This window comes from Macaca thibetana, chromosome 19 (assembly GCF_024542745.1).
Source record: "Macaca thibetana thibetana isolate TM-01 chromosome 19, ASM2454274v1, whole genome shotgun sequence".
NCBI classification, from domain to species: domain Eukaryota; kingdom Metazoa; phylum Chordata; class Mammalia; order Primates; family Cercopithecidae; genus Macaca; species Macaca thibetana.
The window spans coordinates 34,352,111-34,404,638 of record NC_065596.1 but is presented as its reverse complement, the minus strand read 5'-3'; the positions used below and the strand labels follow the sequence as shown (position 1 = coordinate 34,404,638).

At 53.3% G+C, this 52,528-nt stretch overlaps 2 protein-coding genes across 3 annotated transcripts; both read right to left on the bottom strand.

The window, feature by feature from the left end:
• Positions 1-676: 676 nt before the first annotated feature.
• On the bottom strand, positions 677-27,173 carry PRKCG (protein kinase C gamma). Its single transcript, XM_050771899.1, has 18 exons — positions 26,617-27,173; positions 26,087-26,118; positions 25,042-25,124; positions 18,595-18,706; positions 18,339-18,470; positions 16,849-17,005; positions 16,041-16,175; positions 15,617-15,704; positions 15,301-15,330; positions 10,970-11,122; positions 10,451-10,639; positions 8,814-8,905; positions 8,657-8,719; positions 8,388-8,526; positions 5,622-5,702; positions 3,689-3,796; positions 1,880-2,020; positions 677-1,630 (listed from the first exon to the last, which is right to left on the bottom strand). Exons 1-18 carry the CDS (start codon positions 26,784-26,786, stop codon positions 1,442-1,444), a joined length of 2,094 nt encoding a protein of 697 aa, XP_050627856.1. The 5' UTR covers positions 26,787-27,173; the 3' UTR covers positions 677-1,441.
• A 6,439-nt stretch (positions 27,174-33,612) lies between these two features.
• MYADM (myeloid associated differentiation marker) lies at positions 33,613-44,572 on the bottom strand. Of its 2 annotated transcripts, none has more exons than XM_050771928.1 (3): positions 44,370-44,572; positions 40,616-40,700; positions 33,613-36,515 (listed from the first exon to the last, which is right to left on the bottom strand). In XM_050771928.1, the coding sequence occupies exon 3, from the start codon at positions 36,511-36,513 to the stop codon at positions 35,545-35,547; it is 969 nt and encodes a 322-aa protein (XP_050627885.1). In that variant the 5' UTR covers positions 36,514-36,515; positions 40,616-40,700; positions 44,370-44,572; the 3' UTR covers positions 33,613-35,544. The 2 variants fall into 2 exon arrangements, with proteins under 2 accessions (XP_050627885.1, XP_050627884.1); XM_050771927.1 differs by lacking the exon at positions 44,370-44,572 and adding an exon at positions 42,838-42,927.
• Between the last annotated feature and the right edge of the window lie 7,956 nt (positions 44,573-52,528).

The window sequence follows — 52,528 nt, the reverse complement described above, 5'->3', positions numbered from 1 at the left end:
TGGCCCTGTCCGGAGACTACATTTCCCATCAGCCCTGGCAGCGAGGAGCCGCACTTGGGGGAAGGGTCTGCCGCGGGGCCTGCTGGGAAATGTAGTGCATCTGCACCGTCCCCGGCACTCCCCAGACTTGCAAGTGGGTCAAGGGAAAGAGGCCCAGAAGGCGCGTCTGGCTGCCGTGTGCCTCCGTCACCGATCCCTAGGCTCACGGGTTCTGGCCGGTTTTGGTTGCTCTGACGAGGGGATCTCTTCCTCTGATCGGGTCTCTAGGTCTCTCAAGAGGAGGCGAGACTGTGATCTCCCCTCTTGGGAAGGACTTCTCCCCAGTGTCTGAGCCTGGATGTGCATGTGAGCTTGCGTGGCTGCTGTGGTGAACACGGACGAGCTGGGTCTCTGCGCCGGGGTCGCCACCTGGCACTCCCAGTGGTCTCCGTGCCCCTCTCTCACTGTGCACTGTCGACGTTGGTGCCCTCTGTGATATTTTCTCTTCCTGTCTGTCCGGGTCTCCTGCCTGTGTGTGTGCGCTTTTCTCTGCTTGCTCCCTTGCTGTGGGTGTCTCCCCTCTCACTTTGTAGGTCTCCATGCTTTCCGTCTCTGTTTGTTTCTATGGACAGTCACTGTCCCGCCTCCACACCCCCTTCATTCTCCAAGCTTACAAGAAAATATCCAAACACTTCAGCATCAGCATCCCAAATTTATTCTCCAGCAGCTGTGGCGGGGTGGGAGAGGCTAAGGGAAGAGGAGGGGAGGAGGAGAGTCCCAGAGAGTGGCAGGCACTGGGGAGGGTTGGGGTGGGTCCGAGCCAGACAGGAGCCATGCACGGCAGGCAGGCTGCGGGGAGCAGTGATGGCTTCGGGATGGGGAAGTCTAGAACAAAAGCTGATTGGGAGCCGCTGGGGGAAGAATCCTCCATATATCCCAGAAATCCCCAGAGCACAGCAGCGGGACGTACTGGAGGAGGGGGGCATGCCTCCCACTCATCTAGAACTGGAGTGGAGGCGGTGGGGGGCGGGCCTCGGAGGCTGAGGGTTGTTCTGGAACCTGAGTCTGGAACAGCCAAGCCCGTGAGGCTATTTCCCCAGGGGCGGGGTCTGGGGGGAGGCATAGAACTACCAAGATGGAGTCTCGAACCCCATGGAGTTGGGGATGGTTAGTGGTGTGGTGGTGTCTCTGGACCCGATTGGGGCAGAGTCCAGAATGCTAAGGTCGGGGAGAATATCGGGCTCCGCTCAAGTCTTGAACGCGGGACGGCTGTAGAGGCTGTATGGAGTTTAGAAGGCCAGGAACGCTCGGGAGGGGCGTCTCGAACCCGCGCGGGCACAGCCGGAATGCTGGGGTGCAGGATCTAGAATGGGGCAGGAGGTGTTGAAGTGGGGGGTGAAGTGGGGGCTGCCGCCAGCACGGCGGAGGGGGCGTTGGAGACACCTAGTGGCGGCGGGTGAGATTACATGACGGGCACAGGCACTGGGCTGGTGGGGCTGCGGGCATCCGGATGCACGAAGTCGGGGTTCACGTAGGTAAAGCCCTGGAAATCGGCCTGGTCGATGCTGGCCAGGACTAGGCGGTCTGGAGGGGTCAGCGCTGGCGCCGCCCGCGTGAAGAACTTGTCAAAGTTCTCGCCGCTGCGGCCACACTGTGGGAGACGTGGGGGAGGGAAAGTTAAGCAGCTCCAAGGGTTCCTCGGGTGCCCCTGTATACCCCGGTCTCATCTCCTGTCTCGTGCAGAATCTCTATGCATGCTTCACGGTCTCTGCACCTCCTTTTGTAGGGGGCGGCAGGGCTCTGCAGAGGGAGCCCCACCCCCCACATACAGGTATATTGAGACCCACGGGAACCCCACCCCATTAGGGACCAAGTTTTTGTTGCCTGGAGGGTGACTGACCGGGCGGGGTCTGAAAGGAGGCGGGATCTCCAATCGTTCCAGCCGTTCCCAGTCAATCCAGCGGAAAAAGCCATGTGCACGGATGGTAGGTTCCCCATCAGGCCCTGAGCCCAGGCGCTTCCCTGGGTGCTTGGTCAGGAACTGTGGGAAACAGAGAGAGAGACAGATAGACAGACAGGCAGACAGACAGACAGAGTCCCGGACAGGGAGACCCAGAGAACGAGGAAGAAATAGACAGAGACAAGCAGATGGAGGAACCAAGAGACACAGGCATGAGACCCAGAGAGATAAGAACAGCCAGGGGAAACAGGCAGAGGGAGGGAAGAAGGGAAAAGAAAGGGGAGAGAAAGAGAGGCAGAGAGAGAGAAGAAGACGACGAACAAGACAAAGAGAGACAGAGAGATAGATGCAGAGAGAGACGAGAGAAGAGAGGAAGAGGGACAGAGAGAGGAAAAGAGAGACAGAGAAGGCGAGAGCGAGAGAGAGCGAGACAGAGAGAGAGAGAGAGAGAAAGAGGAAGAGGGAGGATACATGACAATGGGAGTAGACGAAATTCATACCCAGAGACCCAGGGACACAGAAACAGAACAAATCAGGGTGTGAGGTTGTGAGGGGCAGAGAACCCAAGAAAGAGGAAAGATATGGGAAGGATCCCAGAGGGAGAGGGAAAGGAAGAGAATGAAGGAGATGGCAAAGGGGAGAGGGAAAGGGGGTAGGGGGAGAGAGGGAAGAGGAGAAGGAAGAGGAGAGAGAGGGGTAGGGGGAGGGAGGGAAGGGGAAGAGTGAAGGAGAGAGGGAAGTGGGTAGGGGGAGGGAGGGAAGGGGAAGAGTGAAGGAGAGAGGGAAGTGGGTAGGGGGAGGGAGGGAAGGGGAGAGGAGACAAGGGGAAGAGGAAAGGAATGGGGAAAAGAGGTTGCAGACTCAGAGAAAGGGGGAAATAGAAATTCAGAGGGTGGTACAGACACCCCAGGTGAGAAGACAGAAACCCAGAGAAGGGAGGAGACAGAGGAGACCCAGGGGACAGAGATTCAGAGAGAGAGAAGGATAGAGACCCAGGAAACACACACCCAGAGGGAGGAATAAAGACCAAATATGGGGACAGAGACCCAGAGAAAGGGGAGGACAGAAAGCCAGCAGGAGAGGACGGTGAGATGCAGTGTGTGTATGAGAGCAGACACAGGAGGGAACAGAGACGGGGGTGGGGTGGGGGGGGTTGGACAAAGGCCCAAAAGTGTAGATGGAGATACAGAAGGAGACAAAGAGAAAAGGAAGAAACACAGAGAGCCCCGTCGTATGCAGATGGAGGGGAGGTATGAGGCAGAAACCAGAGAGACCGTCAGGGAGATGCAGAGAGAGCAGCTAGACGCAGAAGGTGCTGACATGGGCTGAAAATCTGCTATGGGCCAGATGCTTTCTTCTGTGTCAACTCCATAACCCCTGAAGAGAGTTAAGCTCACAAAGTTTTGGTGAGTCACCCAAGATCCCACAGGAAGAAAAGCTGCAGAAGTTGGGTTTACCTGACCCACCCAGTTCCGGAAAGACAGACCCTGGACTTTCAGCACTTCCTGCAAGCAGGGAGCTGGGGAGTGGGTGTCACAGACAAGGATGGGACAGAGGCCATCTCCAGGCCTGGTGGCAAGAGGGCCAGAAACCACTGTTCTAACAAAAACCTGTGTATTATATCAACTTTTCCAACAGATGGAAATAAAGTGACTTCAGGAATGAGAGCCTTTTTCTAATAGGCACAGAGACAGCAATGGGGTGTGTGGATTGTGAGTCTGGAGAAGCTGGGAGTCAGGGGGCTCTCACCCCCTTGCAGATGGCCACGGCTTCCCGGGAAAGCGACTTGGGGTAGGTGACAGTTTGTTCCATGATGGCCTGAAACAGCTCCTCTTCGTCCTCCCCATCGAAGGGAGGCTATGAAAGTGGAGGGGATAGAGAGTCAGAGACTTGCCCAACTGCCTTTCCCCAAACCTTCCACACCCTCCTCACCCCACCGTGAACATACCTGACCCATCACACCCCCACATACACACCCGACCACACCCTCAGGAAAGACCGAACCAAACCACCAAAGCTTGATCTCTCTCCTTCTCAGGTTCTCTCATTTCCTATCTCAGATGCCTCAGCTCTGTGCATCTCTGTACTATTCTGCCTCTTTTTATCTGCTATGTAAGTCGGCAGGGTGTTAATTACACAACATGTCCGTTAAATAGAAGAGAGGAAAAACTGCAGGAAACACTCTAAAAGCGTTCTCCTGGTTGGATGAGTGGTTCACAGTCTTCTGAGGTTACAAAAAAATGATACCAGGCATTATTTTTTTTCTTTCCTTTTCCTTTTTTTTTTTTTTTGTTTGTTTTTTTAAGTAGAGACTAGGTTTCACCATATTGGCCAGGCTGGTCTCAAACTCCTGACCTCAAGTGATCTGCCCACTTCAGCCTCCCAAAGAGCTGGGATTACAGGTGTGAGCCACCATGCCCAGCCAAATTTTTTTTTTTTTTTTTTGAGACAGAGTCTTGCTCTGTCGCCCAGGCTGGAGTGCAGTGGCCGGATCTCCGCTCACTGCAAGCTCCGCCTCCCGGGTTTACGCCATTCTCCCGCCTCAGCCTCCCGAGTAGCTGGGACTACAGGCGCCCGCCACCTCGCCCGGCTAGTTTTTTGTACTTCTTTTTAGTAGAGACGGGGTTTCACCGTGTTAGCCAGGATGGTCTCGATCTCCTGACCTCGTGATCCGCCCGTCTCGGCCTCCCAAAGTGCTGGGATTACAGGCGTGAGCCACCGCGCCCGGCCGCCAAATTTTTTTTAACTTCTAACTAAAATTTAGCATTCCCTTCAGTTATGAATGCAGGCAGCAGCAGTGCTTGTGGCTTCATTATCAATAGAAATCACAGGTATTTTCTCATTACATGAGAGTTGCAGATATTTCAAATTATTAGCCATTGCTACTTCAAAATTACTGTGAGAGCTCCTTTTCACTTTATTACCATTAGAACCTACTACTTAATGAATAAGAAATTGCACATATGTCCATATTCCAATTTAAAATATTTAGACAACTGTATACATTTAATTTAGTTGGTTGTTAGATTCAATTAAATTTTAAAAGTTTTGGTGACTATCTTTCAAAATAATTGATTTCTTTTTTTTGTTTGTTTGTTCTTTTGAGATGGGGTCTTGCTCTGTCACCTGGTCTGGAACACAGTGGCATAGTCATAGTTTAATGTAACCTCGAATTCTTGGGGTCAAGTGACCCTTCTGCCTCAGCCTCCGCAGTAACTGGGACTATAGGTGCCCACTACCATAGCCAGCTAAGAAGATGATCAAGAGGGTGGCACCCAATCTTTTTTAGCTTTAGTACACTCAGCAGTCCAGGAATCCAATCAAGCTGATTTAGAATGTATGTAATTGTCTAAGCTCACACAGCCAGTAAGTGGCAAAGTGAAGATTTGAACGTTGGTTTTCTGTGTATGTATTATTCTATTTTGTGCACTGAAAAAGATTCTTCTGAGAAGGGATCCATAGGCTTAACCAGACTGCTACTTTAGCATCTAGGGAGAAAGAATCCATGGTACAAACAAAACAAAACAAAAACCCTGGTCTACAGTAAGACAACACTTCAGAACCATGGACAGCGCTATTCGGGCACAACCTTCCAGGCTCCTTTCTAACCCGCTCCTCCTGAGATCCAGGTGCCCCACTCTGCCTCTTTTAGCCAAGCCAGCTTCTCCCCACCTTCCCTTACCTGTCCTGCCAACATCTCATACAGCAGAACTCCAAAGGACCACCAATCGACAGACTTCCCATAGGGCTGGTAGGCAATGATCTGGGGGAGGTGGAAGGCAGGTAATCACGATCCATTCTTTAAGAAGCCTAGGACCCCTCTGGCCTCAACCCCTGGGAGCGCTACCCACTTTAAGTGCTTTCAGCACAAGCTCTTCCCACTCTGAATATTTATTTCGTCGGATGATTTTTTTTTTTTTTTTTTTTTTTTTTTTTTTTTTTGAGATGAAGTCTCGCTCTGTCGCCCAGGCTGGAGTTCAGTGGCGCGATCTCAGCTCACTGCAAGCTCTGCCTCCCAGGTTCAAGCGATTCTCCTGCCTCAGCCTCCCCAGTAGCTGGGACTACAGGCGCCTGCCACCACTCCCAGCTAATTTTTTTGTACTTTTAGTAGAGACGGGGTTTCACCGTGTTAGCCAGGATGGTCTCAATCTCCTGACATCGTGATCTGCCCGCCTCAGCCTCCCAACGTGCTGGGATTACAGGTGTGAGCCACCGCGCCCGGCTGGTCAGGTGATTTTTTGTTTCATTTTGTTTTTTCAACAGGATCTCACTCTGTTGCCCAGGCTAGAGTGCAGTGGTGTGATCACAGCTCACTGCAGCCTCAACTTCCCAGACTCAGGTAATTCCTCTACCTCAGCCTCCCAAGTAGGTGGGCTACAGGTGTGCACCACCACACCTGGCTAATTTTTGCACTTTTAGTGGAGAGAGGACCTCACTATATTACCCAGGTGGTCTCAACTCCCGGACTCAAGCAATCTGTCTGCCTCAGCCTCCCAAAGTGCTGAGATTATAGGAGTGAGCCACCACGCCCAGCCTCCACTCTGAATATTCTGGCCAGGGATCTACCTTTTGGAATATTCTGGAAACAAAGCATACCTACTTCAAACATTCATTTGGCCTCAAATAGAAACACTACCTAAGGTCCAAGTCACTAGTTGCAACCACCTAGAATATTTGTGTCAGAGTCAGGAATATGTGTGTAGTTTTTGTTTTTGTTTTTTTCTTTTTCTTATTTTCTTTGAGACAGAGTCTTGCTCTGTCACCCAGGCTGGAGTGCAGTGGCAGGATCTCAGCTCGCTGCAACCTCCGCCTCCTGGTTTCAAGGAATTCTCCTGCCTCAGCTTCCTGAATAGCTGGGATTACAGGCATCCGCCACCACGCCCCGCTAATTTTTGTATTTAGTAGAGACAGGGTTTCACCATGTTGGCCAGTCTGGTCTTGAACTCCTGACCTCATGATCCACCCGCCTCAGCCTCCCAAAGTGCTGGGATTATAGGCGTTAGCCATCACGCCCGGCTATGTGTGTAGTTTTCAAATTTTCTTTTCTTTTTTCCTTTTTGAGATGGAGTCTCACTCTGTAGCCCAGGCTGCAGTGCAGTGGTGCAATCTTGGCTCACTGCAACCTCCACCTCCTGGGTTCAAGTGATTCTCCTGCTTCAGCCTCCTGAGTAGCTGGGATGACAGGCACACATCACCACATCCAGCTAATTTTTGTATTTTTAGTAGAGACAGAGTTTCACCATGTTGGCTACGCTGGTCTTGAACTCCTGACCTCAACTGATCCGCCTACCTCAGCTTCCCAAAGTGCTGGGATTACAGGCATGAGCCACCATGCCTGGCCTCAGTTTTCAAATTTTCTACAGATGATTCTGATTGCCAGCCAGGTTTTGTGATCACTGACGTTGATTATTTGGGCACAAGTCAGGCACGTCCTCCCAAGTAGCTGGGACTACAGGCATGTGCTTTATCCATCTATATGTACGTTCAGAACATCAGCCCCTCCCCTTTAACAAAGTCAGGTAATACCCCACCCACTTAAAATTAAAATACTCATAGGACAGCATTTGCTGTCCCAGAACCTTAGGGATCTCACCCTGCCCTTTTTCTTTTGTGTTTTTTTTTTTTTTTTTTTTTTTTTTTTTTTTTTTTTGAGACAGGGTCTCACTCTGTTGCCCAGACTGGAGTGCAGTGGTGTGATCTCAGCTCACTGCAACCTCCACCTCCCGAGTTCAATCAATTCTCCTGCCTCAGCCTCCCAAGCAGCTGGGTTTACAGGCACTCACCACCACGCCTGGCTAATTTTTGTATTTTTAGTAGAGACGGTGTTTCACCATGTTAGTCAGGCTTGTCTCAAACTCCTGACCTCAAGTGATCCACCCGCCTCAGCCTCCCAAAGTGCTGGGATTACAGGTGTGAGCCATCGCGCCTGACTAATCCTGCCCTCTTAAAAAATGCAGCACAGAAGTCCAACCCACTTAGATCAGAGAACCACGTACAACACTTAGGAAATAAGCTTCCATCCAACGGAATACTCCAGGGAGAGCCCTGCCCAGTTAAGAGTATTCAGGACATAGTCCAGACATGTTCAGTGTTGGCAGGGGACAGGCCACACCCACTCAGAGTACACTAGAAATCGCTTGCACCTTGTCAGAAGGGTCCAGGATCAGGCCCTACTCGGAATTCCTACAAGCTGGTCCCACTCTCCTGGAATGTTCACCCACAGGTGCCGCCCACCTTACCTATTTAGAGACCCAGCTGGGCCCACCTGGCAGGCTCAGTGCACAAGCTCACCTGTGCTGGAGGCTGGAGGAACGCCTGGCTGGGTAAGAAGGCCACAACGCACGACAAGGCCCGAGGGTCAGGCCTCCCCCCGCGATGAATACTGGACCATCAGCCACACCCTCTAAGGGATCTCAAAGCGTGGCCAGACCAGCAGGGTTGGGGTTACCTCCGGGGCTATGTAGTCCGGGGTCCCGCAGAAGGTGCGGGTTGTCGTCCCGGGGAAGACGTTCTCCTTACACATGCCGAAGTCAGTGATCTTGATGTGTCCCTCAGCATCCAGCATCACATTGTCCAGCTTCAGGTCCCTGGACGAAGCGGGGCGGGTAGGGTAGGAATTGCAAGAAGGGTTGAGTTCAGCAGTCTGGAGCCGCATATTCAAATCCCTTCCCTTCCAGGGGCGTGATTTCCTCCATGGAAAGTCCTGAGGCTGCTCACCTGTAGATGATGCCCTGATTGTGAAGGAAGAAGAGGCCGATGGCGATTTCTGCTGCGTAGAACCTGGAGGACGGGGTGGGTGAGGACGTCAGAGGGTCAGTGGCTGGACCCTGCCCCCTTCCGCCACCCCGTCCCTTCTCTGTTGACCGAGACTCACGCTGCATGGGGCTCCTTAAACTTGCCCAGCTGTTGAATGTGGTACATCAAGTCTCCCCCGGTGACGTACTCCATCACGAAATACAGGCGGTCCTGCGGAGGAGTGCATGGGCTTAGAGGCGGGACTCATCTACCCGGGGTAGGAGAAGTTCTTTCCTGATCACTCAGGACAGATGTGGAAGGTTCTGGATGCACCCAACCAGAAATCAGAGCACCTAGCCACATCCCTGGAAGGGCCCTAAGGTGCTAACCCTGCTACCTCAGAATCTCCACCCGCCAGACCACTCCCAGCTATCAGACCACCTGTTCTGGCCCTGCCTTCTCAGAATGAAGACTGAAGCCCACCTTTCGCTCGAAATCTGGGGACACCAAAATCTCTTTCCACAGCCACTCACACACATATGCAATTCTGGCTTCATACCAAGACTCAGAGTTGCGGCCGGGTGTGGTGGTTCACACCTGTAATCCTAGCACTTTGGGAGGCCGAAGCGTGTGGATCACCTGAGGTCAGGAGTTCGAGACCAGCTTGACCAACCTGGTGAAACCCGGTCTCTACTAAAAATACCAAAAATTAGCCGGGCGCAGTGGCGGATGCCTGTAATCGACAGAATTGCTTGAACCTGAGTGGCGGAGGTTGCAGTGAGCCAAGATCGCGCCATTGCACTCCAGCCTGGGGGACAAGAGCGAAAATACGTCTCGGAAAAAAAAAAAAAAAAAGGAATCAAAGTTGCTCACATATAAATTTTAATCCAGGTAGCTAGCCACGTTCACTCAGAGTCCCTGGAAGTAAAGTCACGCCCTCTCAAAATCCTGCAGGTTCTGACTCTCTGCCCCTACGTCGCAATCCTAGGGAAGTGCCCTGTTTCTGATGTGTCCTTCAGTCAGAATCCAAAAGTGATGACCCCGTCACTCGGAGCCCAATTCTGGGCAGGCCCACTAGGAACGCACTTTCCTCCACTGTGCTCCTTTGCTCAAAATTCCAGGGCACTGGCTACACCCAATTAAGACCAAGCTCCCCAGGGAAACAGGCATCTGGCCACTCCCCCCAGGAGCCCATCCAGCTGGCCACGCCCCCAAGGAGCTCCACCGCTTCACCTTCGCAGGATCCATCCACCTGGCCACGCCCCCGAGGAACTCACCGCCTGGCCACGCCCCCTAGGAGCTCATCCGCCCGGCCACGCCCCCCGAAAAATCTACCTGCCTGGATACGCTCATTCATAATGTCATCTGCCTGGCCACGCCCTCAAGGAGCCAATCTGCCTGGTCACGCCTATTAATGATGCATCGCCTGACAAAGTCCGCCCTCCAAACTCCCGAAAGATTTCATCCGCCTGACCACGCCCCGCAAGGAGCCCCTCCTCCTGGCCACGCCCCCGATGAGTCCCTCCGCCTGACCACGCCCAACGAGGACCCCTCCACCTGGCCACGCCCCTCGAGGGGCCCTTCCGCCTGGCCCCCGAGGAGCCCCTCTCCCTGGCCACGCCCCCTGAGGAGCCCATCCTCCTGGCCTCGCCCACTCAGAGAGTACAAGGTTCTGTTGCCTCGCCCTAAACTCAGAATCCCAACGCAGATGCCGGATCTGTCCAGAACTGGATGAGGCAGGGCCCCGAGGCCAGCCTCCGCCCCCTCCATCCTTACCGGGGTCTGGAAGGTGGAGTGGAGTTGGGTGAGGAAGTGGGGCCGACCGCCAGGACCCCGGCCCCCCAGCGCCAGCACGCGTTTCTCCACCAGCGTGCAGTCCACGTCGTCATCCTGGACGATCACGTCCTTTTTCAGGATTTTGATGGCGTAGAGCTCATCAGAGCCTCTGCGCTCGGCCAGCATCACCTATGCACACAGTTCCAAAAGGGCCAGTCCATGTTGGGAACCCAGTGGTACAGGACCTGCCCCCTTCCTTTCAGGGACGCAGGGAAATGGGATCCCAGGTCCTCCCTCCATCTCTTAAGGGACTGACAGCCCTGACTTGCCGCCTGCCCCCTCAGGGAGAGTGTCCGCATCTCTAAACCTCTCCTCTCCAGGAACCTGAACGGCCCAGCCTAACCATATTTGAAGATGCAGGAGCCCAGTGTCTTCCCACCCCTACTTCCTCCCTAAGAACCAGAAATCTGACCTCCCCGCAGACATCCTCCCTTTCCCCCGGAACCCCAGGAATCCAACCTTCCCAAAACTGCCTTTTCCTAGAACCATGAGGAAGCTGAAGTCGGAGATGTGCAGACGTCCTGGGCTTGCCCCGAAGAAGCAGCGCTTGGGGTCGGTGGGACTAGGGGAAGGGGAGGGAATGGGAGAGGAAGAGGGGCCCATCCGCACCCGCTGTGGAAAGGAGAAAGAAAGTGCCAGAGGCAGTTAGACCTTATACAGTGATAAAGAGATGCCCCCCAAGAGAGATAGCACCCAAGAAAGAAAAGGATGAGACTAGCTAGAGAGAGGAAAATGGCCACCCTCCTATTCCATCCTTGGCTTAATTTTCTCTGACTCCCATAGCCTGGAGGGTTTATTTAACAAACACTTAGATCTCTCTGTCTCTCTTTTTTTTTTTTTTTTTTTAGTAGATGCTTATATGCTATCTCCAGAAAACCCTGCTATCGTTTCCATTTTACAGAAGAGGAAATTAGCACAGAGACGTTAAGTAACTTGCCCCAAGTCACACAGCAGGTAAAGAGCAGAGTTAGAAACGAAACCCAAGCAGTTCAGCTCTAGAGTCTGGTTGCTCTTAGCCTCTAAGCCGGAATCGCCTAGAGGGTTTGGTAAAACAGATTGCTCAGTCCCAGTGCCAGATTTTCTAACTCTATAAATCTGGGATGGGACGTGAGAATTGGTATGCGTAAAAAGCTTCTGGGTGACATGGGTGCTGCCAGTCCAGGGAGCACTCCTGGCTTTCAGCTAAGGTCCCTTCTCTACCTTTTCCTGCCTTGGCCCCCCAGGGAGGGGGCCCACGACTAAGCTGCTGTCACAGCTTCCACACTTGTCCCTCCACATGGACGGCTGCCCTTTCGAATGCATTCTCTACTCAGCAGGCACAGGAGCCAATTTAAAAATAAATAAACCAGGTCATGTCTCCCCTATGCTTGTAAACCCTTTAACTGCTCTGTCTGTGTTAAGATTTTGTTCCATGTGACTTGCAGAGCCAGGCTGTGACTGACCCTGCAGGTTGTTCTTCTCTCTCCTGGGGGCTCCATGATCTAGCCACCCTGGCCTGACACACGCTGTCCTCCCTCCCTCCTCGGGGCCTCTGGATATGCTGTCAGGTCTTTCTGTAAAGCTTTCCCCTCCCCTTCCCTCCTAGTTGCCTCCCAAACACCCTTTAGACCTTGACTCAAGCATCACTTCATAGAGGCCATGCCTGACTTTTTAAACTGGGTCAGATGCCTCTCTTACCACCCCTTGGTCACCATGGACAGCACCTTCCTGGCACTTTTATTCTTAGTAATTTACATCTATCTGTGTGACTATCTGCTTTCTGCCTGTGAGCTCCCTAAGGCAGGGGTCTGCTTTGTTCGCTAAGACACAGTAACTCTGCCTACATCATTGAGGCTACATAAATATTTGTTGAGGGCCAGGTGCGGTGGCTCACGCCTGTAATCCCAGCACTTTGGGAGGCTGAGGTGGGCAGATCACCTGAGGTCAGGAGTTCAAGACCAGCCTGGCCAACATGGCGAAGCCCCATCTCTACTAGAAATATAAAAATTAGTAGGACATGGTGACACATGCCTGTAGTCCCAGCTACTTGGGAGGCCGAGGCAGGAGAATCGCTTGAACCCAGGAGGTGGAGGTTGCAGTGAGCCGAGATCGCACTACTGCATTCCAGACTGGGCGACACAGCGAGACTCTGTCTCAAATAAATAAATACAGAATAATAATAATAATAATAATAATGGCTGTTTCTGTTTGCTGTGTTGTTAGCCCCGTACCTAGCTCAAGGTTTGGCACATAGTTGGTGTTCACTGGTAATATTAAGTGGTGCCTGCTGAACTGTGGGAGAGCACTGTGAACCACAACAGGCACACACTCCCTGCCTCTAGGCCTTTGCCCACCGTCTGCCCTGCTGGGTTTCTTGGGTTTGCATGGGAGGATCATCCCCGCTGATCTCAAAAGACTCTACCTCTTTGGCTCAGAATTTCCTCCCGCTGGTACCCTTGTCTCCTGCAGAGCCTGTTCTCCAACTTAACTTTGCAAAAGGATCACCTGAGGAATTAATTTCGTATGCAGACATTTGAGGCTTCAGAGAGATCCTCACTCAGTGGGTCTGCAGAAAGGCCGGGGAATATGCTTTTAAAAGCAAGCACTCTAGGAATTCTGATGCAGATGAACCCCTACACGGAACATTTAAAACTCGGGGGAAAGTTTCTGTAAGAGTCCAGGGAAGACTATAGCATGTAGTTGCTGTTGTTGAATCTTGAAGATTCTTGTCTTTCTTTTTTTTTTTTTTGGGGGGGGGACAGTGTCTCCCTCTATCACCCAGGCTGGACTGCAGTGGAGCAATCTTGGCTCACTGCAACCTCCGCTTCCCGGAATCCAGCAATTCTCCTGCCTCAGCCTCCCGAGTAGCTGGAATTACAGGCACCTACCACCACACCCGGCTAATTTTGGTATTTTTAGTAGAGATGGGGTTTTGCCATGTTGGCCAGGCTGGTCTCAAACTCCTGACCTCAGTGATCTGCCTGCCTTGGCCTCCCAAAGTGCTGGGATCACAGACATGAGCCACGGCGCCCGGCCTATCATATGCTTATATATTTTGTTTGATGTCTTCCTCCCGGTGTAAATCCCATGAGGAAAGGAACTTTTTTTTTGTTAGTTCTTTCCCTGCTCTCTCTATATCCCCAGTGAGTAGAGCCACGCCTTGCACACAGAGACGCTCTGTAAAGTATTTTTTGAAAGGGTAAATGAGGGAGAGAGCATTACTTCCTTCTGCCTGAAAATCTGGTCTCTCCTTTGGGAAATCCCGCCCTTCCACCAGGTCTCACCTCTCTGGGAAGCTTTCTCTGACTCAGGCTGTGCCAGGGACGCCCCAGTGCTTGAGGCTATCTCCATTACAGCAGCATTGCTCCTCGTTGTGAATCTCTGGGTTTGTAACTTTGTCCTCCACTAGAAGAAGAGCTCCCCCAGGGAATGGCCTGATTCTATTCCCAGAACAGGGTCTGGCTTATGACACCCTAGAAAATGGGTATTCGTGACCGGGCGCGGTGGCTCAAGCCTGTAATCTCAGCACTTTGGGAGGCCGAGACAGGTGGATCACGAGGTCAGGAGATTGAGACCATCCTGGCTAACACGGTGAAACCCCGTCTCTACTGAAAAATACAAAAAACTAGCCGGGCGAGGTGGCAGGCGCCTGTAGTCCCAGCTACTCGGGAGGCTGAGGCAGGAGAATGGCGTGAATCCGGGAGGCGGAGCTTGCAGTGAGCTGAGATCGCGCCACTGCACTCCAGCCTGGGCAACAGAGCGAGACTCTGTCTCAAAAAAAAAAAAAAAAAAAAAAAAAAGAAAGAAAGAAAGAAAATGGGTATTCGTCTGGGTGTGGTTGCTCACGCCTCTAATCTCAGCACTTTGGGAGGCCAAGGTGGGCGGATCACTTGAGGTCAGGAGTTCGAGACCAGCCTGGTCAACCTGTTGAAACCCCATCTCTGCTAAAAATACAAAAATTAGCCAGGTGTGGTGGTGCGCTCCTGAAATCCCAGTTACTCAGGAGGCTGAGGCAGGAGAATCACTTGAATCTGGGGGGCGGATGTTGCAGTGAGCCGAGACTGCACTACTGCACTTCAGCCTGGGTGATGAAGCGAGACTCTGTCTCAAAAAAAAAAAAAAAAGGTCATCATGCTTGATAGATTTTTTAAAACTCAAGAATCGGCTGGGCATGGCTCACGCCTGTAATCCCAGCACTTTGGGAGGCCAAGGCAGGCGGATCACCTGAGGTCAGGAGTTTGAGGTCAGCCTGGCCAACATGGTGAAATCCCGTCTCTACTAAAAATACAAAAAACTTAGCCGGGTGTGGTGGCGGTCACCTGTAATCCCAGCTACTCAGGAGGCTGAGGCAAGGGAGTTGCTTGAACCTGGGAGGTGGAGGTTGCAGTGAGCCGAGATTGCACCATTGCACTCCAGCCTGGGCAATAGAGCGGGACTCTGACTCCACAAAAGAAAAACACCTCGAGAATATCAATTCAGGTGTCACCTCCTCAGGGAAGTTCTCCCTGACCACCCTCCCCGAGGCTGCGTTAATGCCTCCTCTAGGCCTCTTCAGTGCCCTGGGCTACCTCTAATTTAGCACATCTTCCTGTATTTTAAGTATCTGTGACTGTGTCCCTACCTTGGGGAGTTGCTTGAGGGTCAGATTCACCTCTGGATCCTGGATTATTCAGCAAGCACAAGACAGACCTAGCGCAAATGTGTGCTCAACTCGTGTGTGTAGAATTGAAGACAGAAGTCAGAGGAGGGATAAGAAATCAGACACGCAGGCTGAAACTGCCTCCATTCAATGCCTTGGTTGTTCTACTCACCTCATACAATTCCAGGGGGTAGTTACAAGCCTGGGAGAAAAGAAAGAGAGAGTCAGGGTCCCAAGAGAGGCAAGGGATCGCCCTAGAGCAGGGGCTGGTGGCCCCTAGTACCCTCAAGCCATGGCAATGGATAGGAACTATAATTCCCAACAGACCCTGGGGCTCGAGTCCCCTAGAAGAGCAGAGGAGGGAGTCCTAGGGTCTTCTGGGAACTGTAGTCCCAGGACCAGCAGGCACTCAGGGGTGGAAGGAAAGGCCAGCTCTGAACTATGGGAGGCTGGGCTGGGCTTCCCTGAGGAAGCCAGGGTCTGGGTACCTCAAACTTCTGGAGGAGGCTGCAGTTGTCAGCATCGGCCACCGGCACATTGTAATACTCGCCCTCCTCCTGGTTCAGTAACTTGTACCTGACATACAGACGGAGACCAGAGGCGGACAGCGGGGACGGGGCACCCATGGGAGAGGCAAAGACATTGGAAGGGAGGAAAGAGACACAGAGAGACGGACACAGAGATGGAAGAGAGAAAGAGTGAGATAAAAAGAGAGGGAGAGGGAGAAAGGGAGGTGAGAAGGAGAGAAGAAGAGATACAGAGAGAGAGAGAGAGGTGTGTGTGTGTGTGTGTGTGTGTGTGTGTGTGTGCTGGGAGGTGTAGGGAAGGACAGTGGCCTGGAGGAGAGAGACCACACACAGATGGAGATGGTAATATTGCGCTCCATCCCCAGGCCCCAGCCCTGCTCCTCACCAGCCATCCACTGGCGCCTTGAGCAGCTCTGAGACGCCAAAGGACATGGCACCCATGAAGTCGTTGCGGGAGGTCCGGTCCCAGTCCCACACCTCCACGCTGAGCCGGCGCTCCACATCCCCAGGCTTCAGGTTGCTGCAGGAAGGTGGGGTGAATGGGGTGCGGGGCCAAGCTCATGGCTCCCTTCGGTTCCCCATCCTTGGTGCTAAAGGTGGGGGCAAACCCAGCCAGCTGGGGTTCCTCTCCTGCTTTGTCTGTCTCCGACCTCTGACCTTCCCAGTGGGGCTCTCTCCCCAGCTAGGGCTTTGGGGCCTGAAGTAAACCCGGAGAGCTCTTCCCTCCCTTCTTCCTGCATTCTCCGCCCTTCCCATCCCTGTCTCTTGTCTCTCGAGATCTCTCTCTCTGAGTCTCTGCACCTTTCTCTCCTCTCTGGGTCTCTGTCACTGTCTTTCTGTCAGCTGACCTCTGCCTCCCTGCCATCCCTCGTCTTCTCCCCTCCCTCTCCCTCCGTGTCTCTCTTTGGGTTTCTGCCTCGTCTGAGGCTCTCTCTTCTCTCTCTCATCTCTGTCTAACTCTAAAGTTGGGGGGCTTCAATGGAGACTAATTATACAGTGGTTTGGCTGTCTCTGTTTCTGTATCTCCATTCCACTCCCTCAATCGCTCTATTCCTTTTTCCCACCATCATCTTCTGCCCTTTTCTGGGTTCCCTCTATCCTAACCCCTCCCATCAGCTGCTCTCTGGGGACCACTAGGACCCTCAGATCATTCTCTGTCAGCTATCATTGCCTTCCCTGCACCCCAGACTCACAACACAAAGGTCTCATTCCACACAGGATTTAGCGTGGCTTTCACCGTTCGGGTTTTCTGTTTCGTCAGGTTCCGAGGGTCTGGGATGAGCTTCAGTTTCACATAGGGATCAGAGAGACCATTGGGGTCCATAGGAATAAGGTTACGGGCCTCGCCAACTAAATGGGAAGTGAGGAAGAGCGTGATGGGTTAGAGATCCAGGAAGGGGCTCCCAGCCCTCCTCCAGTCAGCAGTCAAGAGTTCCAAGCTCTCAGTCTCATTTCTCATGACTTCTTACCTCTCCAGTACCCAGAAGACAGGGCATAGACCCCTTTCCCCAAACAGTGACCCCGAAATCAGACCAGAGCCCTTCTCTCCATTAGGAACCAGAGTTTGGACCCTGGCCATGTCACCAATACTGAACCTCAGCCTACCTCAGAACCAGGTACTCACCCTTCTCAAGATGCTTATACCCAGAAAGCCATTGCTGGGCGCAGTGTCTCACACCTGTAATCCCAGCACTTTGGGAGGCCGAGGCAGACAGACCACCTCAGGTCAGGAGTTCGAGACCAGCCTGGCCAGCATGGTGAAACCCCGTCTCTACTAAAAATACAAAAATTAGCTGGGCACAGTGACACACACCAGTAGTCCCAGCTACTCAGGAGGCTGAGGCAGGAGAATTGCTTGAATCTGAGAGGCGGAGGCTGCAGTGAGCTGAGATCGCCCTACTGCACTCCAGCCTGGGCAACAGAGTGAGATCCCATCTCAAAAAACAACAACAACAACAAAATAGCCAGATGTGGTGGCGGGCACCTGTAATCCCAGTTACTCTGTAGGTTGAGGCAGGAGAATCCCTTGAACCCGGGAGGCAGAGGTTGCAGTGAGCCAAGATTGCACCACTGCACTCCAGCCTGGACGACAGAGCAAGATTCCGTCTTAATAAACATAAAACAAAAACAAGAAAGAAAGCCATTGGCCAGATGCGGTGGCTCACGCCTGTAATCCCAGCACTTTGGGAGGCCGAGGCGAGCAGATCACCTGAAGTCAGGAGTTCGAGACCAGCCTGGCTAACATGGTGAAACCCCGTTTCTACTAAAAATACAAAAACTTAGCAGGGCATGGTGGCAGGCGCCTGCAATCCCAGCTACTTGGGAGGCTGAGGCAGGAGAATCGCTTGAACCCGGGAGGCGGAGGTTGCAGTGAGCTGAGATCGCTGCTCCAGCTTGGGCAACAAGAGCGAAACTCTGCCCTCCTCAAAAAAAACAAAGAAAGTCAAAGTCATTAACAGGCGCTGAAAATTGCAAGAGGCCAGGCTGGTGGCGGAGCTTTGAGCCAAAAGGGGCGTGGCGGGGTGTGCAGGGCCTTTGGGGTGGGGTCGGAAGTGTGGGCGTGACTATCGAGAGAGGCGTGGCCCCATCTTTGGGGTGGGGCTGGGCCAGCACAAGTGCCTTGGGTCAGCCTCGCCTCACACTTGGGGAAGGGGCGGGGCAAGGCGAGGGGGCGGGACCTCACCCGTTACGTGGATCTCATCGGCAGTGGGAGCCCGGATCTCCAGCTGCAGGCGCCCGCGGCGCTCGGTGTGGTCCACACCGCACAGGGAGGGCACGCTACGCACACAGCGCCGGTGCACGTTCATTTCGCAGCCTGCGGGAGAAAGCTGCGGGTAGCACCTCAGGCCCCGCCCCCAAGCCAAGCCTCCACCCCCCACCCCATCCCGGGCATTTCCCAGGCGCTTTGGAAGGGCCCTGGCAACGCCCAGTTCACTCACAGGAGCATTTCATGCCCTGGTGCACAAGCCCGTACAGGAGGGAGCCACAGTGGTCGCAGAAGGTAGGGCTGCTGTAGCTATGCAGGCGGAACTTGTGCTTGTTCCGGGGGTCCTGGGAGCAGAGAAGACTGGCTTAGGGGGCGTTGGGAGGGTCCTAAAACCCCAGGGGAGGGGCCCTTTTATCTTTTCCTCCTGCCTTACTCTCTAGGTCATCCTGAGACTCCATCTTTTTCTCTCCATGTACCAATAATTGAACACCTGCTGTGTGCCAGGAACCGTTCTTGGTGTGGGGACCCAGCATTAAACAAATGAAAAAAAAACCTCTTTGTCACATGGAGTTTACTTCCTAGTGGAGGGAGACAGAATGTAAACATGGTAAATAAATAAAACATATAGTTTGATGGTTGGTAATGGGTGCTCTGGAGAAAAATGAGACAGGGATGGGGACCACCAGAAGTTGGGGGATTGAAATTTTAAATACGGTGGTCCTGGCCGGGCGTGGTGGCTCATGCCTGTAATCCCAGCACTTTGGGAGGCTGAGGTGGGCGGATTGCCTTGAGCTCAGGAGTTCGGGACCAGGCTGGGCAACATGGCAAAACCCTGTCTCTACTAAAAATACAAAAATTTGGCGGACATGGTGGTGCACGCCTGTAATCCCAGCTACTCAGGAGGCTGTGGCATGAGAATCGCTTGAATCCAGGAGGCCGAGGTTGCAGTGAGCCAAGATTGTGCCACTGCACTCCAGCCTGGGCGACAGAGCAAGATTCTGGCTCAAAAAACCAAACCAAAACAAAACAAACAGTGTGTGGTGGGGAGGCCTCGCTGACAAAATGGTATCCGGGCAGAATGTGAAGGAGGCAGGAGCTTCCAACATCCCATAGTTCCCATCCCCCCAACTCCCACAAGTTAGTATTTGAGGACTTGTGGGCCACCCTGAACCCCAGCTCATTCACTGGCAGCTTCTGCCAGTGTCCACATGGTATGCTTTCTCTGAGCTCCAGGTAGAATGGAGAACATGACCCCTCAGTTATAACAGGAACCCAGCAGGCCTAAATAAAATAATTGGTGTATAAAACACAGCTGTGCCTACCATGTTAGATGCTCCCAATACTATTACTCTTCCTGTGGTTATTATTAGGGATTTTATTGCAGTTCCTACATAGCCCTGAATTTAAGTAAGAGCTAGGCCACTTCTCAGTTGTGTGATTTGGGGCAAGTTCTTTCCTAATTTTGAGCCTCAGCATCCTCCTCTGTCAAGTGGAAATAAATAATCTATATTTTGAAGCAATGCTAAATTTCCAGAGTCCCTTAAACACGAATGCAGGACATCAGTGAAGCTTCTCCTTCTCCCCTGCCACCCTCTACCCCTGGGACAATATCTGCTTGTTAAATAACTTGATTCTAAGAATCCATTAAAAGGATTATCACAGGGTGAAAATTTAGGCCATTCTTGGATTTTCATTTATGTTAGCAGGGTTTCTAGTTTGAATATATATTTGGGTAGAGGAGGGTGTTGGCAGTTTCCAGGATCCCTTTCAATGTGCTGAGCTTCTAAATGTCTTCCACTGACCCTAACTCAAAGGGTTCCTGCCGCACTAAATAAGATGCTGTGTATGAAGGCTCTCAGCAGGGTGCCTGACACACAAGCCATCCACAGACAGAGGCTGCTGTTCTTATTCTCAAAAGTGAACGTCACTGTTAAAAAGGAGACAGCACGGAGGCCCTGGTTACATACATCAGAGTTCAAATCTTGCCTCTACCCCCTACCCAGCTAGGTGGCCTCACCACGCCTGCCCCTTTTCAAAGCCTCAGGTTTACCGTCTGAAAAGTGGGGCCATGTGCCCTCCCTGAGGACTAAATGAAATCATACTTGCCAAACCCTTAGCACATCTTAAGCTCTTGATCCATGTTCTTTTCTTTTTGAGATGGAGTCTCACTCTGTCACCCAGACTGGAGTGCAGTGGTGTGATCACCGCTCACTGCAACCTCTGCCTCCCAGGTTCAAGCGATACTCCTGCCTCAGCCTCCCAAGTAGCTGGGACTACAGGCTTATGCCACCAAGCCCGGCTAATGTTTTGTATTTTTAGTAGAGACGGGGTTTCACCATGTCAGCCAGGATGGTCTCAATCTCCTGACCTCATGATCCACCTGCCTCAGCCTCCCAAAGAGTTGGGATGACAGGCGTGAGCCACCGTGCCCGGCCGAGGCATGTTACTTTGCTTTGTTTTTTTGTTGTTGTTTTTTTTGAGACAGACTTTTGCTCTTGCTGCCCAGGCTGGAGTGCAGTGGCACAATCTCAGCTCACCGCAACCTCCGCCTCCTGGGTTCAAGTGATTCTCATGCGTCAGCCTCCTGAGTAGCTGGGATTACAGGTGAGCACCACCACGCCCAGCTAATTTTGTATTTTTAGTAGAGACGGGGTTTCTCCGTGTTGGTCAGGCTGAACTCGACCTCTTGACCTCAGGTAATCCGCCCACCTCGACCTCCCAAAGTGCTGGGATTACAGGCATGAGCCACTGCGCGTGGCCTGCATGTTACTTTTAAGAAGATCAACTGCTGGCAATGAATCACTTGAACCCCGGAGGTCAAGGCTGCAGTGAGCAGTGATCGCACATTGCACTCCAGCCTGGGCAACAGAGTGAGACCCTGTCTCAATAGTAAAACAACAAAACAAACAAAAAAACCAAGTGCTGCAGAGGAAAGATCTCCTCACTATTCACTTGTTTCCTCATTGGTCATAATAATAATTTTTTTTTTTTTTTTTTTGAGACGGAGTCTTGCTCTGTCACCCAGGCTGGAGTGCAGTGGCCGGATCTCAGCTCACTGCAAGCTCCGCCTCCCGGGTTTACGCCATTCTCCTGCCTCAGCCTCCCGAGTAGCTGGCACTACAGGCGCCCGCCACCGCGCCCGGCTAGTTTTTTGTATTTTTAGTAGAGACGGGGTTTCACCGTGTTAGCCAGGATGGTCTCGATCTCCTGACCTCGTGATCCGCCCGCCTCGGCCTCCCAAAGTGCTGGGATTACAGGCTTGAGCCACCGCGCCCGGCCTCATAATAATAATTTTAACAATAACAAAAGATAATATTTTGGCTCTTGCTATGTGTCAGAGACCATCCCAAATGTCTGACTCACTAAATCTTCAAACCAATCCATAGTGAGCATAATTATTATCTCCACTTTACAGACAAGGGATTCAAGAAGTGCAGAGAGGTAAATTAACTCAGGAAATGTCACAGAACCAAAAGTGGTGGAGCTGGGATTCAAACCAGATAGGGACAGGAAAAATATCTAACTTAACCACATGAGCTGTTGTGTGGATCCAATCCTATACTGTATATAAAATACTTGAGGCCAGGTGCAGTGGCTCATGCCTGTAATCCCATCATTTTGGGAGGCTGAGGCAGGAGGATCGAGTAAGACCAGGAGTTGAAGACCAGCCTGGGCAATATAGTAAGTGAGACTCCATCTCTACAAAAACATTTTTTTAAATTAGCTAGGCATTGTGGTTTGTGCCTGTAGTCCCAGCGACTTGGGAAGCTGGGGCAGGAGGAGAACTTGAGCCTGGAGAATTCAAGGCTGCAGTGAGCTATAATCCCATCACTGTACTCCAGTCTAGGTGACAGAGCAGGACCCTGTCTCAAAAAAACATAAAAATCAGCTGGGTGCATTGGCTCATGCCTGTAATCGCAGCAGTTTGGGAGGCCAAGGTGGGTGGATCACCTGAGGTCAGGAGTTCAAGACCAGCTTGGCCAACATGGTGAAACCCTGTCTCTACTGAAAATATAAAAATGAGCCGGGCATGGTGGCACATGCCTGTTCTAGTCCTAGCTCCTCGGGAAACTGAGGCATGAGACTCACTTGAACCTGGGAGGTGGAGGTTTCAGTGAGCCGAGATCACACCAGTGCACCCCAGCCTGGGCAACAGAGTGAGACTCCATCTAAAAAATACCCCAAAAGCAAACAAAAAACAAAAACAAAAAAAATCTTTTTGGCCGGGCGCGGTGGCTCAAGCCTGTAATCCCAGCACTTTGGGAGGCCGAGACGGGTGGATCACGAGGTCAGGAGATCGAGACCATCCTGGCTAACACAGTGAAACCCCGTCTCTACTAAAAAAATACAAAAAACTAGCCGGGCGAGGTGGCGGGTGCCTGTAGTCCCAGCTACTCAGGAGGCTGAGGCAGGAGAATGGCGTGAACCTGGGAGGCGGAGCTTGCAGTGAGCTGAGATCCGGCCACTGCACTCCAGCCTGGGCAACAGAGCGAGACTCCGTCTCAAAAAAAAAAAAAAAAAAAAAAATCTTTTTTCTTTTTTCTGAGACAAAGTCTCGCTCTGTCGCCCAGGCTGGAGTGCAGTGGCGTGATCTTGGCTCACTGCAACCTCCGCCACTCAGGTTCAAGCAATTCTGCCTCAGCCTCTGAGTAGCTGGGATTACAGGCGAAAAACCAGAAAAATCTTGATGAGTGTACCCAACGAGGATTGGATACATCAGACTTAGTCTGGTGTTGGTGGCGGAGGTGAGTGAATGAGGCGGGTCATCAATCACATACACGTGCTGGTAGACAGTGGTGTTCAATATGTTCTATGAAGTCACATCTTCTATGTAGACTTCTGTTATTTTCGGCTGATAAGCTGGTAAAACGCCTCATGGACTTCTGTGGATCTCTCTCTCTCTCTGCCTCTCCATCTGTACATCATAAAACTGTCTCCAATCTTGTGTCAAACCCTGGGCGAAACTCTGAACCCACCCGACTTCAAAATAAGCCAGGAAATGTCCAGATGTGTGCTGTCCCACTCGGTGGCCACTAACTACATGTGGCTGTTTAAATTTAAGTCAATGTGGCCAGGCGCGGTGGCTCACGCCTATAATCCCAGCCCTTTGGGAGGCTGAGGTGGGTGGATCATGAGGTTAGGAATTCGAGACCAGCCTGGCCAACATGGTGAAACCCCATCTCTACTAAAAAAACAAAAAAGGCCGGGCGCGGTGACTCAAGCCTGTAATCCCAGCACTTTGGGAGGCCGAGACGGGCGGATCACGAGGTCAGGAGATCGAGACCATCCTGGCTAACACGGTGAAACCCCGTCTCTACTAAAAATACAAAAAACTAGCCGGGTGAGGTGGCGGGCGCCTGTAGTCCCAGCTACTCAGGAGGCTGAGGCAGGAGAATGGCACAAACCCGGGAGGCGGAGCTTGCAGTGAGCTGAGATCCGGCCACTGCACTCCAGCCCGGGCTACAGAGCAAGACTCCGTCTCAAAATAAATAAATAAAAATAAAAAAATAAAAAAACAAAAAAATTAGCCGGGCGTGGCGGCGCGTGCCTGTAGTCCCAGCTACTCAGGAGGCTGAGGCAGGAGAATCGCTTGAACCCAGGGAACGGAGGTGGCATTGAGTCGAGACTGCGCCACTGCACTCCAGCTTGGGCAACAGAGCAAGACTCTATCTCAAAAAATAAAAATAAAAAAAAAAAAAAAAAAACGTAAGTCAATTCAAATGACATGAAATGGAATTTCTATTCCTCAGCCAGAGTCGCCCTGTTTCAAGTGCTCACTGGCTACATGGAGCTGGTGGCTGCCTATTGGACAGTGCATCTACAGAATGCTTCCGTCACTGTAGACAGTTCTGTTGGTCAATGCTAGATCATCAGCCCCATTTTATAGGGGAGGAAACTGAGGCTCAGAGATAAAGCAGAAAAGAGAACGGGGATGGGCACTCAGGGTTGACTGGTCTTGTGAGCCTCTGATGGAGAGAGAGGGTTTGGGGAGAGGCTGTGTGTCTCCGCGTGCTGCACATGTGTGATGACAGGCATCTGTACATGCACGCACGTGTGTGCAAGTGTACTGTGGGACTTCCCTGGGTCTCTTCTCAGCATCTCCTAAGCTGTTGTCTGTATCCACCATTTTCTATTTTAGTCTCTCTCTCCAGGTGTCTTTGTCTCCGTCTCTTGGATTTTCTCTGTCCATCTTTTGGTGCCTCCGAATTCCCCTCTTTCTCCCTGGTTCTTTCTCTGCTCCGTCTCTCTCTCTGCCTCATCTTCAATCTCTCCTGGGTCTCTGTCTTTTTCTGTGACTCTGTTCCTCTTCCTGAGATTGCCTCTGTCTTATGTTGGGATCTCCGCACCTGCATTGGTATTTTTCTCTGTGTGCTCCTCAGCTCTCAATTTTTAAATCCCTTCATCCCTGGATCACAGCCCACCCCCAGCAGTACCCATCTTCAGTCTCCTCACCCCGGCCTCCTCTCTGTCCCCCACCTGTGTCCCCAGCCTGTCAGTCCCCCTCGCATTCCCCCTTTCCAGGCCAAGGGCAAGGAATCTGGGCCAAATAGCTCCCCCTATCTCTCCAGCCCCCCTCCCCTCCCAGCCGTAAAAATAGCAGGAGAAATTGGGACGGACGCCGAGGGGGTGAGGGCGGGGGCGCGGCCCAAGGAGGAGAACCAGGTGTCCGGGCACTCACGTCCGTCTGGGGGCCCTTCCCAGCGCCTGGACACTCGAAGGTCACAAATTCGTGGCATCGTCGATGAACCACAAAGCTGCAGACTAAAGGTGAAAATCATAGAGACACAGATGGAGGCATGGATCGATCCAGAGGGAGACCCCAGCGGACAGAAAATTGGAAAGAGAGAGCAGAACTCGGAAACAGAGAAAACCAGAAAGAGGGATCTCAACACAGAGAGTCCAACAGAGAGAAAATCGGAGGCCAGAGAGAGAAGCAGGAGACAGAAACCCAAGAGATAGGTTCAGAGGCAGAAACAGAGACGCAGAGACTCACAGAGAGACACAGAGCACAGAGCCCAGGGAAGGGAGATGGAAAAAGAGAGAAAGAAAATAAGATCCCATTGACAGACAGACACAGGCCCACGGACCGAGATCAGAAAGCGAGGAGAGAGGCAGACAGATTCAAAGAGCAAAAACCGAAATATCTTCAGACACAGCCCAGGAAGCAGCAACTTGGGCAGAAGTGAGTCTGGGGGCGCTGTGCCGGCCCGCCCCCCACCCTGACTCACTCTGTTCTCAGCAGTGGCAGCTGGTGCTCAAGGACTCGCCCCCCTCTCCCGACCCCCAGAACTGCCGGCCCCGCCCGGCCCCCACTCGCCCATCGGTGACCCCACCCGGCCTGCCCCTGCCTAGGACGGCTGGTGTTGTCATGGCGACAGCAGTCTGGGGTGGGGGGGGCTCTGACTTTGCATCTCCAGCCCCCTCCCCCTTCCCCCCTTCAGCTCCCCTTTTCCAAATCTCCCTGTTCCCATGGCAACAGATTCTCCAAATATCTGTCCCCACCTGGAGCCGGCCGAGGGAGGGGCCCCCAGCACCACCTCCGCGGTGGCCCCACCATCAGAGCTCCCTCCCCGCCACAGGCTGTGTGTCTGCCACACCCCCCGCCCCGGGCTCCCCCGCGCCTCTCTGGGGACCAGAGAACACGTGTGTCAAGCAGCCTCAGCTGTGAGGGCCCAGCCTCCACCCGCCTGAGGGTCCCAGGAGCCCTGGTCCCCAGTTCTTACCTTGACATTGCAGGCCTTGCTTTCCGATACCCCTGGAAAAGTCAGGGATCCTAGGTCAGTGCAGAAAGGGGTACCTGGACCCCCAACCTCTGCGAGCCACAGGGGGCCTGCGGCCTCTGACCCTCCTCCCACAGGGCCCAGGTGTCCAAGCCCCGGCCGCCTCCTCTTTCTAGAACCCAGGAATTTTGGCCCCCAGCCCTTCTTCCCTTAGACCGGAGTTCAGCCCCCGGTTTCTTCCTCCTTCAGACCCAGGAATCCAGGCTCCCAGCCCCCCAGCCCCTTCCTCCCTCATACCCAAGACTCCAGGACCTCCGTCCTCCAGCCTCCTCCTCCCTCAGACCCAGGACTCCAGGAACCAGCCTCCTCCTCCCTCAAACCCAGGAGTCGAGGCTCCCAGCGTTCCCCGGCCATCCTAGAACCTGGGAGTCGGGGCTACAGCCCCCTCCTTCTTCCTTCCACAGGGGTCGGCGTGACAGGGGTCTGCACCCCTAGTCCCCTCCTCCCCCAGTCCCCTAGCCCCCTTCCCTCACCAGATGAAGTCGGTGCAGTGGCTGCAGAAGGTGGGCTGCTTGAAGAAGCGAGCGGTGAACTTGTGGCTCTTGACTTCGTGGACCACCTTCTGCCTCAGAGCCCCCTTTCTGCAAAACAGGGGCCGGGGTCCCCCCTCTGAATCGCCTCCGCCGGGGCCCAGACCAGCCATGGCCCCAGACACGTAGCAGGGACCAGGATCCTGCCTTTCTTGGGGGAAACAGGTGGAAGGGAAAGGAGCCGGAGACTCGAAGGATCAAAGGAGCCACAGGGAAATTCCGAGGTGGGTAGGAGAGGGGCAAGGCACCTCCAGGTGCGGAGCGCGCCAGGCAGGGAGCGGCACCCCCGGGTGCGCCGGCTCCGCCAGGGGGAGCGGGCGAGTGGGGAGGAAGAGCCAAAGGCACGGCGCCGGGAGCCGGAGGCACGGGCGGCGGCGGTGGGAGCTCCAGCTCCGGCACCTGCTGAAATGTGGGAGCCCCGGGTAGGGGGAGGCGTTGCCAGGACGACAGAGAGGGCGGGGTTTCAGCTTAAAGGCGCTCCCCTCCCGGAGACACGGGACGAATGTCCTCCCTCCCTGCCCCCTACACGTGCACACACCCACTCCGGGGGCTGGCTGGAGGGAGGGGCATCCTCTGAGCCTGGCTCCCCCCCACTACCCTGCAATCTGTCATCCTGCCCCGTGTTCCTCCCCCACTAGGGTGCCTCGTGTGTCCTGTGGGCGCCCTGGGGTCCCTGTGTCTGACCCTGCCCCTCTCCTTCCTTCAACAAACTTTATGCTCCACGCTAGGGGTCCAGCAGTGGACAGGGAGGCTGCTGGGGTTCTCGCCTTCTCTGATGCCGGCTGAGTCTTTATTTCTCCCCTTGGCTTCTCCATTATTTGCGTGGCTCTCTCTGCCCGCGAGTATCTTTCTTGTGACCTCTGTCCCTCTCCCTCTATTCCTGGAGCGACCTTTCTCGACGTGTCTCTCTTTCTGCCTCTCAGTGGATCTGTTTTCTTTTCCCTGTCTCCGAGAAATGCTGTTTCTATTTCTTTCTATGTCTCTCTTTCCTCGGCTGTGTGTCTCCATCTGTATCTGTCGCCATCTCTGGGTCTTGGTGTTGTGGTCCTTCTCGGGGTCTTGGTCTGTCTGACTGTGAGTCAGTCTCCCTCTGTTTCTCCCTCTATGTCTGATCAATTCTTCCACCCCTGTCTCCCTGAGTCTGTTGCTTTCCCTGTCTTTATTTGTCTCTCTGGCTCTGTAAATCTCTCTTCTCTCTAAGGCTGCGACTGTGTCTCTCCCTCCCTCGGCGACTTGATCTCTTTGGGAGTTCATCTCTGTCTTCCTCTCTGGGGGTCACTCTCTGAATGCTTGCCCCTGTCTCTCCCTCTCTCTCCTCACCTCCACCCCGTCTTTAGAAATGCCTTTGTCTCTGTCTCTCTCCCTTCCTCCGGCTCTGCAACTCGTCTCCGTTTTTGTTTGTCTCTTCCCATATCTCTCTGGTTCCATCTGTTTCTCTGTGCCTGCCCCTCTCTGGCTCTGTTGATCTCTCTCTCTCTGACGCTAGGGGGGTCTCTCTCCCTCCTCTCTTCTCTGTCTCTGTCCCTTTCTCTCTGACCCAATCTCTGTTTGTCTCTCTGGCTCTGTGAATCTCCTTCTGTTTCTGGGGATCTCCCCGTCCCTCTGTGTCTGTGATTCACTCTCTCTGTGTCTCTGGCTCTCTGAATCTATTTGTCTCTCTGATTCTCTGAATCTCTCTGCGTCTCTGGCTCTATGAATGTCTCTCTGTGTCTCTCTGACTCTGAATCTCTCTGTGTCTCTGGCTCTATGAATGTCTCTCTATGTCTCTGTGACTCTGAATCTCTCTGTGTCTCTGGCTCTATGAATCTTTTCCGATGTCTCTGACTCTCCGAATCTCTCTGTGTCTGTGGCTCTATGAATCCTCTGTTTGTCTCTTTGGCTCTGTGAATCGTAATTCAGGCTCTCTGAATCTCTCTCTGTGTCTCTATGATCTCTCTGTGTCTCTGGCTCTCTGAATCTCTGTGTCTCTGGCTCTCTGAATCTCTGTCTCTGGCTCTCTGAATCTCTCTCTGTGTCTCTATGATCTCTCTGTGTCTCTGGCTCTCTGAATCTCTGTGTCTCTGGCTCTCTGAATCTCTGTCTCTGGCTCTCTGAATCTCTGTCTCTGGCTCTCTGAATCTCTGTCTCTGGCTCTCTGAATCTCTGTGTCTCTGGCTCTCTGAATCTCTGTGTCTCTGGCTCTCTGAATCTCTGTCTCTGGCTCTCTGAATCTCTCTCTATGATCTCTCTGTGTCTCTGGCTCTCTGAATCTCTGTGTCTCTGGCTCTCTGAATCTCTGTCTCTGGCTCTCTGAATCTCTCTCTATGATCTCTGTGTCTCTGGCTCTCTGAATCTCTGTGTCTCTGGCTCTCTGAATCTCTGTCTCTGGCTCTCTCTGAATCTCTGTGTCTCTGGCTCTCTGAATCTCTGTGTCTCTGGCTCTCTGAATCTCTGTCTCTGGCTCTCTGAATCTCTGTCTCTGGCTCTCTGAATCTCTGTGTCTCTGGCTCTCTGAATCTCTGTGTCTCTGGCTCTCTGAATCTCTGTCTCTGGCTCTCTGAATCTGTCTCTGGCTCTCTGAATCTCTGTCTCTGGCTCTCTGAATCTCTCTCTATGATCTCTCTGTGTCTCTGGCTCTCTGAATCTCTGTCTCTGGCTCTCTGAATCTCTGTGTCTCTGGCTCTCTGAATCTCTGTCTCTGGCTCTCTGAATCTCTGTCTCTGGCTCTCTGAATCTCTGTGTCTCTGGCTCTCTGAATCTCTGTCTCTGGCTCTCTGAATCTCTGTCTCTGGCTCTCTGAATCTCTGTGTCTCTGGCTCTCTGAATCTGTCTCTGGCTCTCTGAATCTGTCTCTGGCTCTCTGAATCTCTCTCTATGATCTCTCTGTGTCTCTGGCTCTCTGAATCTCTGTCTCTGGCTCTCTGAATCTGTCTCTGGCTCTCTGAATCTGTCTCTGGCTCTCTGAATCTCTCTTGAGGGGCTCTAGAGACTTTCCTCTCTGTCTCTCTGTGATTCAGTCTTTCTCCCTCTTCCCTCTTCTGTGTGTGTGTCTCTGTTTCTCTCTGTCCCCTTCTCTGACCCACTCCATGTGTCTATCCGGCCCCGTGAGTCTCTCTCCGTCTCTGAGGTCTCTCCCTCGCTCCCTGCGTATCTGTGATTCCGTCTCTCTCCGTCCTTTCTTTTCTATGCCTCTGTCCTCTGCCCTCTTCTCTGACCCACTCTTCGTGTCTCTCCGGCCCTGTGAATCTCTCTGTCTCTGAGGGCTCTCCCTCCCCCTGAGTGTCTCTGTGATTCAATCCCTGTCTTCCTCTCTCTAGATCTCGCTGGCTCCGGCATCCTCTCTGTGCGCCCCCTCTCAGGAAGGGGGTCTCTCCGAGGGCCGGCGCGGTCAGTCTCTTCCGGCTTCCCCACCTCTTGGTCGCTCTACCCGCGTCCCCGCCTCTCTCTGGTCTGGCTCTGCGCCTCCCCGGCTCGGGAGCGCTTCCCAGTCCCCGCTCCGGGGAGACCGGCTCTGTTGCCAGGGGCAACCACGGCCCGCCCCGGGCTGCGGGCGCAGTGCTTTCTGGGACTGGTAGTCCGAGTCTGCGGACCAGCCACTCTCGGGACGTGGCCGAGAACTCCGTCTCCCGGCGTGCCCCGCGAGGCTGGGCGGGACGGTGCGGCGGCGCCTGGGAGGGACTCTGGACGTCCAGCACACCTTCTCTGGGACTTTTTAGGGGTTCGGGGCGGGTTTCCTGGGATTCCCAAAGCCGAAGGGAAGGTGGGGGAATCCGAGTCCTCTCGTAACCACTCTCCCTAAATGTGGAGACCACTGACCTTCCAGCCACCTCCAGGTGACCTAGGGCGAAGGATAGGCGGCGGGCGGGAATGGCCCCGAAACTGACCTAGGAATCCCACCACGTTCTAGTCCAGTGCCCTTGGGTTCTTTCCCAAGTTAACCAACGTATCACCCCAGAGTTCTATAGCTATTCTCTCGGGTGCTTTCCAGAAGGGATTCAGGCATGGGATGGGAGAGAAGGGTGGGCGAGGAGTCCTTTACGAAGACAGCGATGGGCCGGGCACGGTGGCTCACGCCTGTAATCCCAGCACTTTGGGAGGCCGAGGCGGGTGGATCATGAGGTCAGGAGATCGAGACCATCCTGGCTAACACGGTGAAACCCCGTCTCTACTAAAAATGCAAAAAATTAGCCGGGCGTGGCGGCGGGCGCCTGTAGTCCCAGCTACTCGGGAGGCTGAGGCAGGAGAATGGCGTGAACCCGGGAGGCGGAGCTTGCAGTGAGCCGAGATCGCGCCACTGCACTCCAATCCAGCCTGGGCGACAGAGCAAGACTCCATCTCAAAAAAAAAAAAAAAAAAAAAAAAAAGAAGAAGACAGCGATGGAGTGGGCTGGAGCTCAAAAGTGGACGCTGCAGAAATGAAAAGGAGGCCTTTCCTCATCCAACGAGAGTGTGTGCCCCAGCTGGCCCTTCCTTCTCCCCTTCCACGGGAACCCTTCCCTCCCTTTCGGTGTCTCTCCCCAATTGCTTTTGCGGATGTAGATGCAGATAGGGGGTTGTGCGATCATCGAATTTTCTTTAAAACTTTTTTTGTTTGTTTGTTTGTTTTTAATAGAGACGAAGTCTTGTGTTGCCCAGGCTGGTCTTGAACTCCTGGGCTTAAGCGATCCTCCCGCCTTATCCTCCCAGGGTTGGGACTACAAGCGTGAGCCTCCGCGGCGGCTGATCATGGAATTTTTTTTTTTTTTTTTTTTTTTTTTCAGATGGAGTCTCGCTCTGTCTCCCAGGCTGGAGTGCAGTGTGGCATGATCTCGGCTCATTACAACCTCCGCCTCCCAGGTTCAAGCGATTCTCCTGCCTCAGCCTCATGAGTAGCTGGAACTACAGGCACCTGCCACCACGCCTGGCTAATTTTTGTATTTTTAGTAAAGACGGGGTTTCACCATGTTGGCCAGGATGGTCTCGATCTCCTAACCTCGTGATCCACCCACCTCGACCTCCCAAAGTGCTGGGATTACAGACGTGAGCCATCCATCCGGCCTGATCCGGGAGTTTTGTAGGGCTTATATATATTTGTGTATTTGTGATTCTCCTGAGGAGGGGGGGAAAATGTGTGGGCGGAGGATTACCTAGGTGCCCAGGCAAGAGACTGAAGGCACAAACTGTTTCAGTATAATAAAGAAAATAGTTAGAATAAGAATAGTCATAATACAAATTAGATATAGAGATGATCATGGACAATTACCAATCATTATTATAAATACTGTTAATCATTAGCTTTTAACATTACTCTTTGTTGCATTACTAATGTAACCTAGGAATAACCAGTGGGTATAGGGTCAGGTGCTGAAGGGACATTGTGAGAAGTGACCTAGAAGGCGAGAGGTGAGTCTTCTGTCGCGCCCTCATCAGGGCCACTTGAGGGCTGCTTGGTCAAGCGATACCGCCAGTGTCTGGGAAGGCACCTGTTACTTAGCAGACCACAAAAGGGAGTCTCCTTTCCTTGGAGGAGTCAGGGAACACTCTGCTCCACCAGCTTCTTGTGGAAGGCTGGATATTATCCAGGCCTGCCCGCAGTCATCCGGAGGCCTAAACCCCTCCGTGTGGTGCTGTGCTTCAGTGGTCACGCTCCTTGTCCACTTTCATGTTCCTCCCGTACTCCTGGTTCCTCTTTGAAGTTCGTAGCAGATAGCGGTAGAAGAAATAGTGAAAGTCTTAAAGTCTTTGCTCTTTCTTGTAAGTGCATAGAAGAAAACATTGACGTATGCTGCCTTCTCTCTCTGCTTCGGCTACCTAAAAGGGGAGGGCCCCCATCCTGTAATCACATGACTTGCTTCACCTTGTGAACCACTTAGAAGACTCACCCTCCTTACCCCGCCCCCTTGTCTTGTATGCAATAAATATCAGCGCGCCCAGCCGTTCGGGGCCACTACCGGTCTCCGCGTCTTGATGGTAGTGGTCCCCTGCGCCCAGCTGCTTTCTCTTTATCTCTTTGTCTAGTGCCTTCATTTATGACAATCTCTCATCTCCGCACACGGGGAGAACACCCGCTAAGCCCCGTAGGGCTGGCCCCTACAGAAATGGACAAGATGGCCTTCTGTGGGGCAGAGATTGGTTGCAGTAGTTCATTTGATCTTTATGAAGGTCTTCTGTTGACCAGGTATATTCAGAGGCTTAGACTGGAGGGTAAGAAGGGAGCTGATAGTGGGAATGTAGGTGGGATCAGATCATGAAGGCCAGACCCAGGGGCTTTGATAGTGCCTATAGGCAATATGGCATGGGCTACGGAACGACTTCAGCAGGGAAGGGCAGGATCAGATCTCCATGAGGGAAGAATCCCTCTGGATCCAGGGTGGGATGGTGGAGGACGAGGCTGGGGCAGTAGCTCAGGTGAAACAAAGTGGAACTTGAGCTGGGCCAGGAACCTGGAGAAGAGGGCGGTGGAAATGGTATTTAGGAGGAAGAAACAGACAGTGTTTGATGAGGGACTGACTGAGGAGAGGGGGGAAGGTACTACCATATGCTTGGGTTCTCAGCTCTGAGAGGCTATTACTGAAATGGGGAGCCTGGGAGGAAGAGGTGATTTGGGAGGAAAGCTCCTTCACTCACATTGGGACATTGTATTTGTGAGGTGCTCAGGGGACGGACTCTGAGGAGGGTGAAGTCTAGTTCATTTCTATCCCACCCAGCCCTCCTGGTTTGAGGAAGTCATTTAGAAGACCCTGACTCAGCTAGTATCTCCCACTAGGCCCAAGAATCTGACCCTTGCCCTTCTCCGAGAGCCCTCCCCATTTTTTTTTTTTTTTTTTTTTTTTTGTAGAGACAGGATTTCACCATGTTGGCCAGGCTGGTCTCAAACTCCTGACCTCAAGTAATCCGCCCGCCTTGGGCTCCCAAAGCGCTGGGATTACAGGCATGAGCCACCGTGCTTGGCCGCCCTCCCCATTAATAAAGTACAAGTCCTTCTTTTATCTTTATATTGATAGTTAAAGGAAAAAGAACATGATGGATACGGGAATGGGGGAAGGGACAAGGCTTCTATGACTAACAACAGGAACTGATTGGAACCAAAAGCTCCAGAGAATTAAAAAAAAATAAAATATATATTTATACATTTATATATATATATATCTCACGTTATGCATGTGAGTCCCAGACAAGCAGGAAGCAGCAGCAAGAAGCAACTAGCACACAGAAACACCCATGCGTGTGCGCTACACATTCAAGCAAAGCCATTCCTCTAGCTAGGACGGCAGCAATCCGCACCCTCCCACCTACAGGCAAAAGAGAACAGCTGAAAAGAAACTTCCCTCTTTAAGGGCCACTCAGTAATTTTCATCCTCATGACCAGGAAAAAGAAAGAAAAACAAAACAAAAAAGGCTGATCTTGCCTTGAAAGCGGGCAGTGGCCGTGTTCTTCTCTTTGCCAAAGCAGGACACGTTATTTTTAACACAGAGGGCCACATCCCTGTCCCTCACAAATACTTCAGACAGTTGTCTTCAACATCCTGTGGTTCTTTGTCCGACTCCTTTTTTTTTATTTTTTTTTTGAGATGGAGTCTCGCTCTGTCGCCCAGGCTGGAGCGCAGTGGTGCCATCTTAGACTTACGGCAACCTCCACCTCCCGGATTGAAGGGATTCTCCTGTCTCGGTCCCCCAAGTAGCTGGGATTACAGGCGCGCGCCACCACGCCTGGCTAATTTTTGTATTTTTAGCAGAGACGTGGTTTCACCATATTGGCCAGGCTGGTCTTGAACTCCTGACCTCAGGTGATTGCCTGCCTTGGCCTCCCAAAGTGCTGGGATTACAGGCGTGAGCTACCACGCCCGGCCCTGAATTTTTTTTTTTTTGATACCACAGAGAATAGTTGGGATGAAAGGCATCCAGCCCCTGCTTCCTTTAAGGCGGCCTCTAGGCAGTGGTGTTCTGTAAGCCTGGCAAAAATTCTGGAGCCGATCTCTGGCAAGACTGAGTGCCAGGCAGGGCCTAGGGACCCAGGGTCTGTGCTTAAAGCCTCCTGCCCATTGGAAATTACTGACCTCCAAATATATATATATATATAAAATATATATACACACATATATATGTATATATATATTTTTTTAACTTAAAGGGGAAGTCCACTGCACATCTTCCTCCACTGGGAGAAAGGGGACCCAATCACCAGCTACCCACCCCTCACCCCCCAAACACACACACACACACACACACGCGTACACACTGACTAAGGCACAGCGAGGGCGGGCAGGCATGCTTTGGCAATGGGGCCCCTTGGGGAGCTGTGGCATGGACGGCTGCAAGGGGTGTGGATGTGTGAGCTCAGCACCTTTGGAGGTGGGTGGAGGCAGGAAGAGAAAGAAGTCTCAGGGCTCCCAAGGACATAGGAGAAGGTGGTTGGGAAACAGGCAGTTAAGAAAGCCAACAGGAAACCCAGAAAAGAGATTTAAAAAAAAACAGAGTGGAAAAAGAGAAACAGGCTGGGTGCGGCAGCTCACACCTGTCCTCCCAGCTACTTGGGAGGCTGAGGCAGGAGAATTGCTTGAACCCGGGAGGCGGGGGTTGCAGTGAGCCAAGATTCAACCACTGCACTCCAGCCTGGGCCACAGAGTGAGACTCTGTCTTAAAAAAAAGAAAAGAAAAAGAGAAACAGCTCAGGGGTGAAAACAGGATGTGGGCAACAGAACACCACAGGAAGGAAACAGCAAGAGGAAAGGGAAGGAAGAAGATGCATCCAAGAACTAGAGTGCAAGGAACTGGGAAGGAAAGAGAAAGGTGGGAGGGGAGACAGGAAGAGGAAAACATAGGAAAGGCAGAGGCAAGAAGTACTCCATAAAGAAAACTCGGGCAAGAAGAACGAAGAGGTTGGAGAGGGAATGGGAGCCTCTTGGGAGAGTCTTAGACCTTAACAAAAACCAGGCGGGCAGAGTGCACCAGGTCAGCCACATACGCCAGTAGGTTGATGGCTGTCAAGATGGCCACAGCCAGTCGGCGGTCCCAGCCACACACATAGTAGGTATGGCTGTGGCTGCAGCTTACATCTCTTGAGCGCCGAGGCTGGCCGCCATACTTCTCATCGAACTGGTAGAGGGGCCAGAGAACAAGGGCAGTGGCATAGAGGAGGACAGACAGCAAGGCCAGCCCCGACAGGAAGCTGGGGAAGGGGATGGGCAGTACATTGGTGCACTCCCCCAGGTTCAGCAGGATGGCGATGGCCGCTAGGATGAAGCAGATGGCGTACACCGCCACGCACCACTCCAGGGCCGGCTGGTGCTGGTACAGGTTGATGTCACTGATGAACGCGAAGATGATGCAGGCCACGAAGGTCTCCAGCACCTTCAGCAGCCCGGGCACGGTGGCCATGTAGCCAGTGATCTCGCCGGGCCGGGCCCGGGTCCAGGCCACTTCGGTGGCATAAGCCACACAAGCGATGCAGGAGAAGAAGGTGGCGGCGATGGCGTGGTCCCGGGAACGGCCGTGGGACAGGAACTGGACGTAGGTGGTGGGGTAGATGATGGAGGCGGAGAGGCAGAAGAGGGCTGCGTAGCAGGCGAAGGTGATGGGGAAGTTGCGCCAAGACAGGGGGAAGCGGGCCTGGAGCCCGCACAGCTCCACGATGAGGATGATCAGGGTCACGGAGAAGCAGAAGCACCAGGTGAACATAGACCAGTTGCCCATGGACCCCGTCCAGGCGCCAACGCTAGCCACCAGTGAGAAGGCCACGCAGGTAGACACCAGCTGCAGCAGGCGAAGGAGACCCAGGGGCTGTGTCAGGGCCCGAGGGGACCCCACGATCGTGGGGGACCCCAGGCCCGAGGACGACGTCGTGGTGGTCGTGATGGTGGTGCGGGTGACCGTCACTGGCATGGCTGCAAAAAGGGGAAAGACAGTGTCCTTACAAGGTCACAAACATAGGAATCCAGGTCCCTTAGCCATTGCCTACCGCAGGGACAAATGAATATGAGCTCTAGTTAGGGAGTTCCCAAGATGTGGGGCTTCGGGTTTTCTTTCTTGTTTCCCTTTCTCTTCTTTTTTCTTTTTTTTTTTTCTTTTTTTTTTTTTTTTTTTGAGACGGAGTCTCGCTCTGTCACCCAGGCTGGAGTGCAGTGGCTGGATCTCAGCTCACTGCAAGCTCCGCCTCCCGGGTTCACGCCATTCTCCTGCCTCAGCCTCCCGAGTAGCTGGGACTACAGGCGCCCGCCACCTCGCCCGGCTAGTTTTTTGTATTTTTTAGTAGAGACGGGGTTTCACCGTGTTAACCAGGATGGTCTCGATCTCCCGACCTCGTGATCCGCCCGTCTCGGCCTCCCAAAGTGCTGGGATTACAGGCTTGAGCCACCGCGCCCGGCCTTTTCTTCTTTTTTCTTTTGCGACAGAGTCTTGCTCTGTGGCCCAGGCTGGAGTGCAGTGGCACAATCTCGGCTCACTACAACCTCCGCTACTCAGGTTCAAGTGATTCTCCTGACTCAGCCTCCCGCGTAGCTGAGATTACAGATGCGTGCCACCACGCCCGGCTAATTTTTATTTTTAGTAGAGACAGGGTTTTGCCCTGTTGGCCAGGCTGGTCTCGAACTCCTGACCACAGGTGATCCGTTGGCCTTGGCCTCCCAAAGTGCTGGGATTACAGGCATGAGCCACTGCGCCCGGCCTTGGGTTTTCAAATGGGGACTGTCCTCAGCATACAGGGATGAGCCTGTCCCCTCCAGCTCTAGACTCACTCCTCCCCTACCCGTATCAGAACGCAGGAGTCCAGGCACCTATTTTCCTCCTTCCCAAGAGATTCTTCTCTCTTTCGAGACCTAACTACTGTACAACTACACTGTTTGCTTCCCACTCCAGATACCAGGCTTCCCTCTTTCCCTTCTTCCCCCAGGGACTCAGTAACTCAGCCATTTAGCACTCTGTACTCTACAGCACCATCCCTCTGGCCAGGCGTGGGAGTGGCTCATGCCTGTAATCCCAGCACTCCAGGAGGCTGAGGCAGGAGGATTGCTTGAGCCCAGGTGTTGGAGACCAGCCTGGGCAACCTAAGGAGACCTCATTTACCAAAACAAAAAAAAAATTAAAAATTAGCTGGGTATGGTGGTGTGTACATGTGGTCCCAGCTACTCGGGATGCTGAGGTGGGAGGAGTGCTTGAGCCTGGGAGGTCGAGGCTGCAGTGAGCTGTAATGCACCACTGCACTCCAGCCTGGGCAGTGCAGCCGGGGACAGTGAGACCCCGACTCAAAAAAAAAAAAAATTGCCGGGCACGGTGGCTCAAGCCTGTAATCCCAGCACTTTGGGAGGCCGAGGCAGGCAGATCACGAGGTCAGGAGATCGAGACCATCCTGGCTAACATGGTGAAACCCCGTCTCTACTAAAAATACAAAAAACTAGCCGGGCGAGGTGGCGGGCGCCTGTAGTCCCCGCTACTCGGAGGCTGAGGCGGGAGAATGGTGTAAACCCGGAAGGTGGAGCTTGCAGTGAGCCGAGATCGCGCCACTGCACTCCAGCCTGGGTGATACAGCAAGACTCCGTCTCAAAAAAAAATAAATAAAAAAAAAAAATTAAAATTACAAATAGGCTGGGTGTGGTTGCTCATGCCTGTAATCCCAGCACTTTGGGAGGCCAAGGGAGGTGAATTACTTGAGGTCAGGAGTTGGAGACCAGCCTGGCCAACATAGTGACACTGAGTCTCTACCAAAAATGCAAAAATTATCTGGGCATGGTGGCATGCACCTGCAATCCCAGTTACTCGGGAGACTGAGGCAGGAGAATCACTTGAACCCGGGAGGCGGAGGTTGCAGTGAGCCGAGATCGCACCACTGCACTCCAACCTGGGGAACAGCCTGGGGAACAGAGCCAGACTCTGCCTTAAAAAAAGAAATAATAATATGGTGCGGTGGCTCATGCCTGTAATCCCAGCACTTTGGGAGGCCAAGGTAGGTGGATCACTTAAGGCCAGGAGTTCAAGACCAGCCTGGCCAATGTGGTGAAATCCTGTACTAAAAATACAAAAATGAGCTGGGTGTGGTGGTGGGCACCTGCAATCCCAGCTACTTGGGAGACTGAGGCAGGAGAATTACTTGAACCCGGGAGGTGGAGGTTGCAGTGAGCCAAGACTGCACCACTGCACTCCAGCCTGGGCAGTGCAGCCGGGAACAACCCCGACTCAAAAAAAAAAAAAAAAAAAAAATTAAAATTACAAATAGGCTGGGTGTGGTTGCTCATGCCTGTAATCCCAGCACTTTGGGAGGCCAAGGGAGGTGGATCACTTGAGGTCAGGAGTTGGAGACCAGCCTGGCCAACATGGTGACACTCGGTCTCTACCAAAAATGCAAAAATTATCTGGGCATGGTGGCATGCACCTGCAATCCCAGTTACTCGGGAGACTGAGGCAGGAGAATCACTTGAACCCGGGAGGCGGAGGTTGCAGTGAGCCGAGATCGCACCACTGCACTCCAGCCCGGGCGACATGAGTGAAACTCCATCTCAAAAAAATAAAATAAAATAATAAAAATAAATTAAAATAATAATAATAATAATAAAGCGTCCTCCTTCTGCCTCCTGCCACAACCCAAGAGTCAGGACAAAACGCTTGTCTTCCACGAACTCTGAAAACCCCATTTCTCAACTTCCTTTTCTTTCAGTATTCGGAGCTCTGCACCCCAGACCCTGTGAGCAGACTTCCTTCTTCTATCGAACGGTGACCTAGACATTTCCAGCCTCTAAACGGCCCAACCTCCCCAGGCTTCCATTCTCAGGGACCCACATCTAATAAGAGCTCCGACCTCCCAATAAAGGATATCTTCTCATAGAGATCCCAGCCGCGGAAAACCAAGAGATTTCCCCTCCCTTCTGGCAAGGAGCCTAAACTCTCAGTGGCCCCCTCCTCTCCCCACCCCCAACCTTGGAGATTAGGACCTTCACTCTCAGTCTAACTTCCACCCGGAATTTAGGACTGGAGTACTGTAACCCAAAAAGTTTGGTTTCAGCCTCCCCCTCCCCACTCCCGCACACTGAGTCCATCCGCCTCCACCTTCTCTCCCCAAAACCCAGCCAGCTGGTCCCCCAGCTTCTGGGAAATTCAGCTCCCCAGATTTCCAACTGTCCAGTAGGAACCCCAGGCCCTTCCACTGAACTCTCTAGGCCTCGCAATCCTGTTTGTTTGTTTTACTTTTTTTTTTTTTAAACGGAGTCGCTCTGTCACCCAGGATGCAGTGCAATGGTGCAATCTGGACTCACTGCAACCTCCGCCTCCTGATTCAAGCGATTCTCCGGCCTCAGCCTCCTGAGTAGCTGGGATTACAGGCTTCCGCCACCAAGCCCGGCTAATTTTTATATTTTTAGTAGAGAAGGGGTTTCGCCATGTTGGCCAAGCTGGTCTCAAACTCCTGACCTCAAGTGATCCGCCCGCCTTGGCCTCCCAAAGTGATGGGATTACAGGCATGAGCCACTGCGCCTGGCCATCACAGTCCTGTCATAAGGGGTCAGACCTCTGGCCCTGGGCCCTCAGCCTGAAGGATCCCAGATGCCCCAGACTCCAGAAAACCAACTTGCTTCTTTTGTCCTTGCAAAATCTACAGCTTTCACCTCCTTGTCCTAACGGCCCCCAGGAATCAAGTGCCAGTCCTCTTAGAAACCAGGTGCCCAGTTCTTTCCTCAGGGTGTAAACTGTCTCATTGCAGCCACACCACTAAACCCAAGTTGACCTCTCCTAGCCCACAGGAAAGTAACTTCCTCCTTTCAGATTCAGGCACATTGCAGGGCAGTAGCACAGGTCTTAACCTCTTCCCGGCAGTCCCAGCACAGCAGCTCCCCGAGACAAGGGAGCCAGGGTCTGGCCATGCTTCTTCCTCAGATATCTCAGTGTCTGGGGCCCTATTCCTTGGAGCCCAAGCTTCCTGGTCTTTCTCCCAGGATCTAGGAGTCCAGAACCCAATCCTTCCTCCCTCAGACCCAGGAGTCCAAGCCCACTGCCCACTCACCAGCGGTCTTAGCAGAGGAACCCACGGAGAAAGATCTGGTGGTGGAGACGGATTAAGCCACACCTGGAACAGGCTGTAAGAGCACCTGAGGAGGAGGGAGGCCGTTAGCGTCCGTTTGGACAGGCTCCTCCCTCCCGAGATCCGCTGCCCCGCGGGGACAGGAACGTGGCGTGGAGCCCAGCAGGGGCCTGGCTGTGACCCCGGGCGAGCCCCGCCCCCTTCCCCTCCCGTTCAGTAAACTGGGCTGCGGCCGATGGAAGCCAGCGAAAGTGCACGCCCCGCGGGCCGGCGTGGGCGCGCGTGTGATCTTAACCCCGCGGGGGCGGGGGGACTGGGGTGCAGGCGGCGGTGGTTAGAGAACCCTGGGCGGCGGCTGCGGGGGCGGAAGGCCCAGCCAGAGCCGGAGTCTCCGCGCCTTATAAGGGCTTCGAGTCGGCCCAGCCATCTGGAATGTGTCAGGGACCAGGAGGCGGTGCCCAGACCCCCGCCCGCCTCCGGGGCTGCCCGCCCTCTCCCGGATTTCCGGGGGGTGGGGACCCCGACTCCCAGGCCCTAGTAGGAGAGGAGTGGAGGCCCGTATTTCTGGATCCCTATAAACATGGGCTGAGAGCCCTCCGAGAGCATCTCTAAGACCGGAGTGGGCAGGGACCCGGGACTCAGGCTCCGGGCTGGAAACTGCACGCGGTGCTGGAGTCAGGCCCGAGGCCCAGACACGCCTCCCACGGTCTCCCTGATCGCCATTCGGGGCTTGCGGGAGCACCTCCTCGCCCTCACGACCCCCCAGGACCCGGGAAGGAGAAGGAAATCGGGACTGGCCTAGCGTCCCGTGCTCTAGAAGGCGGGCTACTGCCCCGTCCCAAGCAGGAGAGGAGGACGAGCGAGGGCGTCACTCATTCAGTCTCCCGCGGAAGGTGGGCTAGCCGCGGAGGGGGCGCGCCGAGGGGAGGGGAGGAGAGGGGTCCACCCCGCCCTTAGGGCCTACAGCAGTCGTCCGAGATCAGAGCTCAGGAATGCGCAGCCAGAGCCTGGAGGGTGTGGAAACAGGCCTTCGGGATTCCTTGAAGAGCACCGGACTCCCCGGGCCACACCCAGCCCCTCAGTGTCCTCCCTTGTCCACTTCAGACGCCACACCTATCGCTCACGCTCAGAATCGGGCCCCAGAACCCCAGCCTCGGCTCTCGGCACCCAGAGATGCGGGACGCAGCCCTGTCCTCTCCTCCTTTCCCAGCTCCTTCTGCACTTTGGGAGCACGGGGCTGGATCTTAACACCCCTCCCTCGGCCTTTCAGGAGCCCAAAGTTCCGATTCTGTCTGTCCCCTGGATGGGGAGGGGTCAGTAATTCTGAATTCCTTCCATTCTCATTCCCAAACCCAGGACTCCTAAACCCAAGCTGTTCCCTTCCTAAAGGACCTCCACGTACCAGATTCCAGCCTCCAACTAGGGCACCTACGAGTCCCCATCTCTCTACTCCCGCAGACCCAGCCCCTCCTCCCTCATCCCAGGAGTCCAGGCCCCCAGCCCCTCCTCCCTCAGACCCAGAAGTCCAGATCCCCAGCCCCTCCTCCCTCAGACCTAGGAGTCCAGATCCCCAGCCCCTCCTCCCTCATCCCAGGAGTCCAGATCCCCAGCCCCTCCTCCCTCAGACCCAGGAATCCAGGCCCCCAGCCCCTCCTCCCTCAGACCCAGGAGTCCAGGCCCCCAGCCCCTCCTCCCTCATCCCAGGAGTCCAGGCCCCCAGCCCTTCCTCCCTCGGACCCAGGAGTCCAGACCCCCAGCCCCTCCTCCCTCTGACCCAGGAGTCCAGACCCCCAGCCCCTTCTCCCTCAGACCCAGGAGTCCAGACCCCCAGCCCCTTCTCCCTCTGACCCAGGAGTCCAGACCCCCAGCCCCTCCTCCCTCAGACCCAGGAGTCCAGACCCCCAGCCCCTCCTCCCTCAGACCCAGGAGTCCAGACCCCCAGCCCCTCCTCCCTCAGACCCAGGAGTCCAGACCCCCAGCCCTTCCTCCCTCAGACCCAGGAGTCCAGGTCCCCTTCCCCACTCTTCCAGACGTATGACCTCCACAGTCCGGGTCCTCAGCCCTCTCCTCTGCAGAACCCCAAAAATCCTGGCCCAGCCCTAGTCTTTCTAGGGACCCAGATATTCTGAGACAGTCCATTCCTCCCTCTGGCCATAAGGACCCTAGACTGTTGCTCACGCCCTCTGGGGTCCCCACAACCTCACCTCAGGCAACCAGTGGCGGCTGAGGCTGAAGCAAAGACGACAGCTGCAGCTGGAAGGGTCTGAGGGCTGGGTGGGGTTGGCGGGCTGGGGAGCCAGGGCGGGCGGGACGGGGGCGGGGCCGGGGCGGGGCGCAGCTCAGGCTAGGGCGGTGGACCGGGACTTCCCCGAGCCTGGGCTATCCCAGCTCCGCCCTGAGGCGGGGCCAAGAGCGGACCACGCCCCCCGGGTAAAAAGTAACGCGGCGCTCCGGCCCCACCCCAGTGAGCAGGGTGGAGAGCTGAGGTCACCGTTGCCGTGGTGACAAAACAGGAAGACACAACAGCTGGCGGCGTGGAGACTCCTGGGGGCTGCCCTCCTCGACACAGCCCTAGAGGAGTCTCCAGGGTAGGCCAGGGAACACCGTTACCATAGAAACCCGCATGTTTAGGGTTTGTTTAGTACAGAGCCCCCCAGCTCAGGTCCCCACCCCCGTCTCACCCCACTCCTTTCTCCCGCTCCCTTCCTGCCCCCTCCTTCCTGGTCTATTCCGCCCCCACCCCTGCCTTGCTGGATGAAAGCTTAGACACCTGGGTCGCAGCGGATTGGGGGACCAGGCCCCTCAGTTTAATGGGGTTTGTGGGCTACGATCTCTGTCTCTTGGAGCCCTGAGGGACAGCAGAATTGAGAGCAGTATTCCTGGGCCTTAGGTGGTTCTGGGCTACGATCCCTGACTGCTGGGTCTCCCCAAGAAACAGAGGCTAGATTCCTGTATTTAAGGATCTTGAAGGGGTAGCAAAATGCTCCCCTAGTACCCATTGGCACCGGGCGCCGCAGGGTAAGGGACTCGGCTGGACGCGGGTCTCAGATATCACAGTGGATAGGGGTGGGGTGTGTTGGGGGCAAAATTCCCGGGAGCTAGCGCGGTAGGAGTTGGGGGCCCGGATTCCTGGGCTCCACAGGATGCCTAGGTTGAGGCCGAGATTCTTGACTCAAAAGAACAATCAGGCCCCGGCGCTGTGGGTCACGCCTGTAATCCCAGCACTTCGGGAGGCTGAGGAGGGAGGATCCCTTGAGCCCAGGAGTTCAAGACCAGCCTGGGCAACATGGGGGAGACCCTGCTCTATTAAAAATAAGTAAATAATAATAATAATAGAACCATTAAAGCTCAGACTCTTGGATTTTCAGAGCAGGTGTTGCAAGCCTAGCCGCCTGGGTCTGGAAGGCAGATATATTTTTGGCCTACATTCCTGACTCCTGGATGGAGGGAGGGACTCAGAATTTTAATGAGGATGGGGCTGGAGCTGGGGCTGGGGGCTCTGGATTCCTGGATCCTGCAAGAGGGGAAGGGATCCAAGGGGCTGGTGGGCCCGAAGTCCCCGGGGCAGGGAATGGCTGCCGGGTGCGTTTTTAAAAGGCGACTCTGCGGCCCTAAAACGCACTGCCGGAGCCAAAAGAAAAAGAGGGAGCTGAGAGTCGGGAGGTCGGGCCCCCGGGGAGGGGCAGGGCGGGGACCCGGGACGCCTGAGTCCCTCCCTCTGGCCGCGCTCACTCACCGCGCTCTGCAGTTGTCCCGGGCGCGGCCTGGCTGGCGGCGGCCACTGGGCGGGGCCTGGTGGCGGCTGCGGCTGCGGCTGCTCAGCGACGCTGAGCTAACGGGGCGCGTCTGGCGCTGCCGCCGCTGGGCACCTTCCGGGGCCGACAGCTGAAGAGGCTTTGAGGCCGAGACCAGGAGTGGAAGCCGCGCGAGTGGCGAAGGGAGCAGTAGGAAGGGGTCCGGGAGCTGAGGATCCGGGTCTACGTGTCCTACGGAGCGGGGAGGGGCCGGAGGGGGAACTGCAGGAAGGGGGGGGGTCTGCAGGAGTGGAGAGGGGGTTGGGCAGAGGAAGGTAAAGCCTGTGTGCGCACTCTGTGCCTCTGCAAAGGGAAGGGGGCGCAGACCCTCTCTGTCATTCTGGGTCCTGCACAGGGGAGGGAGGTCTCAATGCGTCCAGATCAGGCCTTGTCCCAGGAGGGAGGGCTATGGACGGATAGGGAGTCGGGACATGGTGTTAGCTGGAGACTCCCCTGGGACGCCTCTAGGTTCCACTCACAGGCCTCCTTGGCCCCAAGTGTAGCAGTAAATCTTTCTCCCTTCCTGCCTAAATCAGTCACTGCCTGACCCCATAGTGACACACTCGAGGTACCCCAAACGGCCCAGAGGTGGTCTCCACTTACACAACTTACTGTATTATTCCTTGTGGTGGCAGCGGTTCCCCTGTAGACACTAGGGCCCCTCAACGTCGGGGTTCAGGGTAGCAGGAACAGGAAGCAAACATTTGAAGAGTGAAGGTCGGTCGCAGTGGCTCACCTCTGTCATCCTAAGCACTTTGGGAGGCCAAGGCCGGCAGATCACCCCTGAGGTGGGGAGTTTGAGACCAGCGTGGCCAACATGATGAAACCCCATCTCCATTACAAATACAAAAAAATGAAGCCTGATGGCGCCTCCTGTAGTCCCAGCTACTCAGGAGGCTGAGGCAGGAGAATGGCTTGAACCGGGGAGGTGGAGGTTGCAGTGAGCCAAGATTGTGCCACTGCACTCCACCATGGGTGACTGAGCGAAACTGTCTCAAAGCAAAAAATAACAACAAAACAAAAATTTGAAGAGTGAGTCATCGGGTGTGGTCCTAAGAAATGGCACTCTTGGCTGATGCAGCAGCTCATGTCTCTGATTCCAGCACATTGGGAGGCCCAGGTGGGTGGATCACCTGAAGTCAGGAGTTCGAGACCAGCCTCTCCAACATGGTGAAATCCTGTCTCTACTAAAAATACAAAAAATTAGCCGGACGTGGTGGCAGGCGCCTGTAATCCCAGCTACTTGGGAGGCTGAGGCAGGAGAATCGCTTGAACCCAGGAGGCAGAGGTTGTGGTGAGCAGAGATCACACCATTGCCCTTCAGCCTGGGCAACAAGAGTGAAACTCTGTCTCAAAAAAAAAAAAAGAAAAAAGAAAAGAAAAAGAAAGAAAAATAAAAGAAAGAAATGGCACTCTTGAGTTCCCAGGTCTCTGTAATCTGGGATCATCTGGGATGTGCCCCTGGTTCAGAGTGGTTACCCGTGCCGTAAGCAGCACCCCTGACCCCAAAGATGATGACTCCAAACTGGCCCTGTAACCCAGTCTCAAACAGGCTGTGCCTCTGTTCCATGAGGCTGGCTGCTTTGGGGTAACGGGCTACATGCGCTGCCCCCCACTGACTTCCTAATATGTGGAGCTCCTTGATCAGAAGCAATACTGTGCGGGGTAACAGGAGGGTGAATAGGGCCATTCAGTGCAGACACAGATGCTGCTGTTGGCAGAAGTGCAAAGGGCAAGAAAAGCAAATAACAAGCCCAGAGTTGTTTATTCGAGGGAGGAAACTCACTGCCCAGTCCAGGATGAAAGGGCCCCAGTGTAATCCTCACACGCCCAGGTATTTGGCTCTTTGATCTTCCTTGGAAACTACCACACTGGGGGCTCAGCACTTGCTACTGCCAGCTAGGTAGGCATTCATCGGTGACGTAGCTGTTGTCGTCCACCTCGGCCACTTTGTTCCTGAGCTCATGGAGCAAGCCCTGAGGACGCCAGGGAAAGAGGCTGATCCAGAGCCACAGAGTGGCCATCCGATCTACCACATGGCATCATAGCATTCTCTGTAATAGAGGTTTTAGGGGGAGAGTTCCCTTGGGATAAAGATTACGAACTGGTTTCCACTCCCAACACGTCTGACACCACCAATGTGTGCGTTTTTTCTTTTCTTTTTTTTGAGACGGAGTCTCGCTTTTGTCATCCAGGCTGGAGTGCAATGATGTGATCTTGGCTCATTGCAACTTCTGCCTCCCAGGTTGAAGCGATTCTCCTGCCTCAGCCTCCGGAGTAGCTGGGATTATAGGTGCCCGCCACCACGCCTGTTTTTTTTTGTTTTTTTTTGTGTGTTTTTTTTTTTTGTATTTTTAGTAGAGGTGGGGTTTCACCATGTTGGTCAGGCTGGTCTTGAACTCCTGACCTCAGGTGATGCGCCCACCTCAGCCTCCCAAAGTGCTGGGATTACAGGCATGAGCCACTGCGCCCGGCCACCTGGCTACATTTCTAGGACTGTCCTCTAACAACAGAGAGGTTGGTTTTGTTTTGTTTTGTTTTGTTTTTAATCTCATGTCAATTCTTCTTTTTTTTTTTTTTAGATGGAGTCTCACTCTGTCACCCAGGCTGGAGTGCAGTGGTGCGATCTCTGTTCACTGCAACCTCTGCCTCCTGGGTTCAAGTGATTCTCCTGCCTCAGCCTCCCGAGCAGCTGGGATTACAGTCATGGGCCACCACGCCCAGCTAATTTCATATTTTTGGTAGAGATAGGGTTTCACCATGTTAGCCAGGCTGGTCTCGAACTCCTGACCTCAGGTGATCCGCCTGCCTCAGCCTCCCAAAGTGCTGGGATTACAAGAGTAAGCCACCGTGCCCGGCTGTCAATTCTTCTTTTCCTCTTTTTCATCTCTAAAGATGTTCTTCTCATAACCTTACTGTTGCTATTACAATTCTTCTTCTCTTTTTGATAGTCAGTGTTCCCACTCAAAGAATATTTCGTTGGATTTAAAATACACACACACACATATCATATATATGCATATCTATATGTGTGTGCATTTATTATCTCACTGTTTCTGTGGAACTTGGCACAGTTTAGCTGGGTTCTCTGTGAGGCTGTAATCAAGGTATTGGCCAGGACTGAGTTTTGGGTTTTTTTTTTTTTTTTTTGAGATGGAGTCTCACCTTGTCGCCCAGGTTGGAGTGCGGTAGCCCGATCTCAGCTCACTGCAACCTCTGCCTGACGGGTTCAAGCGATTGTCCTGCCTCATCCTCCTGAGTAGCTGGGATCACAGGTGCATGCCACCACACCTGGCTAATTTTTATATTTTTAGTAGAGACGGGGTTTCACCACATTGGTCAGGCTGGTCTTGAACTCCTGACCTCAAGTGATCTGCACACCTTGGCTTCCCAAAGTGCTGGGATTATAGGCGTGAGCCACCACGCCTGACCCAGCACTGAGTTTTGATCTGGAGGCTCAACTGGGAAAGGATCTGCTTCCAAATTGACTCAGCTTGCTGCAGAATTTATTTCCTTGTGACTTTAGAACTCATCAGGGGCTGGGCAGAGTGGCTCATACCCGTAACCCCAGCAGTTTGGAAGGCCAAAGCGGGCAGATCGTTTTGAGCTCAGGAGACCAGCCTTGGCAACATGGCAAAACCACGTCTCTATAAAAATACAAAAATTGCGGCCGGGCGCGGTGGCTCAAGCCTGTAATCCCAGCACTTTGGGAGGCCGAGGCGGGCGGATCACAAGGTCAGGAGATCGAGACCACAGTGAAACCCCGTCTCTACTAAAAATACAAAAAATTAGCCGGGCGCGGTGGCCGGCGCCTGTAGTCCCAGCTACTCAGGAGGCTGAGGCTGGAGAATGGCGGGAACCTGGGAGGCGGAGCTTGCAGTGAGCCGAGATCGCGCCACTGCACTCCAGCCTGGGCAACAGCGTGAGACTCCGTCTCAAAAAAAAAAAAAAAAATACAAAAATTAGCCAGGTGTTAGTGGTACATACCTGCAGTCCCAGCTACTGGGGAGACTGAGACTGGAGAATCGCTTGAGCCTGGGAAGCAGAGGTTGGAGTGAGCTGAGATCGCGCAACTGCACTCCAGCCCCTGGATGACAGAGTGAAACTCTGTCTCAAAAAAAAAAAAAAAAAAAAAAAAAAAGGAATTCAGCCGGGCACGGTGGCTTACGCCTGTAATCCCAGTACTTTGGGAGGCCCAGACGGGCGGATCACGAGATCAGGAGATCAAGACCATCCTGGCTAACACGGTGAAACCCCATCTCTATTAAAAATACAAAAAATTGGCTCAAGCCTGTAATCCCAGCACTTTGGGAGGCCGAGACGGGCGGATCACGAGGTCAGGAGATCGAGACCATCCTGGCTAACACGGTGAAACCCCGTCTCTACTAAAAAATACAAAAAACTAGCCGGGCGAGGCGGCGGGCGCCTGTAGTCCCAGCTACTCGGGAGGCTGAGGCAGGAGAATGGCGTAAACCCGGGGGGCGGAGCTTGCAGTGAGCTGAGATCCGGCCACTGCACTCCAGCCCGGGCGACAGAGCCAGACTCCGTCTCAAAAAAAAAAAAAAAAAAAAAACAAAAAATTAGCCGGGCGTGGTGGCCGGCACCTGTAGTCGTAGCTACTCGAGAGGCTGCAGGAGAATGGCGTGAACCCGCGAGGCAGAGCTTGCAGTGAGCCAAGATTGTGCCACTGCACTCCAGGCTGGGCGACAGAGCGAGACTCTGTCTCAAAAAAATTAAAATTAAAATTAAAACACTCATCAACTCATCAGTGCGTGCTCCTTCAAAGTCAGCGATGAGAGACTCTAGGGTGTGTCAGCTAGCAAGAAATCTTCTACAACATATAAGCACCACCTTTGCCATGCCGTATTGGTTAGAAGAAAGTAACACATTCCTCCCACACTCAAGGGATGGGGTTGATACAAGTGTAGAACGTTTCTTTTTGGGAGGAAGAAATTTTTCTGGAGACATAAAGTAGTGATTGGCCAGGTGCAGTGATTCAGGCCTGTTATCCCAGCACTTTGTGAGGTTGAGGCAGGCGGACCACTTGAGGCCAGGAGTTCAAGACCAGCCTGGCCAACATGGTGAAACCCTGTCTCTACTAAAAATACAAAAATTAGCCAGGCATGGTGGTGTGCGCCTGTAATCCCAGCTACTCGGGAGGCTGAGGCAGAAGAATTACTGGAACCTGGGAGGCAGAGTTTCCAGTGACCTGAGATCACGCCACTTCATTCCAGCCTGGGCGACAGAGTGCCTGAGACTCTGTCTCAAAAAACAAAAAAACAAACAAACAAAAAATAATAACCACCTAGCAGCAAAGCCTGTGAATGCATTTCTGCTTCCTTTTTCTTTTTCTTTTTTCAACAGGGTCTCACTCTGTTGCCCAGGCTGGAGTAGTGCAGGGCAGATCACCTGAGGTCGGGAGTTTGAGGCCAGCCTGACCAACATGGAGAAACCGCGTCTCTACCAAAAATACAAAATTAGCTGAGCGTGGTGGCTCCTGCCTGTAATCCCAGCTACTCAGGAGGCTGAGGCGGGAGAATCGCTTGAACCCAGGAGGCAGAGGTGTCAGTGAGCCGAGATCACGCCATTGCACTCCAGTCTGGGCAACAAGAGAGAAACTCTGTCTCAAGATAATAATAATAATAATAAAATTTAAAATTCGGTTTCTCAGTCTCACTAGCCAGGTTTCAAGTGCTCTTTGTGGCTATGGCGCGGGTAGCACAGCCTTCATTTTGTGTGGCCTCCTTAGGCTCAGAATAGAGCTCTGTGTTTTGGAGTGTGCCAGCCTGTATTAGCATTCAGACTCCAGCAGTAGAGTAAAAAATAATACAACGTGAACAGCTGGGGTTTATTCTAGAAATGCCAAAATGGGATTTTTGTTTTTGTTTTTGTTTTTTTGAGACAGAGTCTCTCTGGGTCTCCTAGGCTGGAGTGCAGTGGCGTGATCACAGCTCACTACAGCTTCAACCTCCCAGCCTCAAGCGATCCTCCCTCCATAGCCTCCTGAGTAGTGGGGACTACAAGTGTGTACCACCATGCCTAGCATGGTGTTTTTTTGTAGAGACAAGGTTTTGCCATGTTACCCAGGCTGGTCTTGAACTCCCGGGCTCAAGCAATTTTCCTGCCTCAGTTTCCCAAAATGCTGGGATAAGGGCATAAGCCAGTGCACCCAGCCCAGAATGGTTAATATTAAAAAAAATTAATGCACCTTTATCATATTAGCAAAGTAAAAAAAAAAAATCAGCACGATCATCTTATACGTGCTAAAAGAGTGTTTGACAAAATTTAGTATTGATGTTTTTTGGTTTTTGGTTTTTTTTTTTGAGACAGAGTCTTGCTCTGTCACCCAGGCTGGAGTGCAATGGCGTGATCTTGGTTCACTGCATCCTACGCCTCCCAAATTCAAGCGATTCTCCTGTCTCAGCCTCCTGAGTAGCTGGGATTACAGGCACTGGCCACCATGCCCAGCTAAATTTTTTTTCTTTTTTTTTTTTTTTTGAGATGGAGTCTCGCTGTGTCGCCCAGGCTGGAGTGCAGTGGTGTGATCTCGGCTCACTGCAAGCTCTGCCTCCCAGGTTAAAGCCATTCTCCTGCCTCAGCCTCCTGAGCAACTGGGACTACAGGCGCCCGCCACCACGCCCGGCTAATTTTTTGTATTTTTAGTAGAGACGGGGTTTCTCTGTGTTAGTCAGGATGGTCTCAATCTCCTGACCTCATGATCCGCCTGCCTCGGCCTCCCAAAGTGCTGGGATTACAGGCATGAGCCACCGTGCCCGGCCCTAGCTAAATTTTTTGTATTTTTAGTAGAGACAGGGTTTCACCATATTGGCCAGGCTGGTCTCAAGCTCCTGACCTTGTGATCCACCTGCCTCGGCCTCCCAAAGGGCTGGGATTACAGGCATGAGCCACCTCAGCTGGCCCTGTGAATTTTTTTTTAGAAAAACACTGAATAGTTGGACATGGTCATGTACACCTGTGGTCCCAGCTACTTGGGAGGCTGAGGTAGGAGGATCTCTTTAGCCCATGGGTTCGATTCTGCCGTGAGCTATGATTGCACCACTGCACTCAAGCCTGGGCAACGGGGTGAGACTCTGTCTTAAAAAAAGAAAGAAAAATTAAAGTACAGTGGCAAGGGCAAAGGTGTCACTGGTCAATGTCAGGAGGGCAGTGCCCAGTGGTGGCGGTGGCAATGGTGGCTTCTCCACTGGGGTGTGGCCGCATCTGACGTTAGGAACATTCTTGCTGCTGTCTATTCTTGGCTTCCTGCCACATTCCTGAGCCTGATTCCGTAGCCTTTCCATGCATCCTTTGCGGGTTTTTTTTTTTTTTTTTTTTTTTTTTTTTTAGACAGAGTCTCGCTCTGTCACCCAGGCTGGAGTGCAATGGCACGATCTCAGCTCACTGCAACCTCTACCTCCTGGGTTCAAGCAATTCTCCTGCCTCAGCCTCCCGAGTAGCTGGGATTACAGGCATGCACCACCATGCCCGGCTAAATTTTTTTTGTATTTTTAGTAGAGATGGAGTTTTGCCATGTTGGCCAGGCTGGTCTCAAACTCCTGACCTCGGATGATCCACCCTCCCCAGCCTCCCAAGAGTGCTGGGATTATAGGCGTGAACCACCGCACTCGGTTATTTTGCTTTTACTCAAGGTCCTTCAACACATTCCTCCTCTGCTTCTTGGATCCAGAGATGTCTGTGGTCTGCAAACAAGAGCCACCACAGCCAGAGGCTCTCCCTGCTGCATGGCAAGAGACCCTCAGGAATTCCCCTTCATGTAGCCCAAGAGGAGGTTTCATGCTCATGAAACGATTTGCATTTTCCTCGTGATGCAGATTGGATTAACAGATGGTGACTTTTGTCATCCTTAAGCAAAATAGACTGAAGTCTTCTGTTTTGAAGACGTAGGCTGCATTTTTGGGGGGAACGAGGAAGGAAATCTATTTGATTTGTAAAACTCCCCTGCTGAATGTACTTCTCAGACTGGAAATAGATCAAGACTCCATCTTATAGGGGACTGGTGAGATGAACGATGGCAGATTCGATAATGCAACCGTGTCTGTATCTTTTTAAAAGGATGAGGAAGATCTGTTTACCTAAATGA

Coding starts and splice junctions, on each gene's coding strand:
- PRKCG (XM_050771899.1), bottom strand. CDS start 26,786: ATGGCTGGTCTGGGCCCCGGCGGAGGCGATTCAGAGGGGGGACCCCGG. Junction 17,006..18,338: donor CGATGAGATCCACGTAACGG/GTGAGGTCCCGC, acceptor CTTCCCATTTAG/TTGGCGAGGCCCGTAACCTT. Junction 3,797..5,621: donor ATGAGATGTTGGCAGGACAG/GTAAGGGAAGGT, acceptor CCACTTTCATAG/CCTCCCTTCGATGGGGAGGA.
- MYADM (XM_050771928.1), bottom strand. CDS start 36,513: ATGCCAGTGACGGTCACCCGCACCACCATCACGACCACCACGACGTCG.